Source organism: Orcinus orca, chromosome 17 (assembly GCF_937001465.1).
Source record: "Orcinus orca chromosome 17, mOrcOrc1.1, whole genome shotgun sequence".
In the NCBI taxonomy this organism is placed as follows: Eukaryota; Metazoa; Chordata; class Mammalia; order Artiodactyla; family Delphinidae; genus Orcinus; species Orcinus orca.
In genome coordinates this window covers 4,842,065-4,914,153 of record NC_064575.1, presented here as the reverse complement: position 1 = coordinate 4,914,153, position 72,089 = coordinate 4,842,065, and the positions used below count along the sequence as shown (strand labels likewise).

Genomic DNA, 72,089 nt, shown 5'->3' with positions numbered 1-72,089 from the left:
AATGAATGATTGGAGAAATGTCAAAATATTGTCCTCAAAATGGTCCCAAAGCATAACAATCTGTTGCTGAAATTTAATAATTTTTAGAGAAAGCTACTTGAACTTCTTTCAAGATAAATCATCTACTTCGAGAATGAACTGCCTCCTACAGAAAAAGTAGGAGGAGAGGAAAGCTGAAATCTTCTCGTTCTCCACATGAGAACCCTGTGATCCAGAATGCCTTCTCTGTTGCGTTTGTATTTGTTTTTGGTTTTTGGGGGGTTCTTTTTGCGGTACGCGGGCCTCTCACTGTTGTGGCCTCTCCCGTTGCACAGCACAGGCTCCGGACACGCAGGCTCAGTGGCCATGGCTCACGGGCCCAGCCGCTCCGCGGCACGCGGGATCCTCCCGGACCGGGGCTCGAACCCGTGTCCTCTGCGTCGGCAGGCGGACTGTCAACCAACTGTGCCACCAGGGAAGCCCTGTATTTGTTTTTAATAGATGATAAGATATGGTTTCCTTTCACGATGGCAACACACTACATGTTGCCAGGATTGTGCTTAAGCCAGAAAAGTCTATACAAGCTTGGAGAAGAGAGAACTTTCCGTAGCTTGATCTCTTTCCTGACTGAATACTTGACATCTGCATTAACTCCTGCTGAACATTAAGGTAACTGGGGTCTCTAAAGTTTTCCTAGGATAATACCATTAGGGATATAGTTAATATTCTTCATAAACGCAAATAGGTTAATAGGAGAGATCTGAAATGCCCTTTCTCTTGCTGTCTTAAAGGCACAGCCTTCTAGCGAGAACTCAGATGCAATCCTCCTGTCCATTTTCTTCACTCCTCTACTGAGAAATTCATTCCCTGTCCCCAAACCTGGGACCAAGCTTTGTCCAGGTTTTATCAGCAGCACTTTTCACTCTGCAACCCTGTGTTTACTTGTCATTTTCCAGAACTGGACTCCATGCTCCTCAAGGCCAGGGACTGTAACTTAGCATTTTTAAAACTCAATGCCTAGAAGACGGCGGAAGAGTAAGACGCGGAGATCACCTTCCTCCCCACAGATACACCAGAAATACATCTACACGTGGAACAACTCCTACAGAACACCTACTGAACGCTGGCAGAAGACCTCAGACCTCCCAAAAGGCAAGAAACCCTCCACGTACCTCAGTAGGGCAAAAGAAAAAAGAATAAACAGACAAAAGAATAGGGAAGGGACCTGCACCAGTGGGAGGGAGCCGTGAAGGAGGAAAAGTTTCCACACACTAGTAGCCCCTTTGCGAGCGGAGACTGCGGGTGGCAGAGGGGGAAGCTTTGGAGCTGCGGAGGAGTGCACAGCAACAAGGGTGCGGAGGGCAAAGCAGCGAGATTCCCGCACAGAGGATCAGGGCCGACCGGCACTCACCGCCCGAGAGGCTTGTCTGCTCACCCGCCGGGGCGGGCGGGGCTGCGAGCTGAGGCTTGGGCTTTGGTCGGAGCGCAGGGAGAGGACTGGGGTTGGCGGCGTGAACAGAGCCTGCAGGGGGTTAGTGCGCCACGGCTAGCCGGGAGAGAGTCCGGGGAAAAGTCTGCACCTGCCGAAGAGGCAAGAGAGTTTTTCTTACCTCTTTGTTTCCTGGTGCGCGAGGAGAGGGGATTGAGACCGCTGCTTAAAGGAGCTCCAGAGACGGGCGCGAGCCGCGGCTAAAAGCGCGAACCCCAGAGACGGGCACGAGGCTGCGCTTGCTGCTGCCGCCACCAAGAAGCCTGTGTGCGAGCACAGGTCACTGTCCACACCCCCCTTCCGGGGAGCCTGTGCAGCCCGCCACTGCCAGCGTCCCGGGATCCACGGTCAACCACTCCGGGAGAATGCACGGCGCACCTGGTGCAACGTCACGCACGGCGCGCCTCACGCTGGTGCAACGTCATGCCGCCTCTGACGCCGCAGGCCCGCCCCACACTCCGTGCCCCTCCCTCCCCCCCCCCCCCCCCGCAACGCACTCCGTGCCCCTCCCTCCCCCGCGGCCTGAGTGAGCCAGAGACCCCGAATCAGCAGCTCCTTTAACCCCGTCCTGTCTCGGTGGGGGAACAGACGCCCTCCGGCGACCTACATGCAGAGGCGGGGCCAAATCCAAAGCTGAGCCCCGGGAGCTGTGTGAACAAAGAAGAGAAAGGGAAATCTCTCCCACCAGCCTCAGAAGCAGCGGATTAAATCTCCACAATCAACTTGATGTACCTGCATCTGTGGAATACATGAATAGACAACGAATCACCCCAAATTGAGGAGGTGGATTTTGAGAGCAAGATTTATGATTTTTCCCCTTTTCCTCTTTTTGTGAGTGTGTATGTATATATGCTTCTGTGTGAGATTTTGTCTGTATAGCTTTGCTTCCAACATTTGTCCTAGAGTTCTATCCGTCCGTGCTTTTTGTTTTTTAATTTTTTTTTCTTTTTTTCTCTTAATAATTATTTTTTTATTTTAATAACTTTATTATATTTTATCTTACTTTATTTTATTTTACTTTATCTCCTTTCTTTTTTTCCTTCCGTCCCTCCTTCCCTCCTTCCTCCCTCCCTCCCTCCCTCCCTCCTTTCTTTCTTTCTCTCTTTCTACTTCTACTAATTCTTTCTTTCTACTTTTTCTCCCTTTTATTCTGAGCCGTGTGGATGAAAGGCTCTTGGTGCAGCAGCCAGCAGTCAGTGCTGTGCCTCTGAGGAGGGAGAGCCAACTTCAGAACACTGGTCCACAGGAGACCTCCCAGTTCCACATAAAATCAAACAGCGAAAATCTCCCAGAGACCTCCATCTCAACAGCAGCACCCAGCTTCACTCAACGACCAGAAAGCTACAGTGCTGGACACCCTATGCCAAACAACTAGCAAGACAGGAACACAACCCCACCCATTAGCAGAGAGGCTGCCCAAAATCATAATAAGTCTACAGACACCCCAAAACACACCACCAGACGTGGACCTGCCCACCAGAAAGACAAGATCCAGCCTCACCCACCAGAACACAGGCACTAGTCCCTTCCACCAGGAAGCCTACACAACCCACTGAACCAACCTTAGCCACTGGGGACAGACACCAAAAACAACAGGAACTACAAACCTGCAGCCTGCAAAAAGGAGACCCCAAACACAGTAAGATAACCAAAATGAGAAGACAGAAAAACACACAGCAGATGAAGGAGCAAAATAAAAACCCACCAGACCTAACAAATGAAGAGGAAATAGGCAGTCTAACTGAAAAAGAATTCAGAATGATAGTAAAGATGATCCAAAATCTTGGAAATAGAATAGACAAAATGCAAGAAACATTTAACAAGGACCTAGAAGAACTAAAGATGAAACAAACAATGATGAACAACCCAATAACTGAAATTAAAAATACTCTAGATGGGATCAATAGCGGAATAACTGAGGCAGAAGAACTGATAAGTGACTTGGAAGAAAAAATAGTGGAAATAACTACTGCAGAGCAGAATAAAGAAAAAAGAATGAAAACAACTGAGGACAGTCTCAGAGACCTCTGGGACAACATCACATGCACCAACATTCAAATTATAGGGGTGCCAGAAGAAGAAAAGAAAAAGAAAGGAACTGAGAAAATATTTGAAGAGATTATAGTTGAAAACTTCCCTAATATGGGAAAGGAAATAGTTAGTCAAGTCCAGGAAGCACAGAGAGTCCCATACAGGATAAATCCAAGGAGAAATACGCCAAGACACATATTAATCAAACTGTCAAAAATTAAATACAAAGAAAACATATTAAAAGCAGCAAGGGAAAAATAACACACAAGGGAATCCCCATAAGGTTAACAGCTGATCTTTCAGCAGAAACTCTGCAAGCCAGAAGGGACTGGCAGGACATATCTAAAGTGATGAAGGAGAAAAACCTGCAACCAATATTACTCTACCCAGCAAGGATCTCATTCAGATTCGATGGAGAAATCAAAAGCTTTACAGACAAGCAAAAGCTGAGAGAGTTCAGCACCACCAAACCAGCTTTACAACAACTGCTGTAGGAACTCCTCTAGGCAAGAAACACAAGAGAAGGAAAAGACCTACAATAACGAACCCAAAACAATTAAGAAAATGGGAATAGGAACATACATATCGATAATTACCTTAAATGTAAATGGACTAAATGCTCCCACCAAAAGACACAGATTGGCTGAATGGATACAAAAACAAGACCCATATATTTGCTGTCTACAAGAGACCCACTTCAGACCTAGAGACACATACAGACTGAAAGTGAGGGGATGGAAAAAGATATTTCATGCAAATGGAAACCAAAAGAAAGCTGGAGTAGCAATTCTCATATCAGACAAAATAGACTTTAAAATAAAGACTATTAGAAGAGACAAAGAAGGACACTACATAATGATCAAGGGATCAATCCAAGAAGAAGATATAACAATTGTAAATATTTATGCACCCAACATAGGAGCACCTCAGTACATAAGGCAAATACTAACAGCCATAAAAGGGGAAATCAACAGTAACACATTCATAGTAGGGGACTTTAACACCCCACTTTCACCAATGGACAGATCATCCAACATGAAAATAAATAAGGAGACACAAGCTTTAAATGATACATTAAACAAGATGGACTTAATTGATATTTATAGGACATTCCATCCAAAAACAACAGAATACACATTTTTCTCAAGTGCTCATGGAACATTCTCCAGGATAGATCATATCTTGGGTCACAAATCAAGCCTTGGTAAATTTAAGAAAATTGAAATTATATCAAGTATCTTTTCCGACCACAATGCTATGAGACTAGATATCAATTACAGGAAAAGATCTGTAAAAAATACAAACACATGGAGGCTAAACAATACACTACTTAATAACAAAGTGATCACTAAAGAAATCAAAGAGGAAATTAAAAAATACCTAGAAACAAATGACAATGGAGACACGACGACCCAAAATTTATGGGATGCAGCAAAAGCAATTCTAAGAGGGAAGTTTATAGCAATACAATCCTACCTTACGAAACAGGAAACATCTTGAATAAACAACCTAACCTTGCACCTAAAGCAATTAGAGAAAGAAGAACAAAAAAAACCCCAAAGTTAGCAGAAGGAAAGAAATCATAAAAATCAGATCAGAAATAAATGAAAAAGAAATGAAGGAAACGATAGCAAAGATCAATAAAACTAAAAGCTGGTTCTTTGAGAACATAAACAAAATTGATAAACCATTAGCCAGACTCATCAAGTAAAACAGGAAGAAGACTCAAATCAACAGAATTAGAAATGAAAAAGGAGAAGTAACAACTGACACTGCAGAAATACAAAAGATCATGAGAGATTACTACAAGCAACTCTATGCCAATAAAATGGACAACCTGGAAGAAATGGACAAATTCTTAGAAATGCACAACCTGCCGAGACTGAACCAGGAAGAAATAGAAAATATGAACAGACCAATCACAAGCACTGAAATTGAAACTGTAATTAAAAATCTTCCAACAAACAAAAGCCCGGGACCAGATGGCTTCACAGGTGAATTCTATCAAACATTTAGAGAAGAGCTAACACCTATCCTTCTCAAACTCTTCCAGAATATAGCAGAGGGAGGAACACTCCCAAACTCATTCTACGAGGCCACCATCACCCTGATACCAAAACCAGACAAGGATGTCACAAAGAAAGAAAACTACAGGCCAATATCACTGATGAACATAGATGCAAAAATCCTCAACAAAATACTAGCAAACAGAATCCAACAGCACATTAAACGGATCATACACCATGATCAAGTGGGGTTTATTCCAGGAATGCAAGGATTCTTCAATATACGCAAATCAATCAACGTGATACACCATATCAACAAATTGAATGATATAAACCATATGATCATCTCAATAGATGCAGAGAAAGCTTTCGACAAAATTCAACACCCATTTATGATCAAAACCCTGCAGAAAGTAGGCATACAGGGAACTTTCCTCAACATAATAAAGGTCATATATGACAAACCCACAGCCAACATCGTCCTCAATGGTGAAAAACTGAAAGCATTTCCACTAAGATCAGGAACAAGACAAGGTTGCCCACTCTCACCACTCTTATTCAACATAGTTTTGGAAGTTTTAGCCACAGCAATCAGAGAAGAAAAGGAAATAAAAGGAATCCAAATCAGAAAAGAAGTGAAGCTGTCACTGTTTGCAGATGACATGATACTCTACATAAAGAATCCTAAAGATGCTACCAGAAAACTACTAGAGCTAATCAATGAATTTGGTAAAGTTGCAGGATACAAAATTAATGCACAGAAATCTCTGGCATTCCTATACACTAATGATGAAAAATCTGAAAGTGAAATCAAGAAAACACTCCCATTTACCATTGCAACAAAAAGAATAAAATATCTAGGAATAAACCTACCTAAGGAGACAAAAGACCTGTATGCAGAAAATTATAAGGCACTGATGAAAGAAATTAAAGATGATACAAATAGATGGAGAGATATACCATGTTCTTGGATTGGAAGAATCAACATTGTGAAAATGACTCTACTACCCAAAGCAATCTACAGATTCAATGCAATCCCTATCAAACTACCAATGGCATTTTCCACAGAACTAGAACAAAAAATTTCACAATTTGATGGAAACACAAAAGACCCCGAATAGCCAAAGCAATCTTGAGAACGAAAAATGGAGCTGGAGGAATCAGACTCCCTGACTTCAGACTATACTACAAAGCTACAGTAATCAAGACAGTATGGTACTGGCACAAAAACAGAAAGATAGATCAATGGAACAGGATAGAAAGCCCAGAGATAAACCTACGCACATATGGTCACCTTATCTTTGATAAAGGAGGCAGGAATGTACAGTGGAGAAAGGACAGCCTCTTCAATAAGTGGTGCTGGGAAAACTGGACAGGCACATGTGAAAGTATGAGATTCGATCAGTCCCTAACACCATACACAAAAATAAGCTCAAAGTGGATTAAAGACCTAAATGTAAGGCCAGAAACTATCAAACTCTTAGAGGAAAACATAGGCAGAACACTCTATGACATAAATCACAGCAAGATCCTTTTTGACCCACCTCCTAGAGAAATGGAAATAAAAACAAAAATAAACAAATGGGACCTAATGAAACTTCAAAGCTTTTGCACAGCAAAGGAAACCATAAACAAGACCAAAAGACAACCCTCAGAATGGGAGAAAATATTTGCAAATGAAGCAACTGACAAAGGATTAATCTCCAAAATTTATAAGCAGCTCATGCAGCTCAATAACAAAAAACCAAACAACCCAATCCGAAAATGGGCAGAAGACCTAAATAGACATTTCTCCAAAGAAGATATACAGATTGCCAACAAACACATGGAAGAATGCTCAACATCACTAATCATTACAGAAATGCAAATCAAAACTACAATGAGATATCATCTCACACCAGTCAGAATGGCCATCACCAAAAAATCTAGAAACAATAAATGCTGGAGAGGGTGAGGAGAAAAGGGAACCCTCTTGCACTGCTGGTGGGAATGTAAATTGATACAGCCACTGTGGAGAACAGTATGGAGGTTCCTTAAAAAACTATAAATAGAACTACCATATGACCCAGCAATCCCACTACTGGGCATATACCCTGAGAAAACCATAATTCAAAAAGAGTCATGTACCACAATGTTCATTGCAGCTCTATTTACAATAGCCCACAGATGGAAACAACCTAAGTGTCCATCATTGGATGAATGGATAAAGAAGATGTGGCACATATATACAATGCAATATTACTCAGCCATAAAAAGAAACGAAATTGAGCTATTTGTAATGAGGTGGATAGACCTAGAGTCTGTCATACAGAGTGAAGTAAGTTAGAAAGAGAAAGACAAATACCGTATGCTAACACATATATATGGAATTTAGGGGGAAAAAATGTCATGAAGAACCTAGGGGTAAGACAGGAATAAAGACACAGACCTCCTAGAGAATGGACTTGAGGATATGGGGAGGGGGAAGGGTAAGCTGTGACAAAGCGAGAGAGAGGCATGGACATATATACACTACCAAACGTAAGGTAGATAGCTAGTGGGAAGCAGCCACATAGCACAGGGAGACCAGCTCCCTTCTTTGTGACCGGCTGGAGGGGTGGGATAGGGAGGGTGGGAGGGAGGGAGACGCAAGAGGGAAGAGATATGGGAACATATGTATATGTATAACTGATTCACTTTGTTATAAAGCAGAAACTAACACACCATTGTAAAGCAATTATACTCCAAAAAAGATGTAAAAAAATAAAAAAATAAAAAGCTACATAAACTAAAAAAAAAAAAAAAAAGCAATAATCTTTAGGGAATTCTTCCTTTCCTGTGCGTGTTAACTTCAATGCAAATTATTCAAATATATCAACAGGAAAATAAATGTTATTTCATAAAAAAAAAAAAACTCAATGCCTAATGTTTTGAAAGTGACTCAGGTTCAGTCCATACTCATTTAATCCAGTGAAGGCCCAGATGCTTTCCTGGGGACTTTTTGTGTCCCTTTGGAAATTCACATAAATATTTATAACAGTGTTCTTGCAGTAATGCTCTTTTATATCTTTTCTCGGTGGAAAGTTCTGGCTGGTCAGGACTGACAGCAAGATGAAAGTAGCCTGGGTCTTTTGGCAATCTCACTTGGGTCCCAGAGACATCTCAACGTTAATTCCTCACTGACTTAAAATGAAATAGATGTAACGCAAAAATAATTCTTTTTACCAGACTCAACTTTTGCATTTTTGTTTTTGTTGTTATATCTCTTGTCATCTGGAGCTTGGCTGTGAAGTCACTGTGTGGCTTCAAATTCCATCCTCATTATTTTTAACTGTGTGACCATGGGCTAGTTGGCTTAGCCTCTTAGTAACTCTGATCTCTCAACTGTAATACAGGGCAGCGCTTGGAAGAGTTAAATGAATCAACGCATGCAGAACACTTAGAACTTGCCAGGTGTGTAGGAAGAGTCCAAACGTATTGCTGTTGTTATTATTATTATGGTGCTAGTGTTTGTTATTTCCTCAAGAAGCTGTGGTCTGTTTTTTTGTTTTGTTTTTTTATTTAAGTATAGTTGATTTACAATGTTGCAGCAATCTCTCCTGTACAGCAAAGTGACTCAGTTATACATATATACACATTCTTTTTCATATTCTTCTCAATTATGGTTCATCACAGGATGTTGAATATGGTTCCCTGTGCTCTACAGTAGGACCTTGTTGTTTATCCATTCTAAATGTAATAGTTTGCATCTAACAACCCCAAACTCCCAATCCATCCCTCTCCCTCCCCTCCTCCCCCTTGGCAACCACAAGTCTGATCTCTGTGTGTGTGAATCTGTTTCTGTTTTGTAGATAGGTTCTTTTGTGCCATATTTTAGATTCCATATATAAGCGATATCATATGGCATTTGTCTTTCTGTTCTGACTTACTTCACTTAGTATGATAATCTCTGGTTACATCCATGTTGCTGCAGGTGGCATTATTTTGTGTTTTTTTATGGCTGAGTAGTATTCCATTGCACATATTACCACATCTTTATCCATTCATCTGTCGATGGACATTTAGGTTGTTTCCATGCTTTGGCAATTGTGAAGAGTGCCGCTGTGAACATAGGGTTGAATGTATCTTCATGAATTATAGTTTTTTCCAGGTATATGCCCAGGAATGGGATTGCTGGATCATATGGTAGTTCTATGTTTAGTTTTCGGAGGAACCTCCATACTGTTCTCCATAGTGGCTGCGCGAAATTACTTTCCCACCAACAGTGTAGGAGCTGTGATCCGCTTTAATGTGGGTTTTTATAGGTGTCCGCATCTAACTTATACAGAAATGATCATGTAAGAATGTTCAAGTGTAACAATATGATTATCAAAAATCAAGGAAATGTCACCAAAGACAAAAAAATGCTCCATTATTTTATTTTTTAAAAGGTGGGTCTTGGCAAAAGGCACATTAACTCCAGAAAAAGCCTGTTCTAATGGTAAAGGCTTGGGCACTCAGAAGACCTCTGTCCCCAATCCAGATATTCCCTATTTTATTAGCTGCCTATGTGACATTGAATAAATCTACTCAATCATTTTAGTCTCAGGTTTTCACTATAAACCAGTAATAACTGTACCTGGTTTGACTCTCTCAGAGGGATATTACAAATGTCATGTGAAAACATAAAAAGACTTTATTTGTATTACAATAAATATTATTTCTACGTTATTGAACAACTTCTTAATGAAAAGCAAATTTCTATTAGATATGAGATCATGAATCGAGTTCATGTAATAGAAAACTGACCAGACTAAGAATCCGAAGTCTTGGTGTACAAGTCACATAATGTTGGGCAAGTCGATACTCAAAGATCTTATGTCCCTCACTATGAAGCTGTCCTAGTAACATGCAATCTACCTGTAGGTCAAATTAGATTACCTGTAGGTCAAACTAGATTACCTGTAAGAAAGCGCCCTGTAAGTTGGAAAGATTCTTGTTAACATAAAATATTTTCATACTCATTATTTATATAATTTAAGCATTCAAAGATGGTAGTAGTTATTGCTGAAATTTGTATTTTGAAGAACTGATGTCTCAAAGGTAATTTCCCTTGGACTAAGTGCTTTACGTGTTTTGCAGTTGTTGTGATAATGTCATGAATTTATCAGTTACCTCTTTCCTAATTAAGACGTTCCTTTCTTCAGTGAATTAACATGAGTACAATTTTGGACACCTCCATATTTTGGGGGAAATTTCTATATTATATTTTAGAATCTTTAGTTTACAGGATAATTCCCAAGAAGAAGAAGAATGTTGCTGGAAAGATTGTCCTTATAACAGGAGCTGGAAGTGGACTTGGGAGGTTATTGGCCATAACATTTGCCAGCCTTGGAGCCATTTTAGTTCTATGGGACGTTAACGAAGAAGGCAACATGGAAACGTGTCGAATGATCAAAGAAAAGGATGATGTGAAAGTATTTGCCTACACACGTAACTGTGGCAACAGGCAAGACGTCTACAGAGTTGCTGATCAGGTAAGCTGATTGGTGTTCTTCTTCGTTTCTATGCCCAAGAAAAGCATTGCATCTAGTATGCTTTTACAACGAGAAGAGGAGAAAATCTGTCATCCACTTCCTCTGAGAGTTCTGTGTGCCTCTCGCTTGATTCTGCATGTCAGAAATCTGACTTTGTGGCCTCCAGAAAGGGAAGCGGAAGAAAACAATGCAAGTGGGCGTTTGCTGAGCCTTTTGAGTTGTTGCCCAGCTGCTTTCTTCTGGTGACTCATTTGCCATCAGAGGTCAGTAGAAACTAGAACTAGCACTGGCTCTGCTGTTCATTTACCTAGTTACCTGTCCTCTCTACGTCTCTGTTTCTTTATCAGTAAAATGAAAAGATTGGACCAGATGATCTTCAATATGACACTCAGCTTTAACTTAAGTCTCTGCATTGTATGATCCCAATGTACATCCACTGTCAGCCTGTACTGAGGGTAGAAAGTATGGAGGATAGGGGAGAAGCATTAAGCATGTTTCTAGACTAAATTTCCTCTTAGATTTAGCCTGTGGATATTCGTTTTAACTTCACACTAAATATCGATAAATACTTTAATAATAACAGCTACTTGCTGTGCAGTTTCCATGCACTCTAACAACGGTCTAGCTGCTGAGTGGTGTTTCGACCATATGCCTTGGGTGAGGTGCAGGGAAGATAAATACGCAGATGAAGCAGAGAAACCAGAAATAGTGTCACAGTCCTGCTCGACTAACAGTTCCCTGGGGAGAACACGGCATGCCACGCAGGGCCACCAGGGGAAACACCAGGCTGGTCAGGAGGCAGGTGAGACAGAGGACGTGGACCAGAGACTTTATTGTGCTTTCCACAAGTAGGAACAGGTGAGGCAGGACCAGTAGGCTTAGGATGGATTGATCTGAATCATGTCGGCAGGATCTGGGCCACACAGGGCATCCCTGGCCATCTGATACCTGACCCTGGGCGATTAGGACAGGTGTACGGTAGTCTACAGAGTGAGAGCCCAGTAAGGGAGGTGCTTGGGGTGCAGACTTAATCAGCTGATCAAGAGGGGGAATGGACTAGCCTCTAGCCAGGGCCTCAAAACTGGGTGAAGACAGGACAAGACAAAACACGATATTACCAGGAGCTATTATTCTAAGCACTATAGGCACCTAATAACTCATTTAATAAAACACACACAGCCCTCTTGGGAGTATATTGTCATCACCCTCCCCATTTACAAATGAGGAAACTTAGGAGTGAGGAGAATGTGTAAGTTGCCCAAGATCCTGAAACTGGTCATAGGCGGAGCCAAACCCACCAGGACTTGGAGTCAAAGTCGCTCTCATCCTCTGCACCATGATCTGAAAGGGTGCACACAGCTCGGTTTGATAGCAGAATCTCCAAGAGATTGTCCTTCCCTCTGGCAATCCATGCTCCAAACGTAGAAGACACTTACTTACTCACTCAGAAAACATTGATCAACTCCCGGCTCTGGGACACTTACCTTCTGAAACCTCCTCTTCACTTTTCTCCTTCAATTTCTATCGCCTCCTTTTTTCTTTGGGGCCCCATAGGATTTGTTCTTTATAATGCACCACCAGCTAATGAGAATATAACCTAGGGATTATATATAGATCCCTAGGTGTATTTTATTTATTTAATTTATTTTTTAAAAGAAATTTATTTATTTATTTAATTTTATTTTTGGCTGCGTTGGGTCCTCGTTGCTGCATGTGGGCTTTCTCTAGTTGCAGTGAGCGAGGGCTACTCTTTGTTGCGGCGTGCAGGCTTCTCATTGCGGTGGCTTCTCTTGTGGTGGAGCATGGGCTCTAGGCGCGTAGACTTCAGTAGTTGTGGCTCACAGGCCCTAGAGCACAGGCTCAGTAGTTGTGGCGCATGGGCTTAGTTGCTCCGTGGCATGTGGGATCTTCCCGGACTAAGGCTCGAACCCATGTCCCCTGTATTGGCAGGAGGATTCTTAACCACTGCGCCACCAAGGAAGCCCCCACTAGGTGTATTTTAGAACAGAACAAGTGGAATCAATATCAGTTCTTATTCTGCAAAAGCAAAAACAGTGTGACAGGAAAGGTTCACAGATGAAGGTCTTTGGGGTGAGCTCAAGGAAGGAGCTTGCGGAGGAGGGGCCCCAGTCCCAGTGCCACCACTAAGTCACAGATCAGGACTCTGAGGTCTGCAGCATTATTATATATAATCTTTATAATAAAGTAGGTACTATAACATTGTCCACTCTACTGATGACAAGAAACCAAGTCATGAAGCAAATCAGAGACAGAGCTGAGCTGTGATTCCATCTGCCTGGCGTCAGGGGCCCTGGTGCCTCCCCAGTAGTGACCCACAAACGTGTCAGCAATGAAACGACGGCCTCACAATCCTCTTCCTTTTATCAAAAGTATTGTAATCTCCAGCACCCCCCACGGATCTTTCCTTTTCGTTTAAAATTTTCTTGCTGTCTAGTAGAAAACCAGGCTAAAAACTGTAATCAAAAACTGTATTTTCACCATTGAATGTGATATTAGCTCTGGGCTTTATATATGACCTTTGTTATACTGAAGTAAGTTTCCTCTTTAAGAATTAGTTTCTCTACTTCTTTGTTCTAACATTATTATTTAAATAACAATGTTAGTAAGAATTGATAATAATATGTGATTAAGTGATATAAAAGTAAAAAGGTGTTATGAGAGAGAATAAAGGACATATACTTTAGAATGGGGAGGAGGAGTCAGTGATAGTTTCTCAGAGGAAGTGACACTGAAAACTGAGACCTGGGGACTTCCCTGGCAGTCCATGCTTCCACTGCAAGGGGCATGGGTTCGATCCTTGGTTGGGGAACTAAGATCCCACATGCCACACAGAGCAGCCAAAAAAAAAGAAAAGAAAACTGAGTCCCAAAAGTCAGAGAAGTAGGAATTAACTAGGTAAAGAGCAAGTGGGAAGAGCATCTAAGTGCCCTGCACAAAGCCCTTGAGATAAGAAGGAAATGGGGATTCTTAAGAACCTGAAAGAAGGCTGCTGTGTCTTAGCACAGTGAGCAAAGTAGAGAGTCAAGTCAGGTGAGGTTAGAAGCCATAAATACATTTTCCCCCCCAGAGGAACCATTGTTCACCATTTACCATCACATCACTGTTCATTATACTTTTCTACTTTTGTTTCTTTGAAATTCTCTATAATAAATATTTTAAATAAAATAATGGATTAAAAATTCATATTAGCTGACGGAATGGCCATAAAGGGAAAATGCAGTATTATTGGAAATAGACTTCTAGAAAATTTGAAGGAAGTGTGTCTACAAAAGAACTCTACACAGAAGAGTTTCAAAGCTCTGGAATTAGGCAGAGATAAAGTATATCTGGTTGGAAAGGACAGCCGTGAATGGCAAGAAGAGTTTCAAATGATAAAATCAGAAATGAGACCTTTGCATTTGCTAAGAAACTTTTGCTGATAACTTAACAGAACATTAGTTGCAAAAGCTAGAGGGTCAAGGCCACAGAATAAATGTAACCAGCCAAGAGGAGGTGGCATGGTAGCCAATGACAACAGTGATATTAAATGATGGCCCGTATCAACGTGGAGTTCCTAAGTTCATAAAAGATAAAAACAAAGTCTCTAGAAAAAGAAAGATGAATAATCCTAACTGCTAGAGTATGAAATGAACACTGATGTATAGATTATATTTTTTCCAGCTTCAGTGAGACATAATCACCATATAAAATTGTGTGAGTTTAAGACGTACAAATGTGTTGATTTGATACATTTATATGTCGCAAAATGATTACCACCATAGCATTCGCTCACACCTCCATCTCATCACATAATTACCATTTCTTTTTTGTGGTGAGAACATTTAAGGTTTACTCTCTTAGCTACATTCAAGTATGTAACAAAATACTGTTCGCTATAATCACAGCTGTATTTTAGATCCCCAGAAATTGTTAATGCTGTAACTGGAAGTGTGTACCCTTTGATCAATATCTCCCCATTTCCCCAACCTCCGGCGCTGGGTAGTCGCCACTCTGCTCTCCATTTCTATGAATTTAGCTCCTGTACGTTCTCCGTACAAGTTGTATCGTACAGGGTTTGTCCTAGATTATTTCCCTTTTCATAATGCCCTCAGGTTTCCTCCAAGTTGTCACAAATGGCAGGATTCCCTTCTTTCTCGTGGCTGAATGATATTCCACTGTGTATGTGGATTTTCTTTATCCATTCATCCACCCACGGACACTTAGGATATTTCCATATCTTGGCTACTGCGAATAATGCTGCAATGGACGTGAGAGTGCAGATATAGCTACAAGATCCTGATGCCAAATCCTTTGGATTTATACCCAGAAGTGGAATTGCTGGATCATATGGTAGCTCTATTTTCAATTTTTTGAGGAACCGCTGTATGGTTTTCCATAGCGGCTGCACCAATTTACGTTCCCACCAGCAGTGCACAAGGATTCCCTTTTCTCCACACCCTCACCAGCTTTTGTTATCGCTTGTCTTTTTGATGATAGCCAGCTGACAGGTATGAGGTGACATCTCATTGCAGTTTTGCTTTGCATCATGATTGAGCACCTTTTCATGGGCTCAATTTCATGTGCATGTCGGCCATTTGTATTTCTTCTTTGGAAAACTTTTTTTAATAAATGTTGGAGCCCTTTAGGCTATGGTTCTAAAGAAATTTTAGGAGAAAAAATATAAAGACTAATTACCAATATTTAATCACAAGAAATCAATCAGCTTTCAATAATCAGCTGAGATAAATAGAAGTTTTGAGGCAGTGTGGTTCAAATAATAGAGAAGCATAATATAAAAGTAAAAATGTCAAAGTAATGACTAATGGGAGCTTTATTACATGCTTATCCCATCTCAACTCCAACTGATTTCACAAACATCTAAGTCTGCTTAACGTGGTAACAATAGTCTGCCTAAAATAAAGACACATGACACACGCTCAGGGGATGTTTCCTTTTGGTAATAAAATTTTGCAATTTTGCTTCTTAATAGTGTACAATTGCTTGATGTTTGGACTGAAAGAGAGAAAAGAAAAATACAAAAAAAAAAAATCTCAAAGCCGTTCCTTCCACAGGTGAAGACCATCACAGAGCAGAAAATCAATAAAGGCCAGGCGTTCACTCTAAAAAATTAAATGTATCAGCACTGGTCCCAGTGTTGGTCATGAGAGAAAGCACAAGGCAGTTCCTGATATTTACATTGGGTTTGCAGATTTAGAGACATCTAATTAATGACATCTAATTAATTACTGTAATCTACTTAATTATCAAGTTAATAACTTGATATCTAAAATTTAATAATTAGTGCTCACGATGGCAGCAAAAAAAATACCACTCTGACAACATAACTTTTTGTTGTTTTCATTCCAGGGATCCACTTCTGCTGCCTATACTGGAGCAGGAATATGTTGCCCCAAAAGTTTTAAATGCTATTTTAGAGGAACAGGTTTACTGGATAATGCCCACACTTTTGCATGTTGTGTTGCTCCTTAAAGAGTAAGTTAATAATGACTTCTCTATCATTTTGGTTATGTGTGAACAAATTGTCTCATCATTGCTTCCTCTTTTGCCAGAAAGCAACCTCATACCTTTTAAATGATAAAGGAAAAGTAATATTTAAATAGTTCAAGGGTAATTTATTGGACTGTTTCTATCTGGGCTTGGTTACTCCAGACACTGAGAAAATTTAGAAACTATTGGGTCTTACAGAGTACAAATTATTAACTTCAAGAGAAACAAATAGAACACCAAGTTTTTTGGTGAATTCTTTTGGTTCAGCTAATGTAAAACTCTATTTTGAAAACAAAGGACAAATAAACCTGAGTGTGTTGACGGAAAAGTATTAAGGATATTTGGTAAGTTCCTCACTGCTTTTAGTAAAAGAGCACCGGCACCTTCATGCTAAGAGTTCTGGAGTCTTTGTGGGTGGATTCAGGCCAGGCCCGCTGTCTTCTCTGGAACAACATCTCACATTTATCAGAAGCTTATATGTGCCCGACTCTGCATAACAGCCTTGCATGCATTTTATCACACTTAGGGAATCTGAAGATTACAGAGTAAGTCATTTTTATAGGATTAAACAGCTAATAAACTCTGGAACAAAGTTTTCATCTGATTACGATTTTAAGCTCTTACCATCAGATATACTCCTCCCCTGCTGTAAGTTACTAGCAGAGTGGAAAACACAACCGGTGATTCACTATTATGAAATTATGTTATTAATAAATCTAGGACTTTCTTTACTATTTATACCCTCTCCAACATATTTTTGGGACCTGTGGGTTTATTCACGCATTCCCTGAACAGGGAGGCACACAGGAGATTCTAAGACACCACCTCCTGTTCATCCTGCCTTGACTGCTGAACTAGGTCAAAGTCCCTTACGTTGCAAACCCTCACATCTCTCCCTTACTTTTGTAGCACCCACCACACCTGTGGGCTGCGTGTATGATATCTGTCCTCCTTGCTGATAGCACACACGGCCTGAGGACAGGACACAGTTTCCTGTTCCACCTAACACAGAATATGCAAGCAATAAATAATTGCTAAGTTGTGTTGAGTTGAGCAGAGCTGAGCTGATCTAAGCAGAACTCAGCCGAAGGCACAGTTCCTCTCTCTTCAAGAAACTAAAGCAATGATTCTCCACCTCGGGTGTCCACTGGAATCACTTAAAACGACAGATGCCTGCCCCCTCCCGAGGAATTCTGCTTTAATCGGTCTGGTTTTCTTTCTACTTTTTGCTACCATGTGTTAGTTTAGTAAATCAGGATATACACAGTCTTACCACAGAAGGCAGTGAGTTAACATATGAAGGGACTTCCCTGGCGGTCCAGTGGTTAAGACTTCGTCTTCCAGTGCAGAGGGGGCAGGTTCCATCCCTGGTCGGGGAGCTAAGATCCCACATGCCTCGTGGCCAAAACACCAAAATGTAAAACAGAAGCAATATTGTAACAAATTCAATAAAGACTTTAAAGACAGTCCACATGAAAAAAAAAAAAAAATGGCTAAGCTGTGGCCTGAGCATTGGGATTGTTCAAGGCTCCCTGGTTGTCGGACTGCGCTCAGCGCACGTGACGCAGTGTTTACCCATCCTTCTCAACGGTGACACGTGCACAGTGTGAATCACGACAACTCGCACGTTGTGTAATTCAAAGTAATCTTCACAAAGATGTCCCTTTTTTGTTTGTTTGTTTTGGAGGGGGCGGGTTTGGCTGCGTTGTGTAGCTTGTAGGATCTTAGTTCACCCACCAGGGATGGAACCCACGCCCCCTGCAGTGGAAGCACAGAGTCCTAACCTCTGGACCGCCAGGGCAGTCCCTAAAGATGTCACTATGACTCCTTTTAAAGGATTCTGATTTTTTTCCTCTGCTTTTCTCTAGAATAATATCTCCAGACATGATGATCACCCTTGCCGAAACATTGGAATGGACACCTCCGTGGCTTTGTTGACAGGTCAAGAGAAAACAGGTGAAGTTCAGACTGAAAACGAGAGGAAACACCTATAGCTGAAGCCTCACATGCGGTAATAAAACCAAGTGTTGTGAGGATAGACCATTTGGAGCTCTTCCTCACGCTTAGAGCTGTCCAGTCTACCAAGGATTACTGAGGCTTTCACAAGGGCTAGCCTACTTCCCAGGACATGGTTTGCACACTGATAATTTCCCTAGGCATTCAAATTATATATTTGACAGTTTTTCCTGTCACTTTTTAGTTTGGTAAATAAGGATAGTGCAGCCATTCCAATGAACTCAGAGAATATAATGTATTAATAAAAACATATTAATGCAAATTGGCACTAATTTAATTTTTAAATAGTATATGATACTTTTAGAAAAGGCGTCATTATAAGTAATGACCTTGTAAATCAGGGTTTTAGGATGATAATTTTTCAACATCAGATGTAAAGAAACATTTCAGTTTTGCAATGAAGAAAAATAACACTTTTCTGTTTGCCTATTAATTCCTACTGGAGTTGGATGACCACATCAAGGTCCTTAGGGAGATTGAATCTGCTTATTTGACAAAATAAGTCCACAACTAATCACGTTTGTTTGCATCTGAACATGCCCAAAATTCCTAACTTCTTTATTCCATAAGAAAAAAAGTACACATTAGACTAGGTACTGCTGGTTTGAGGAGGAGACTTATTTTCATAATTCAGTCAATAAAGTAGCCTTAACTCTGATGAATTTGTATATATAATAGGAGGCACTCCCCTTAAAAAAGTATATACTCGTTCAAATGTGCACCTCACCTTGCCAGCTCTCAGCAAACTTTCCTAAATGACGCTCCGAGTTTGGAAATGTTCTTGAGCTGAGTTACAGAACAGCAACGTAGCTTTGCCTCTAACAGGTCAAGAGCTAGCGAGTAACGGTAAAACCAAAAAAAGAAGTATCAAGTAAAGTAAATATTTGTTAACCAAAAAGTGAACACTCAACACATAAGATCTATCCCATTATTGGGGACGTAATATTTCCATATTCTTGCAAAGAAACTTTAACTTGCGGTGAACAAACTAGAGAAAATTTTTGAACTAAAAGAGGGATAAAAATTCCAAAGTGCAATAACTTTCAGGAAATGAGTTCTCTTTTAACAGTTTTGTAGGTAAAACCTTTTTCTTTTTTTTAACATCTTTATTGGAGTATAATTGCTTTACAATGGTGTGTTCGTTTCCGCTTTATAACAAAGTGAATCAGCTATACAACCAAATCTGGTCATTTCTTAGGTAAAACCTTTGTAAAATTTTGACATCTCTATACCTTCTTAAACCAAGTATTCGAAGAACCACTTAAATTTTTCTTAAACTTCCATCAATTTCCATCAATTTTCCTTAATGCCTAAGGAGCATTGACATATTTTTGTCACCTGGGTTGACCCCCAGTAGTGGCTTTTGAACAGCCATTTATCTCTAAGTAAACTGGTCCACACCCCCTCACTGGGCATCACCTTCCACTTCGCGCAGCCAAGAGGGGTACTGCTCCTTCTAATTCGGGCCCATCTTATTTTCAATTGTCAGGCCTCAGGATGGTCTCTCAGGCATTCACTTGTTCATTCATTCCACACGTATTTCCTGAGTACCTCCTATGTGTGGCACTAGAAACACAGTGGCGAATAAGACAGTCACCAAGTGAGGTACAAGATCTTTGTGACAACTTTCGGCCACATAGCGGCTTTGGCTGGGTTTTGCCTATTTTAATGCTGTTGGAAGTCTGGCTTTCTCATCTCCTAGGTTTACTGTATCTAGAAACTGCATAGTCTGTTTCTCTGTTATCTTTCATTTGTATTGTAGGTAAAGGGTTAACCAACCTTTTGTTTTTCTTCAAGAGAATGCTCCCTTAGGTTGACATCCTAGCTCTGTTCCCCTGGTAACCTGGCAAGAGTCAAATGTCAAACACGTTTCTAAGCGACGTTGCTCATGATGAAAAGGACCAATGATTGGTACCTTGCTTCAGATTGAGAGGAGCTGTGAATGAATTCTAAGGACCTGATGGGGAGGGACGTCGCACTTACGAGCTGGCACCTGAGAAGTTTCCTGACATCTGTGCCCGGTGCTACCTGGACTGAGGGAAGGACCCCCTCCCCAGTTCCTCCTCTCCACCTAGGAGCAGATACCTGTCCCCTGAGTCTGAATGTGGAGTTGAACCTAAAAACGATTTCCTGGTGGGCACTGCATTTTCTCTTCCTATTTCAGTATCTTTGAAATTTGAGAATATATAACAGCTGTCCATGTAACTCTGTTCCCAGTTTTCATATATAACAATGAATTCTGTCCAACAGAAGCAGCAAAACTGAATTGATTATCGTGTCCAAAGTTTGGTCGCCTCTATTATTTCCTTCCACCAAGTTCTCAAACCACCCGTTACCCTAGTACTTTACATGTGAAGGCCCCCCTCACCCTTTCCCCGTACTTAAAATACTTCATGGGCGTGTTTTGAGAAGTGAAGATTCATTTTTGCAACAGAATAATATTATACTTGATAGTGACTCTCATCCTACAAAAGTTTTCATAATCCAATGCAATAAAAAATAGTAAAAATATTAAAAATTAAAATATGTGAAAACAGTATTTAATAATGAATTAGCCATTTTTTAGTTAAATACTTGAAAAAAATTTATAGGCTGAAGAGATAGGAGAAGTTTGTGATGGTTCTGAAATTGATGACTAGAATCTTCCAAGGGTTTGGAAATTGAGAGCACTTTCTTTTACGTAAGTTCATTTCTTAAAGTAGCCTTTTCTTCTTGATACTGGAAAGGAGGCAGATTTTGGGCTTAACCTAAGAAAGAACTTTCTAATAATAACAGCTGCTTGAGATAAAAATGACTTTAGACTCTTGAAACATGAAGTTTCCCATTTTTGAAAAGCAAAGGAGGTTAATGATTAAATTATCTGGATCCCTTCCCATCTGGAAAATCTTTATTTAGGGCTCATTCTTGTCATAAATCTTTATCGAGAACCTAAGTGCAAAGCATAAGTATTTGTGAGATTATTGAACGTACTTTTGACTCACTAGTCGGACTCAGTAAGAGAAAAGGAAAATAGGAGAATTTGAGGGTAACTTTGCAGAATTTGGAAGAAAAACGATGAAAGGTAAGTGAAGCAAAAAAAGAAAATGGAGAATATCTTTTCTTAGAAGAGAAGATCATCTTAGGATGAACCTTAGGCGTTAGCTGGCAAGAATTCCAGAAACGTCTTGGAATGATGAATAAGCCCTCCCTGAAGCAAGAGGCGAGACAGAACAGCAGGTTCTATTCTGGTGCTCAGGTGGGTGCCTCAGGGACAGACTCTGGGGACAAAGGACAAGCCAGCCTTCCACCCTGGCTCTTGGCACTGCCCCCGTGTGGAGCCCTCTATCCCCTGCGGCCACCACCAGGCCAGGTCCAGGTCCAGGCCCAGCCACCTTCTTGGGCCCTGTGCACCCCAAACTGCCCCACAGCAAAAGCACATGCCTTCGGAGTCATCTCTCTGTGCACCACCCACTGTGCATGTGGGCGGAGCTGGACCACAGCCCTGCGTGCACACAGCTACCTGCTCACTGTATGTGTCCACGCACACACTCTGCTGTCCTATCAAACTCAACTCACAACACACAAGCTCAAGGATAAATGATGAGCAAATTGAAGAGAGCAAAGGCAGAGCATTACGCTAAGTCCATACAAAGCCCTCCGAGCACAGGACCCTGTACATCCTCACACTCGAGGGTCCTTGAAGCTGGTCGTGACGCCCTGTGTCACACACTGTGCTGGATCTCCTGCAAGAGAGGCCATGTGATGGCTGGTTCAAGTTCAACTCCCAACTTACCAACTAGCTGACCTTCGCCAAGGTCACTCACTAAGCTGCAGTTTTCTTGCCTGTAAGATGAGAGTAATAACACACCACAACTCCAAACACTGCTGGAGGAGGTGCGTTGCAAGCATCCATGGAAAGCTCTTAGCACAGTGCCTGGTACACAGTCCAGGCTCAATACATTACAGCTCTCCATAGTTTATTACCCATGGCGAGAGGCAGGAGAACACTGTCATCAAGATGGTAGCCCTGTTTGGAATCCGGCCCTGGTACCACCAATTGCAACTGTAACTCTGGGCAAGTCATCCTCTCTGCACTACAGTGTCCTGTCCGTAACAGAACTCACTGAGTGATTCACGGAAAGAACTCAGAAAAACACCTGGCAAGTTGCAAGGATTCGGTAAGTGTTAGCTTTGACTATTTTTCATTATCATCATTTACTTCTTACAACCAGAATAAGTACATGTTGTGACGCTCACTTTACAGAGAAGAAAACTGAAGCTCCAGTAGGTCCAGCAGCAGGTCACTCAGTGTCACAGAGCCCAGGAGGGGTAGATTCGGGTCTCGTCCGGGCTGCTGCACCTCCATCCTGCCCCCGCTGAGTTCGGGGCCCAAACTCAGAACCACTTGTTGTTCCCGACTATAGAAGAGGCTCAAAACGTACCTGATCTAGTTGGCTGGGTGGTGAGGGTCCCACAGCACCTAAGTCACGTCTGCAAAACCACAGGTAGAAAACTTCTGGATTTAACTGATTTCCAGAATCCTTCCCAGCTCTAACATCCTGTAAACCCAAGTCAAAGCCGGACGACATCGCCTGTGGACCTTCCTGCATTCGAACTTCACTGCAGTTTCCACCGTATATGCTGACATTCCCCAACTGGCCCTGACGGATGGAACAGATCAACAGACATGTGGGGATCTGTGCCGTCGTCACCTGATGGGACTGCCTGCTGTCAGCCTCCATCCACAAGCCGGCCAGGCAGTTTCCTCCTCCCTTTCTGCTGAGCCGGGGTCCAGGGTCACTTGTGTCCCACTGCCCTCTCTCTCTCTCCCTCCCATGCACCCTGGAACCCCCCTCCCCAGGAACAGCCACATTTCAGCAGAGGCCAGGCTGGGCTCCCAACTCACCAGGAGCGGCCAGTGGCTGGGGTCGCAGAGAGGATGAAGGATGCCCTGCTGGTCCTCCCACTCTGGGACAGAGGCGCTCTGCACCTAATAAACCTAGAGGGGTGCTTCTCCAGGTTTTACTACTGTCATTTTTCAAACTGTAGAGGTTAGACTGTGGCAGCAGATATGCAAAACCCAGGATTATGAATTTGATAATATGGAAGCTGTCTGTGAATGAATCTCTTGAAGAACACGTGAGTCTACTGCTAAACTTTCAAGGGATCAGTTAAGCCTAAAGGCAAAGAGATTGGCTGCCGTGGCCCCCGAGGCTCTGGTTGCATGTGAGCTGGCCCCCTGGGAGGCGGTGGGAGTGGCTGGAAGGACGTGGGTAGGGGTGGTGGAAGCCTGGGCGTGCGGTAGGCATGTGTCCCAGCTGTGGGCACAGGAAGAGGCACCACGTGCTCAGCCCGGGCTCCCCAGCACCACCGCCTCGGGGTGCTGTTTGCTGCACCCACCTGCACCCCTGGAAGCCAGCGGGCGGTCCCACAGCGTCCCCACCAAGCACTGGCTTTTGCAATTCGACGAGAAAATCTTCTGGGCACTTGGCGTTTCAGACCCCACCTCAGTCCTGCTGTAAATGAGAGATGCTACAGGAAACCAAGCTCAAGTGAAAGCTTGTTAAATATGATCAGACTCAAAAGTATACCTGCTTCTCAGCGATTTCTTCAGCCAAAAAGGCTGCAGAAGGATGCAAATCCTTAACAAGGTGGGACCTGGCATAAAAATATCACTAAGCTGTGTTTTCTCCACAGGCTAAGGCTAAAAGATACGCTAAGTGAAAAAATATTCACCTGAAAATCATCACCGTCATCAGCAACAGTAAAAAGACAGGTAAAACAAAGAGTATTTAATGTGAAAGAGTGGCCATGGTTTCAATTGGGTAAAAGAAGCACGATGTCTTTTTTTAAAGTAAGCTTTTTATTGAAATAGAACATACATTCTGGGGAGTACACCCAGTGTGTATAGCTTGATAGATTTTCTTTATAGTGAACTCATCTCTGTGACTTCCACCCGGATCATGATGTGGCCGATAAAGGACACCCCAGGACCACCCCCTGTGACCCCTCTCTCAGTCATTACTCCATCTAGGTAACCGCTGTTCTGACTGTTAGCACCAGAGATAAATCTTGCTGGTTTGAATTCTATATAAGTGGTATCACACAGTATCTACTTGTGTGTATCATTCTTTTGCTCAACATTTTGTTTGTGAGCTGCGTCCACAGATTGTGTCCAGAGTAGTTCATTCCTTGTCATTACTGTCTAGTATTCCCTTGTGTGACTATGCCACAAGCTATCTGGATACCTGGTCCAGTTTGGAGCCACCAAGATAATGCTAAAATGAGCACTCTGTCTATATCATTAAAGGGAGGTTGACCTAACTCAGTAGAAGCCCTTTAACTCAAAACTAATTTCTAACCATGGCTTTACTGTATTTGATAATTGAATAGTTCCTCTGTTTATTTTTGTCCATTGTTTCTTGCTAGATGAAGCAGATTTTTAAAGTTTTACAAATTAATCAATATTAATTACAAAATCTATTACTAAAGTGACTAAAATGATAAAACCCTAAAATGGTAATTGCAAAAGCAATTGAAAAAAAAGACAATATAAAAACGTTAAAGAAAAATTGGTATATGTCAATAGGCTTCAAACTTGTTAAAACTTTTAAAATTGTATATCCTGAGGAGTGGCCAAGATTGCAGAGTCGTAAGACCCTGGGCTCACCCCCTCCCATGGGCACACCAATGTTACACCTATTTACAGAGCAACCATTAGGAGAGCAACCTGAGGACTAGCAGAAGAGATCTACAGCAAAGATACAAAGAAGGAACCTCAGGAGATGGTAGGAGGGGCAGAGACGCAGTATTGTCAAGACACACAAGCAGGAGGATAATTACAATCGTGGAGGTTCTCTCCAAGCAGCGAGGGGTCCGAGCCCTGCATCAAGCCCCCCAGTCCCGGGATCCTGCACCAAGAAGATGAGACCCCAAAACACTTGGCTTTTAAGGCCAGCAGGGTTACTTCTGGGAGAGCCAAAGGGCTTGGGAAATAGAGGCTCCAGTCTTAAAGGGTGCACACAAAACCTCACATGCTCTGGGACCCAGAACAGAAGCAGTAATTTGAAAGGAGCCTGGGTCAGACCCATCTGCTGACCTTGGAGAACCTCTTGGAGAGGCAGGAGGCAACTGGGACTCACCCTGGGGACACAGACACTGGCAGCAGCCATTCTGGGAGTTCGTTCTACCACGAGGACACTGGTGCTGGGAAGCACAACGTTGGAATCCTCCCTCTAGTTTATCAGTGCCAGGACCGGTCCCACGTGCCAGCAGGCTGACACCAGCTCAGAGACCCCAGGACCTGGCCTCACCCATCAGTGGGTGGGCATCAGGCCCGGGACCACAGTGGCCCTGCAGCCAGCCATGTCAAGACCCAGCCCACCCAGCAGGCCAACACTAGCTCCAGGACCCCCCGCCCCACAGCCTGTCACTCTGGGACCTGGCTTCGCCCACCAACGGGCCAGCACTAGCCCCAGGACCCTCCCAGGGCTCCAAAGCCAGCCACCTTGTGACCCAGCCCCACGCACCAGTGGGCCAGCAGCCTCTACACTAGTCAGGGCCCGGCAATTAACTAGTTGCCCACAGTAGTCAGCCTGCCACAACAGAAGGGCCCACGCAGCCTGCATAAAGGGCACCCCTAGAGCACGTAACCCTGGTGACCAGAGGGAGATGCACTGCTGGGCCCACAGGACGTTGCCTACATGAAGCCACTTCTCCAAGATCAGGAAATGCAAATCAAAACGACAATGAGCTATCACCTCACACCAGTCAGAATGGCCGTCATCAAAAGAATCTGTAAACAGTAAATGCTGGAGAGGGTGTGGAGAAAAGGGAACCCTCCTACACTGCTGGTGGGAATGTAAATTGGTACAGCCTCTATGGAAAACAGTATGGAGGTTCCTTAAAAAACTAAAAATAGAGCTACCATATGATCCAGCAATCCCACTCGTGGGCAGATATCTGGAGAAAAAAATGGTTCAAAAGGATACATGCACCCCAATGTTCATTGCAGCACTGTTTACAATAGTCAAGACGTGGAAGCAACCTAAATGTCCATCGACAGAGGAATGGATACAGAATATGTGGTACATATATACAATGGAATATTACTCGACCGTTAAAAAGAATGAAATAATGCCATTTGCAGCAACATGGATGGACCTGGAGATTATCATCCTAAGTGAAGTAAGTCAGACAGAGAAAGATAAATATCATATGATATTGCTAATATGCAGAATCCAAAAAAAAAGACACAGATGAACTTATTTAAAAAACAGAAATAGATTCACAGACTTAGAGAACTAACTTCTGGTTACCAGGGGGGAATGGGGGGGAAGGATAGATTGGGAGTTTGGGATTGACATATACCCACGGCTATATTTAAAATAGATAACCAACAAGGACCTACTGTAGAGCACAGGGAACTCTGCTCAATATTCTGTAATAACCTAAATGGGAAAAGAATTTGAAAAAGAATAGATACATGTGTACATATAACTGAGTCACTTTGCTGTACACCTGAAACTAACACAACATTGTTAATCAACTACACTCCAATATAAAATTAAAAACAAAAAACAAAAAACCTCACTTCTAAATTCTAGCACTAAGGTAGAGAAAGCAGGAAGCGTTGTCATGAGTTGGCCACCTGGATGAAAAGGCACTGCCCCCTTCAGCTCTGTGTTCGCTTTCCTTTGCCCTCGTGCATCTCTTCCTCAGGAGCTATCCATTTTAGAATTATCTAATTGTCATCCAAGAGGGGTTTGCATCCAGGGCAAAACATGAGTAAAGTTCAGAAAGAGTGAGAAGTACCCCCAGACTTTGTACAACAGGACCAGCTCGATTATGAGGGAAGGTGGAAAAGGAGAACCATCAGAGCACAGTCTAGTTCCGGGCAGATCACTTTAGGAAAGAGCACATGTGGGGTTTAAGACCTGGAAATTAATTCCCTTAAAATCAGCCCACTCTGCTTCGTACCTCCTTGAAGTTTTCACATACACCCATTTTGAAGACTCCTGGCATATTCTGAATATTATTTCAAAACTCAAAAAAGAAAGTTTTTAAGGATGAGTATAATGACTTCCATTTCTGTTTATATGAGGGACTAGATGTCCAGAGAAAGCCTTCTGATATGGATCTAAACATTCTGGATAAAATTTTTTTTAATATTTTAAACCAATTGGTAGAACTGTTTTGAAAAGGATAGATAAGGATAAGAAAGTGAAAATCCTGAGAGTTAAGCCTCTCTTATGCTGGCGTTTGTCAGGAGGTGGGGCAGCCATGTGTACCTGGGTCTCCTAGGTGGTCACAGAGTGGGGAGAAAAGACAAAAACATGGGGCCTGTAAAAGTCAAGAGGATGGATTGGGAAACATCCACATGAACCCAGAATCCCAGAAAGGATACACTGTCAGAGGGTTGAGCTGGGGAGGGAGTTCTCTCTAGAGAACTGCCCTAGAGAGATACAGTGCAGCTGGGACCAGAATTGATATCATCCGTGTTATCCCCTACAATAAATCTCAGCCAGATGGTTGGTTTAAAACGCTTCCAACAACTTATTGGGGTGATGGAAGGCAGCCCAATAATGCACAACTACGTAAATATGCTAAATTAATGAAAGTTGCATATGTAAATTTGCTATGTAAATTACTAAAACCCAAAGTGTACACTTAAAATGGGTGAATTCTATAGCATGTAAATTATATTTCAGTAACGCTTTGGGGGCAGAGGTAGGAGGCAGATTGCCTGTCTTGCTCCCGATCTGATCGTATATCAATAGTCAATACAGGCAGCTAATGCCCTTCACCAGCAGTGTTTCCTGACCAAAGACAGAATCAAAAGGGAAAAGAAATCCAAGAACAGAAAGGCAGAATGAAGAGGAGAAAACTTATCCGTGTCGTGAGACACCGGCTGTGTCTGAATTGTCTTCCAACATGACTCAAGCAACCTTGGCATAGCAAACCAGGTCAAATCTGCATTAATTCACCACCATGACACTCACGCTATGATTACTCAGAAAAAAAAAAGTGATCTTGGGATAAATAGAGGCGCAAGAACAAACTCATAACAACCCCTCTTTTTGTCTTTTTCTGTGAGAGGTGGAATGAAGAGTGTTTTGCTGTGTGACCAGCCCTCCTGAGAAATGCAGCACACAGGGAATGCCAGTCATGTGCCCTGTCCTATCACTGTCTTCCCCAAGTCTTAGGGGAAGTTGTGAGTTTCTGTGGTATATGGTTACTCTCCCCAGCCATGTGTCAGCACAACTGTCCCTCGCCTCCTTCAACTCCTGGGTTACTTGTTTATATGTATTGTTCTTCCTACCCACTCACAGGAGTCACTTTAGGAAAGATCACATGTGGGGTTTAAGACCTGGAAATTAATTCCCTTAAAATCAGCCCACATTGCTTCGTACCTCCTTGAAGTTTTCACATACACCCATTTCCTACTTCTGTCCCAGCTAACACTGCTTTCCTCTTGCCATGGAACAAACAAATCTATTTCTAAGCTAATTTTGTTTTTCTCTGAGAATTTTATAATTTCCTTCTAACCAAATCCAGACAGTATCCCAAAATAATACATTTTGGTAAAACTAATATAGTTTGAATGTGTCACCTGTTGACTAGACTTCTTCCACTATTTTACAAAGTAATTCCCAAAGGCAACCTGGTCTTCTTTTTTTTTTTTTTCTGGAGATTTGGAATTAAAACTTTTATTTTTTTAGTTAAAGTATAGTTGATTTACAATGTTGTGTTGACAATCTGTTCTTAAAATGAGTCTTTTCTAAACAGACAGTACGTCCATTTTAAACGGTATTTTGGTTTTTAAGATTACAAAATAATGCACAACATTTGTAAAATGTCTAATAATAAGAAACATACAGATGTAGAAAACAAACTTATGGTTCCCAAGGCGGAAAGGGGGGAGGGCTAAACTGGGAGATTGGTATTGACATACACATACTACTATATGTAAAATAGATAACTAATAAGGACCTACTGTAGAGCACAGGGAACTCTACTCAATACTCTGTAATGACCTATATGGGAATAGAATCTAAAAAAGAGTAGATATATGTATATGTATAACTGAGTCACTTTGCCGTACAGCGGAAACTGACACGACATTGTAAATCAACTATACTCTAGTAAAAATTAAGTTAAAAAAAAAAAAGAAACCTATATCCTAAAGCGAGAAGCCTCCCTTAATGGCCCTCACTGAATTTGGTCCCCTCCTAGGGGTAACCACTTGAACAGTTTGGTGTGTGTCCTCAAACCCATTGCTCTAAGTGTTTCCATCTGTATTCACACACGCGCGCACGCACACACACACAGTGCAATCTTAAATTTAACTTTCATGGGATAAGTCTGTACTTTTTTTTTTTTCACTTAACGTACCGTGGAGATCTTTCCCTGTCAGTATATAGAGTTCTAACGTCATCCTTTTTGTTGCTTCATAGAATTCTATTATATGACTACACCATGATTAACGGAGTTTCTATTTTTTTGCTATTGCAAACAAGCTTCAGTGAGAATTCTTTATGCACAAGTGTCAATATTCCTATGTGATCGATCCCTAGATGTGAAAGAGCAGAGTCAAAGGCATGAGAACTACTGCCGAATCACCTTCCATAAAGGATACATCAGAATCTGCTCTCACACTCAGTGCACGAGAATACCTGTGTTCCCACACCCTCATCATTCCTGGATGGATTAAAAATGGATTAATGGATTAATGGATTAAAAAGAGCATATTCTTTTTCAGTTTGCATTTTCCTGAATACTAGTGACATCTAGCATCTTTTCAGATGTTTTCAGTCATTTGTAATTTATTTGCCTATTAATTCCTGTGCATTTCTTTACCCATTTTTCCTACTGCCCTACTCAGAGTGGTTTAGAGAAATGCTCTAAATTATGCCTAATTATCAAATGTCAATTCTTTATGTGAGAACATTGCCTCCTTAGTCTGTTGCTTGTCATTTTGCTTATGATATTTTTTTACTGTGTGGTGGTTTGCACTTTTTATGGAGTCAGATCAATAATTGATGGTTTCAGGGTGGGCGCTTGCCTAGCCCCAAATTACAAAATAATTTTTCTATATTTTATTTCAGTACTTTCAGTGTTTTGTTTTTTATATCAAGACTCTTATTCCATCCGGATACCCTGTGTCCTATTTCCACTCTTTCGTGTTTATTTACTGAATTGTAGTTACTCAGGGTTTTGTTGGGAAGAATGACTCATTTCTGTAGTGCCTGCCACGGGTGTGTTTTAGGTTAAGTATCTTTTGCTCTGGTTTCTGGAAATGGGATCCATCTGCTTACCGACCTCTAGTCAGTCCTCACTGATAGATCCTTTCCTTTTTTTCTAGCACTACTTTGTTTGTATTCACATTTTTACATCTTCCCTTTCATTTCAATGGAATTTTGGCAGAAAATGCTTGTCTGCCATCTTGAATGGAAATGTCTGTGTATGTATGTTCTGAGAAACACTTTATTATGAAATAAAAACATGCACATAATCGAAAATTTGGAAAATACAAAAAGACACAAAGAAAAAATAAAAACCAACCAAAATTCCACTATTCGATAATAAAAAATATCAAGATGCTGGTGAATTCACTACCAGCATTTCTAATGCATATAAATACAGTTTTCATAGAAATGTTGGATCGTATCATATATTTAGTCTTATACTATGCTTTTTAAACTCATATTATGTGAAGAGTATTTTTCTATATCCTTGAGAACATGATTTTATTTTTAAAATGACTGTAGAGTACTCCATCTGCACATGTTTCTTAGAAATTAATGATCAGTTTCTTTTTAATAATATATGTATTATATGTATATATACATATATATGTAATAATATATATTATTATATATAATTATATATATTATATATATAATTATATATAATAATATATATATAATGTATATATATATTATATGTATTTCCAGAAAGGGTAATACACTTCCATGAATCAATACAATCAGAATTCTCCTTTCCAACCCCGACTCCCAGTAGCCAGTTTCCATTCCTGTAATCAACAAATGATATCTGATTATTTTGTAAAGATAAACCCATATGTGGAACTGGGTGAGAGGTTACGTACCTTTCTAGTTTCTGATACCTACTTGCTCTCCAGATTTGTATAACTTATACTACCTCCATATGAAGACATTCTCTCTCTCTCTCTCTCTCTCTCTCTCTCTCTTTTTTAATATTTGTCAATTTGGAAGGCAAGGAATGATTTAATATGCATTTCTCTAAGAATAAAGTTAGAGCATTTTCTTTCATACGTTCATTAGCCCATTCTACTGTACATCTGCCATCATAAACTATCTGTCCCTATAGCCTTTGCCACAAAGGACCCTTTAAAAGCACTTTCTTACGGCTTCCCTGGTGGCGCAGTGGATGAGAGTCCGCCTGCCGATGCACGGGACACGGGTTCATGTTACGGTCCGGGAAGATCCCACGTGCCGCGGAGCGGCTGGGCCCATGAGCCATGGCCGCTGAGCCTGCGCGTCCGGAGCCTGTGCTCCACAACGGGAGAGGCCACAGCAGTGAGAGGCCAGCGTACCGCAAAAAAAAAAGGAAAGAAAAAATGTGCTTTCTTAGTTTTCAGGATTATGGTCATCCACTGAGCGTTCCCACACCAAGTCAGACTGAGGCCTTCTCCAAAGGCGGGGCCTCTAGTTCCCTGAACTGCATCATCAGTGGAGCCCCACTGCGTTACATTCCTGTTTTGTTTCAATGAGCTTTCTAATACTGCTGGAGACTTCTTTCTTGAGGTCTGCTGTGAACTTCTCACCAGAAAGAAGAAAGACCGCCTAGGATTTTTCTCGGAGAAACCATGAAGATGACATAAGGCTGCCGTTTTCCGACGTCCCCCGATCTGAGCTCTTGCAGGTGGGCTGTGTGACCTGGTGTCCATCACCCAACTTCTCACTCCCTGCTGAGTGCCCCCCCGCACCTTGACCCATTCTGTCCCCGAGTGGGGAAGGCTCTTCCCAGCTACCTCTCCTCATCTAGGCTGCAGGTGCCCCTCTTCCATGCACCCGGGGCAGCACCCTGCATGTCTATATCATCTGCAGGTGTGCACTTCCTGACTGTGTCTCACCCCCCCCCCAAAAAAGACTTTGCGGTTCCCCCAGCCATGCAGAGGTCCCCCACGGCACGTGTCCTCGGGTGATGTTCGCTGACTTGAAACCAATGAACACACCTGCCCCGTTCTCCAGGCTTATACAGCCTACCTGGCTCTTCTCACAGTCGAATAAAGAACAAAGGTGCAGTTCCTCACATACCCAGGTCTGTCCCAGATATACGTTGGCTAACCAGCTCTCCTCTGCGTGTTCAGCACACCTGGACCTGCTACTCAACCCTGGCTGAACTCCAAAGGCAATCTTGTCCCGACTCCCAGTTTTTCTTTCAGCACCCTATAATTGGATGTTTCTTCTCCTCACGCCACCCATCAAACTCCAACCTCAGTCATTTCAGTGGTGACTCATATTAAATGATTAGCTAAGGTTCTTAACCGATGTTTTTCTTTTTTTTTTTTCTTTTTTTCCCCTGACAGATGTAGCACTGCTATGTCTTCTGCATATTTGCACACAGAGAAGACGTTCAATAAACAGCGGTTGGATCAGAAGCACTGCTGGCTTTCTTTTTCCCAACCTGATCTAGTCAGAACAAACTTCTTCCGCTTCTCCTCGGCCCCCAGCTAGCTCCGCCCCCACCCGCCTCCCCCAGGCCCACAAGCCAAAGTCCGGGCCAGCGAAGCTGTAGACCTTGATCCCAAGCGGAGGAGTCACACTTTGACCCGAACTGGTATCTGTGCCCCGCACTGCAGGCTTCAGAGGCTGGACTTGGCCCCCTCCTGCAGGGACTCCGCCTCTGCCGCCCCCTGGTTCTCTTCTACGGGGGTCCCAACCTCCAGCTGTGCTTTAAAAACACCTAGGGAGCTTTTTTTTTTCTTTAAACTTTTTATTTTATGTGGGAGTAGAGCCGATTACCTGTTGTGAGAGTTTCAGGTGCACAGCAAAGCGACCCGGCCATATGTATACATGTATCCACTCTCCCCCAAACTCCCCTCGCATCCAGGCTGCCACATAACACTGAGCAGAGTTCCCTGGGCTCTACAGTAGGTCCTTGTTGGGTATGCATTTTAAATATAGCCGTGTGTACATGCCAATCCCCAACTTGGGGAGCTTTTTAATCGCTCGTACCAGGGCCTCCTGCCAAGCCGGCAATTCTGACTTAATAATCCCGGGTGCAGCTTGGGCATCGCAATGTTTAAACATCCCCTGGTGATTCTCCTGCTCGGAATCCAGGTGCGCGATGGGTCCCCGCGACAGAATCTCCAGCTCCTGCACGCGGCTGCCTGGGAAAAAAAAGGAGCGCGTGCCCACACGGCGGGCGGGGTCCCCGGGCGCCCCACCCCCGCGCGGGCGTGGCCGTCCCGCCCTTGGACTTTGTCTCCGCCGGCGCGGGGATAAACCCGGAACCTCGCGAGGCTGAGAACCAGTGACGCGAGGCCCGTGGCGGAGCAGGCCGGCCACTCGGTCGCAGCGAGGGCAGCGCATCCCGGGTGAGTAGCCGAGGCCCGCTGGCGGCGTTAAGGTCAAGGCGGGGCGGGGGCTCGAGACGGCGCAGCCCGGGAGCCTGGGCGGCGGGGACGAGCGCGGGGGAGCGCCGCGAGCCCCCGAGGAGTGAGCTGGTGGCCTCCCGCCCCATCCCGGAGCAGCGCGGGGTTGATCCCTGGTCGCCTCGTCACCTTCGGGGCATTCTGACCAGGTGCCCTGCTCCCCGCTGCTCTGTGCATCTGCCTGCCCCTCCCCAGCCATCCTCCCGCATTCACCCCATTCCGCCCCCCGGCACCAGGGCCGACTTGCGGCCGCGCCCTGGCCGGGGAAGCGGAAGTCACCTGTTTAGGCTGCACCAAGTTAGCTCAGCTTTTGGACTAAGGGGGTAAAAGCCATGGGATGGAGACACCAAAGACGCCTTCAGCCTGATTAAATGTAATGCACATGCTCCCTGACTTGCTAAACTTTATACTAAAACAGAACCAGACGTTTGCCTGGGTACATCGTCTGCATGCTGTAACCCTCTTTCTTTGGTATAGCTGAGGATCCGAAGTTCACATTGCTAGCAGGAACACCAATCACAGCCCTAGCTATTATTTACTTTGCTCTCATGTGCCTGGCTTCCGCGTTATGGGGGGCGGGGGGTGGAGGGGTGCGTAACCTGGCGGGGGCTGAGATCCACAGCACGCCCTCCTCTACCTCCTGGAGAGGGCTGCCCCCTTCTTTGTTTTTCCCCAGTCTGCTCAGAAGTTTCCTACGGGGTAGTAGTGACCATACTATCCTCCTTTCCTTAATACCTGTATTAACCTCATTTAACTTGCACACCTTCCCTATTTCATAAATGTTGGCATGTACCCGTAGAATCCCGCTATTTAGATGAGGAAACTGAGGCAGAAGAGATGCAACAGTTTTTAGCAAGGATGCTGAGAGGTCAGTGGCAGATCCCGAATTCCAACCCAAACCTTAATCTCTAGACCTCGCTACCTGTGCAGGTACCCAGCAGACACCCTAAACCCCAAATGACGGAGACCTCAGGATGCTAGGCTCTGGAGAACCTAGGAAGAATCTGCCAGGACAGGGATTAACAAGGGGCTTGTTTTAGGGCTTGCATCACGCCAGCACTGAGACAGCGGAACACCGAAGTCTAGAATCCGGTAACTTTCATGTCAGCCAGCACAGTGGTGAGGCTTCCGGCCACCCTTGTGGTGCTGGAGACACTGAGGAGAGAGGCATCTCACCAGGGCAGAGATTATGGGAGGCTGCCCACCCCTTCAGCCCCAGGGACCAGCATCTTACCTGCCCGGGCCGGTGCTCAGTAAACATGATAATGAACTCACCTGGCCTGCACGAACTAGCACAGGGACCCTGGCTAAACCACACACATACTCTTCTGGTCCTCAGTCCCATCTGTAGAATGAGCCAAGAAACAAGAATTTAAGTCACAATTTCCTCAGGGTCTGACCATGCTTCAAGCCGTCCCGTAGATGAATCTGTGAGCATTGGTCTGTCCCCAGCCAAGCTGCAAAGCAAGTGAAGAACCGCTTCACCTCACTAGTGATGTCCATCTTCTGTCCTCATCCCTGCCTCTCAGGTGACCACTCCATTCAGGGAAGCCTTCCACCCACAGCAGTTTGCCCCTTCTCTCCTCATCCCGGAGGAAATAAGACCTTCCCTTCTTTCTCAGCTGGTTGGTAGTGAAGCATCTTATACACTCAATCTCACTAAAGTGTGAGTAACTGATAGGATGGAAGCACTGAGCCTTGTATGCGTTTGTCAAAGGGAGGCCTTTTATTCATTCAGCAGACCTACTGAGTGCCTTCCTGTGGGTCTGAGAAACAAGGTAACATCGTAAAGCACTTACTGCTGGCCAGCACTGTGGTCACATGCACCGCAGACATTTTCATCCCATCTGCAAAACCACCCGAGGCCACAGGACCAGTAGAGATGCGGAGACCGAGGCCCAGAGGGCCTTCGTGGGCCGCCCCAGGTTCCACAGCTAGGCAGGGGCAGGGCCCACCCATCTCCCACCGATATCCTACAATCACAGGGCCGAGTGGTAAGTGATCTGGCGTGCGGGCCTCAGAGCGTGGGGAAGGGGTACGGTGTGCTGACAGCAAGTCCGGGGGAAAGCTTTCGAACGTCTGGTTATTCCCCTCCTTACATTTTCCTCTTGAATCTCAGATTTTAAAGAACAGTGCAAATAAGAAAACAGTGCAAATAAGAAACCTAAACGGAGGTAAAAATAAAACCAGAAGGGAGCAGTTACGTCATAAACACCACATGGTCAAGGCTTTGCCCGTGAATAATCAGGACCTGTGATTATTATGAAGACAGGTTAACTATGAGAAACAGTGAACTTCTCCTTTGGGTTAAATCTGGGCACGTGTACAGTTCCTGATTACTGAACATTTCTGTCCCGTATAATGCTTAGCAGGTGTGCGGATAGCGATGACCTTGCTGCTATGAAGGCAGGTTGGCCGAGATGGTCCCTGTGGGTTCCCTCCCCTTTCTAAGTTGAGAGTCTGCTGCCAGGAGAGATGTTTACGTCACGCTTCTCGGTTTCTTTCACTGTTGCAGAAAGTGTGAGCTCCGTGGAGTAAGCGAGCTCGGAGGGAATGGATACCGAGGTCCTCACGTGAGTCTCTCTTGCTTTACAGGTGTCAGCAGAACATGGCGCCCAACCTGAACTCAGTCAAGACGTTTTTCGTTTTCTTGGGAAAATCAGTGTTTGCCCTTCTGGAGGTTCTGGTTTTTGCCATAATCCCAAGGCCACAGAAGAATGTTGCTGGTGAAATCGTACTTATAACAGGCTCTGGGAGTGGACTTGGAAGGCTCTTAGCCCTCAAATTTGCCCGCCTGGGATCGGTGCTTGTTCTCTGGGATGTCAGCCAGGAGGGGAATGAGGAGACCTGCAAGATGGCTCAGGAAGCTGGAGCCACAGGGGTTTATGCGTATACCTGTGATTGCAGCCGGAAGGAGGAAGTGTATAGAGTGGCCGATCAGGTACATCTTGGGTGCTTGCTGTTTCCTACGGGTAGTGAGACCGCTACGTAAATTCTTTGACATCCGTCAGTTTCTTTGTCTGTTCGCCTTCCTCAGTGCTGATGTACCTCTCCCGCATCCCTTTACTTTAAAAAATATTGGAGAGTGGGAATTAGGATTTTGGAGTTCTCACTGTGTGCAATACACCGTGCTTAGCACCCTGTGTGAGTTATATCACAATCCTGTAAAGTCAGGCCTCTTATTATCTCCACATCACACATAAGAAAATGGAAACTTAGGGCAGGTGAGTCGCTTACCTGAGAAACACAGGTAATAAGTAGCAGAGCTACAGCTGGGACTTGAGTTTTAACTCTGAAGAATGCACTCTAACCAGCGCGTGTGCTGGCTGTGCTGGCCCCCATTACCGTGCGAGAGATGGGCCGTAGCACCCTTCTTTGAGGCTAAAGAAACTGAGAAACAGGGCTATTAAATAACCTGTTTGGGGTCACAGAGCTAGCATGGGACCAAGCCAGGATGTGAACCCATATCTAGCCTCATCGTAAGTCCAGCTGTCCCCCCTGCCCCCATCAGTGCTTTCCATTTACGTGTATTTCTCTTAAGTGGTCATATGAAAATCAGAATATTCATCCTAAAGACTCAACTGCAGCTGCTGCTTTGGCAGTGACACAGATGCACTTAGAAAGAACGCTTTCAGGAAACCCGAGCTCCGGTAGGCCAGCGGTACGGGCGTTCTTAGCTCATGGAGGCATGCACCTGTTTGGTGGCCGCCTCTTTTCCCTGAGAAGGATTTCAGGGAAATCCCGCTCACCGGCACGAGCGCTCCACACATCACTCTCTGCGGCTCTCAGAATTCCCCAGTTCAGCGAGAAGGAAGGAAGCAGACCGGCCTGTGGGAAGGTTCCTGCACAGCTTGTCGGCTCGAACCCGGATCCCCTTGCGGCTTCTCACCTCACTCCCTAGCGCAGATCCCTGGCCAGTGAGTTTCTTTTGTTTTAAGTTTGTCTTTACATTTTATACGTCCGTGACCACCACCGTCACCAGTCGCAGGCTGCCCAGCAGAGTCTGGGGATCCAGACCTAACAAACTGGCATGGGCTTGTGCAGGGACCACCCTTCAAAGCGCAGGGGTGTTTGCTCTGGTCACCCTCACAGAGTAAGCTCTTTGCACTTGGAGCGCCAATCGCCCGGCACATTGACTTCCGCTGGCTATGACTGACGTCTCCAGCCACTCTTAAGCAGTGACTGGTTCATATTTAAACACAAAAGACCTTAAGATATTGATACTATAAAGCAACCATTTCCACTTCTTGTTCTTGATAGACGATAGGGACCAGAGATTTTTTTCCCATAAAAAGGAGTAAACAAGGGGCAAACTTTCAGATCCGGAAACTTCTCGATTGCATCCCCCCAGGCTGTGGATCTCATTGGCTGGTGGATACCCAGCACGTCAGCCTCCTTGCTGGGACCCGGGCCTTCTGCAACAGCAGATGGGGAAGGTGGCAGCATCCGCCTGGCTTCAGTAGTACCGCCTCCCTGTGCCCAGCTGCACCATTCTCATAGGCAGGTTCACCCCCATACGTGCACACCCACACGTGTGCACACAACACACAGAGCTAGAGATGTAAGTGGTGCTGCAACCAGTGGCGCCCTCTGATTCGCGGGGGACAGGGCCCCTGCTGTGCGACACATTACAGGAATGAAATTCAAAACACAAAGGCAGAGGGACAGCCGCATCCCCTGTCGTCAAGCCTAGAAAATCCTGTTGCTCATTTCTGACAAAGGGCCTGGGTCACATGCTGAAGGTCTGCTCTAAGGGGAAGGCTCCAGCGGCGCTCCCAGAATTTTTATTCCTGAAGGTTATTGACACCTACTCTGGCCAGTGTGACAGCAGCAGACGGGGCCCCCTCTGATCCTCCTTTCACAGATCTTACACCTGAAAGTCTGTGTTGGGGAGAAGGGAACCAGCCAGCTGGTGAGAACAGGACGGACGGGTTCTGAGCTCAACGGTGTGTTTCAACTATGCATGTGAATATCGTAAACCCTCCGTTTCCCCCCCCCCGCCCCCATCGCTGTGCGGGCCAGGTCGTGATTTATGTGGCATGGCTGTCATGCCTGGTGTGCCACTGCACTAATTAAAATGGGGTGCTGCTTATACGTCATTTAGCATAGGACCACTGAGTATAAGAGCAGCTCTACCTGTAGAAGGAAAGTAGCATTGCAGTGTTGGAACCATCATAGGACGGGAGGAGCATGAGTAGAGAGGCATCAGACCTAGATTTCTGGTGCGCCATAAACTCTGCAAAGGAGATAAACATACTTTGTTTTTAGAGCGCATGAACTCAGTCTGAGTTAACAAGGACAGGAAGCATATAAAACTATGGGGAAGTGAACCTGGATGATGTAAGGAATTACAGGCATACCTCATTTCATTGCACTTCAAAGGTACTGTGTTTTTTTTTTTCCATCTGAAGGTTTTTAACAGATTGAAGGTTTGTGGCAGCCCTGCCTTGAGCAACAGTGTTGGCACCATCTTTCCCACATTTGCTCACTTCATGTCTCGGGGTCACATTTTGGTAATTCTCACAGTATTTCACACTTTTTCATCATTATTATGTCTGTTCTGGTAATCTGCAATCAGTGATCTTTGTTACTACGATAATTCACTGAAGGCTCAGATGATGGTTAGTATTTTTAGCAAAAAAAAAAAATTTAATTAAGGCAACTTGTCTCTAAGACATAATGCTATTGCACACTTAATAGACTACAGTATAGTGTAAACATAACTTGTATATGCACTGGGAAACCGAAAAATTCGTGTGACCCTGCTTTATTGCGGTATTTGCTTTTCTGCGGAGGTCCGGAACCGAACCCGAAGTATCTCCGAGGTCTGCCTGCACTGCACTGGTGATGCTGTTCTCCTTATTCAATTCAGGTTAAGAAAGAAGTTGGCGACGTTTCAATCCTCATCAACAATGCCGGAATCGTAACAGGCAAAAAGTTCCTCGACTGCCCGGATGAGCTTATGGAAAAGTCTTTCGATGTGAATTTCAAAGCACATTTATGGGTAATTATTTTTTCTTCTCATTATAAATATAAAGTTACTCTGTCATTTTACCTTTTTTTTTTTTTGCGGTACGTGGGCCTCTCACTGTTGTGTCCTCTCTCGTTGCGGAGCACAGGCTCCAGACGCGCAGGCTCAGCGGCCATGGCTCACGGGCCCAGCCGCTCCGCGGCATGTAGGATCTTCCCGGACCGGGGCACGAACCCGTGTCCCATACCTCGGCAGGCGGACTCTCAACCACTGTGCCACCAGGGAAGCCCCTACTCTGTCATCTTAAAGTGCCTTCCTCATGTTCTCTTACAGTAGTATTGGTCTCTAAATAAAGCACAGACTTCTTAATTCTAGCTTGAGCTGTCCTCTCCAGATCCAACTTAACCTACACCTCCCAGCGCCTCTGCTCAGAGAATCCTACAAAGACACAACTGTCCTCTCCTCCTGTCATAATCATGAACTGAAGGCCAACCTGTGTCAGGTACTATCCCAGGCACCTCATGAAGAAGCCTTAAAACAGCAGTGAGACAAGGGACCATAGAAGTTAAAAGTGACCGTGCTTAGACATGACCAGGTGACCTTATCGTTTGCCTAAGAGAGTTCCTGGCTAGAACTCTCTTGAAGTGAAAGGAGGCGTAATTAACAAGCAAGCATCAATCAGGTCTGTTCGGGGCAAACCAAGACGCATGGTCACCTTACTCGGTACCTAACCAGGGAAAGGAGAGTTCCCACCAGTCCCACCTGGTGACTAGGGGCCTTGAACATTGAGGCACAGCCCTGACTTCCAAGGCGACGTGCCCACATTCAGGCTGCGTCTTCCTGGCTTTTGCAAAGACCAGTCACGTCAGCTTCCCCAGCCACACACGTGCCCTCGTTCTGCCCCCGCACCCGGCTCTTGCCCACAGCCCGTCCCCCAGACCAGCTCTCTCCATCGGGGAGTGAGAGTTTGCCAGACATTTCAGAGACCCCCTCCTTTCTCCCCACGCCAACCTCAGGGGCTCCTGCCCAGCTCTCCTGTGACAGCCTTCACATGCCATTTGGAGTTTGTAGGTTTTGTGTCCCCTGGTTTCACCAAAAATGTAACGCTGCTGGTGGTAGTTTCAGCGTTCCGTATAGTTTTGGGGAGAAAGATGGAAAGATTCCGAGCTAAGGGGCCACCGAGTTCCTTCAGGAACGACTGCACGGGATTGATGTTGTCTTGTTGCAAATGCCCCGCTCCTTCTCGAGACAGAGGTTAGAAGGTACGGTCAGCATGAATGTGAGGGCGTCGTCTCCTAAATGTCCACTCCCGGGGCGTTGTGTTCCTTCCCCACCGCTGTCCGTGTCCCCATCCTGGTCTCCTCTTTCTCTCTCCCCTGCTAGTTGCTCCTGAGCTGCTGGTGTTTCCCTGGCTCCTGTCATGCCCTCGAGTCCTCACACTCTGTACACTCTTCCCAGGCGGGTTCGCAAACGCCCTTTGAGCACCTGCCCGGAGTAGGCACGTGACTGCTGAGGGTCAGAGAGCTCGTGGTGACCGTGCTCCCAAGGGGCGTGTCCCACGGAGCAGTGATGCCCATCATCATGGACCATCGGAACTCAGGATGCCGTGGGTCACGCTGAGCTGTTGGTGCCTCTTTGACTTTCCACTTCTCTCTCTCTCTGTTAGTTTCTCTCTGAAACTCAGCGAGATGCAGACGAACAAAGGTTGTTTGACTTTTATTAGAGATCCCTTTTCTCATATTTATTCATATTATTCCTATTTGAAAATACGAATATAAATTTATTTCATATAAATATGCAACTATCCATATTTGATTCATTGTTCCTTTGTTGCAGAATACATGTCCCAAAATTTATTTCTCTTTTAGCTTTTTTTCCCAGGTCCCACAGGAAAGGTGAAGGTATTCTATATAATACATACTGAGACACAGTGTGTGTCTCCTGTCTAACAGATATTCTCCTTTATGACATGGAATAAAAATAAGAAACCATTATTCAGAGAAGTATAGATGAGTTTAAAAATAAAGTGATATTTTTAAACTGAAGCCAGCAGTCGCATGTCCTGTGAACAATGTTCAGAAAAATTTGAAATTCAGCTATAAGCCCAGGGAGGAAAAAAGGCACCATGAGTTGAAATAATCATATCCTTGAGTGTTCTTATTGGTTTGTGGGTCGTGGCTGCCACAACTAAGAGTTTCCTATACTGCTTCAATTATTGTCTTAATACTGTGTTTTTAAAAGTCAAACATGAGCAAAATATACGTCTGAATAAGTTATTTTTAATAATATTGGAATTGCCATCAGGAAAGCATCGATACAGGTTAAACCAGTTAAGATGGTTATTTCCCAGACGGTTAAGTTTGAATATCCCAGTGCCTTCAGGTATTTTTTTGAGCTTAATTTTTTTTTCAATCACAGTGATCTTATAAACATCTGAAAAAAATATAAAATGTGGCATCAAATGTTAAACATTTCACCTTGATCTTCTTAGACTTATAAAGCCTTTCTACCTGCGATGATCGCTAATGACCATGGACATTTGGTTTGCATTTCAAGTTCAGCTGGATTAATTGGAGTAAATGGACTGGCCGGTAAGAGAAATGTGATATTTCACAATTGCAAAGTTTCTTGTAACTTTAACTTGAGTAATAGCTCTGAATAATCAGCACTGACCTTATGCACTCATAATGAAGGATAATAGATGAAGAGGGATATTCAAGTAAGGTAAGTGGTTGAGAACTTCACGGTCCGGCCAAATCACCCAGCAGTTTATACGTACACGAAGTTGAACTGTGCACTTCGGAAGCGTTAGGTCTTAGGCAATCCCTTGGGTTTAAAAAGAGAGAAAGAGAGAGACCCTACTGATAAATTTCTTACACAAGTGATCAGCATAGTCACCGTCCCCCAAAGCTCACCCGGCACTGTTATCAGGATGATACCAGGAGGACTCTCACCCCTCCTAAGTTTCCATTAAGTGATCTCCCCTAGCCGTGAGTTTAGAGAAAATGTCTTCACCCCAGGAAACCTAAAATTAACCTCTTTGCTTTTCCATTGGTTGGAGACTTGCAGGAACTTGTTGTGACTTCCATTTCCCTGGCAACTGACTTGACATTAGCGGTGGGGAGGGGACAAAGACGTACGCCAAGATCTTCGGTGAAGGCGGCCCACTGGGGAGCTGGTTCTAGGAGGAGCGGAAGTCCTGTCCCTCTTGGAGGCTCACCCACTGGAACCCTAACTGCAGCACTCAGTAGTGGACGGCCCAGCTGGCCGACTGGGCCCTGCCTAGTGCTTTGGAGCTGAGTAGTGTGGTGGAAGGTTCACAACACTAGCCTCAGCAAGTACGTCTCAGCTACGTGGATAGGTTTCCGGAACCACCCATCACCCAAAATATTAGCAGTCTGTACACATCTCCCTGTACCCTGGATTTCCCTTCCTCTGTCCTCCTTAGAATTCATCAGGTGTTATTATTACCTCTCTCGTACATCTGAGAAATCACGGGTCTTGAAATCATACAAGTGTATTTACAGCTCGTCTTAATCCTTTTCTTGGACACAACATCTCTGTCTTCAGACGGACGTCTCTCCCACCCGTGCTCCCCTTAGGAACAAGTGTAAGCCTTTTGAGTTCCCACAGTGTGAGTGGTGGCTCCCCTGTGTCAGAACCTCAGATATGCTATTTAGAATGCAGATTCCCTGGCCCTGGGCCGTACCCACACCTCTTCATCTCGCGGGTCGAGGAGCTCAGAGAGCTGCATTTCTACCAAACGACTCAGATGATCCCAGAAGCGGCTCAGGACACCCCCCCCGGCCCCTTCTTCTGTTGGCTTTCCCACTGTCTTGGGCAGCAGCGGGCCCCAACCAGCCCACACCTGGCACGTGTAGCCTGGATCTTGCCAGCTGGAGGAGCTGCTTCCCACCGAAGCCAGGAGGTGTGCATCGTGTGAGGCAGAGGAAAGGATAAGTCCACCTAAACTCCTCTTCTCCCCACGTTTCCATTTAGTAAATTGAATATTCAGGTGTTTACTTGAAGTGAGCGTACCTGAGGACAGAGAGCTCAAAACTGACACAAATACCAGTTTCCCCTCCCCCTGCACTTGAAGATAACTTGAGCAGTTGAGGCGGAAGGGACAGAGTCCTTTGTTTTTTTTCTGGAAGTGGAAGAATTAGAGTTGGAAGAAAATTTGATCTGAGTATCATGGCCCACACTGATCTCCACTGCCCAGACTCCCACTTGACCTATTATTTTATTTCTCCTTTTGTGTGTCTTCCTGCCCCGACTGGGCTGCAGTTCTTTGGGACAGGGACAGGGACAGGACGCACATCTTGTGCCGCGTGTCATGGCTGGCAGAGTGTCTGACCATCACTAACACGGGAGTAAAGGCCGGCTGTGTGACCCGCCCCTCAGGAGGCTCCCCGCAGCCCTGCTTCTCCGCGAATCCACGTGGTCATTGTAATCTGACCTTGAGGTGACCGTGGTCCTTCCCACTCACTCCTGGCCCCTTCCAGGTGGAGCAGACCAAGATCATACAGAATAAGGACTCTGAAATTGCCGTCCCATTCTCTGCTGATATTCATGTTACGAGGAAACCTTAATGTAATGACATTTAAAAACTTTACGCTATACGTTAGCATCGTTTGTCTTTTTTCAGATTATTGTGCAAGTAAATTTGCAGCCTTTGGATTTGCTGAATCAGTATTTATGGAAACATTTGCCAAGAAACAAAACGGGATCAAAACCACTATTGTGTGCCCATTTTTTATAAACACTGGAATGTTTGACGGCTGTACTACTGGGTAAGCATGTCCTCTGATTTCAAAGAAACTATGTTTTGAAAAATGATTAGCCATCCATTTTATTTTGTTCTATCTGTTTTCTAAAGTTGTTTAAAAAGATTTTTCCAGCATGCAGCCTGATTTATAAATGGTTTCAGAATTTCCTTCCTCAAATGCAGTTGTGTTTAAGATACTGGGTTTAATAAGCAATGGGTTATCAAGGCTGTATCCAAGTTGCAGCCACCCTGTGGCCCAGACCTCCTCCCCCATCTCCTCGGCACTCCCATCGCACCCCCTTTCTGCCACCTGACTCCATCCTGCCTTCTCCCTGATTCCACAGAAGGACCAGAAATTGTTGAAGGGGCATAAATACCCAGTCTGCACTCATGAGATGACAGGCAGGTAGTTTTCTTTTCTTTCTTTTTTTGTTATTTTTGTTAAATATTCATTTATTTATGTATTTGGCTGCGCCGGGTCTTAGTTGCGGCACGCATGTGGGATCTAGTTCCCTGATCAGGGATCAAACCTGGGCCCCCTGCATTGGGAGCGTGGAGTCTTAACCACCGGACTCCCAGGGAAGTCCCAGCAGTGATTTCTCAAAGACTCGCTTTACAACATTTAGACCATTCATTTAATACGGTTTCACATATGTGCATATTGTAACGTCAGTGTATTAATTAGAATCATTTTCCATTTCGAATCCTAGTTATGCTATTATTTGCCAGGTAGGTAATAAGGAAGTAAGTATAGAAAAAGATCAAATCTGGCAGGGAAAGAAGCAAATAAATGATAATGTCTTACAACTGTTTTATCCTATTTTTAAGAATTGCTTTTATTAATTTCTTAATATACGGCTTTTTTTTTTTTTTTTGGACCCCCTAGCTGTCCTTCTCTGTTACCGATTCTGGAACCAGAATATGCAGTCAGGAAGATAGTAGATGCTATCCTGCAAGAAAAATCGTACTTATATATGCCAAGGTTTATATACTTCATAGTGTTTTTAAAAAGGTAACAGTATCTGCTTCTATTACTTCTGTAATGTGTCAATCGTATCAACAAATGACTCCAGGTCCTACAGAGGGGAGCCACTTAAAAACTACCTGTTAAATGAATGGATTTGGATCCCTCGATTGTTCCCATTTGCTGACACAAGCTCAAATTTGCATACTTGCGGTGCTTCCCATGAGTCAGAAAATGGAGGTTACGTTTACTTTCATAGGCTGTTAGTTCTGGGCCCAGTTGGGGAGCTATCTGCATAGGTCCTGAGAAGGCTTTGGAAACCTGAAGAAGTTCAGTGACAGGGAACCACATCACACACTCCTTCAAATATCTATTCAATCATCAGTAGAGTGGCTAGTGTGTGTGCCGTGCTCTGTTGGCCATCCCAGGATCTGGGTTACAGCAAAGAACAAGAGAGACAAGAGTCCCTGCTCTCACTGGAGATTCTCTTCTCGGGGGGCTGGTGGAGGGAACAAACAAACAAGAAAGTAAAGTAAAAGAAAGATATTCTGGGTGGTCCTCAGTGCTATGAAGGAAATACAAAGCAGGAGAAGGTGATCCCAGAGCAAGAGGTGGAAGAGAGCACGGCAGGACTGAATTGTCAGTAAGGTCCGCACGGGCGTCTCATGGAGAAGGGTAACATTTGACCAGAGGCCAGAAGCCGGGGAGGGCAGGAGCCACCTGGATATCTTGGGCTGCCCTCGGAGGGGCCCTTTTCTTCACCTCACTCCCAGGACAAGTCTCCGGTTTGTTTGCTGTGCCTCTCCTCGCCCTGCTGTGTGAACATCTGGATGGACGGGGTCAGAGTGTCAGGAGGGGTGAGCAGGGTGGAGAAGATGAACAGTCTTAGTTGGGTCACGCCAAAGCTCGGAGGAGCTATTGCATCTAATCCTCCCAGTGGTCCCAGAAAGAAAGAGCGATGACCTCTTTTGACAGTGGAAGGAACTGAGTCTCCAGAGGCCAGTGACACTGCGGGTGACAGAACTGGGATGCAAGCCAGGCTCACAACTCCACAGGACTTCACGGCTTCCTGTCCATCGTTACAGAGTGTAGTGAGGCCCTGGAGGCTGAATAGTGTAAATAAAGCAAGGAGAGATCCAGAGACCCTGGGCCAGTGTCCTCCCACGTGGCGGACAAGCCCCGAGTGACCATGAGGCAGGGACATTCAGGTGGGCGTGTGTGAATGACTTCTGCAACAAGTCAGTGGCCCTGCTTTTCAGCGGAGCCAGTAAAGATGCTTTCGTGAATTATAACCGGGAAAGTTCACTCTTGTGTTCTCTTTAGTTTCTTGCCCCTCAAGCTTGGAATGCTTTTGGCTGAGTATATGGGTGTCTTTAATGCAATGGATGGCTTCTGTGGCCATAAGAAGAAAGACTAAAGACCAACTCTGGCTGATGTCACCTGATACCCAAAGCTACGCAATGTCTGTTTCAATGAAGAAGTGTTTGTCCGACCGAATGTATCTGGAAACCACAAGTTCTTCGTCTGCTGTCCGGACTAGTATTTTCAACCAATGCCTTTGAAAATAATGTTGCGTACTGCTTTTCTGTTGAGTTTTTTAAATTAAAAAAAAACAAACGAAAAAAAAACAGCCCATTTTTGTCATTTGCTTGCAACAGATGTGAAAGTGAGATAATCCTCTCTCTCGTGAACTGCCTTTCGCTTTGGTCTTTGGGGAGGTGGCTCAAATGGGGCTGGCTGTGGCTGAGCCCGCGCTGGGCAGCGGAGATGAGGGCTGATGGGTGAGTGCTGAACTGGGTGCCCTCTCTCCAGAGGACACAGAGCTCTGGATTCCCCCTTGCCCTGCTCTCAGCCCTGGCCTTGTTGAAACTGTGCCGCCTGGTGTAGAAAGGCCAGCCTCCCATGTCCCCCTCTGCACAGTAGCCACACAAATGCTTGCTTCTAGCCCTGGGTATCCTGGTGAGGGTGCACCAGGGCCACTGTGTCAGGGAGCCTTCCTGCACATTCCCTGGGTGACCCGAGGGGCAGTGATTCTAGACCACACTCTAAATAGGGTCACATTTCTTTCCTAGAAGAGATTCAAGAATGGTTGCTTCTTACCCTGAAGAAATGATATTCTACTGAGTTAGATGACCTGTTCCCTATTAAGCCAGAAATCATATTCATGTGGGTAATTTCAAGTGCTTCATTTAGTATTTCAAGTTGGGGTCGTTGTGAGGTATTTTTATCACAGAATGAAAAATTTTATCCATTTGCATTCCTCAGGGCTGCCTTCATTTCAGATCTATTGTATGCTTACAGTTTAATCAACTGGCCAACTGTTTTCACGCTTTGGAGATTAACTATAAAAGCACGATTAAGAGAAACACGTTAATTACCATATCCCTGGAGCTCCTTCCCAGGCTGGTGGGAGCACCTACCTTGCAAGAGAAAGAGCAGCCTTTGTCTCTTCCCATCCTTTGGTGGAGCGTGGGAAGGGATGAGAAGTATCCCGGAAGACCCTGTGAGAGTCAAAAGAAATGAGAGTTTGAGTATCTTGGGGGTAAGATTCTCTTAGAGGAGCAACCGTCTCAGGGAATGCGGCGTCTGGGATTCATTGTGGACTGATTTCTCTTGAGCTTCCTGCATGGCTCCGACAGCTCCGCCCCTGTATTTCCTGTCCCTTCAGAAAGCCTTTTAAAAACTCCTTTTGTGATCCTAAAAACGATAGCTCATATTAACGCGCCTGGCACGAAGCTGAGCGCTTTACACACGTTATTTCATTAAACCAGAATCATAAAGGTATTTGGCGTATGCCGAAAAAGAAAAAGCGTTTTATTTCCTCCTCAACCAGAGACGTGCATTCAGAGGATCAAAGGCCCGCTTACGCCAACCAACTCATGTTCCAAATCCTTGGTTAACAAGGTTAATTAAGAGAGAGGCACAATATTGCTCCTGTATTACAATTCCAAAAGCGTATATTCTAGGCGCCTATCTATTTAGTTGAAGAATAAAGAAGAGACTCTCAGGGGATTTTGTAGAACAAAGGTCTGGGGCAGAGTGGGCCGTACCACATCATAACAGCGTTAACAGCAATTATTTCTAATTGGAGTGCATCTTGGCTGGACGACTACAAAGGCCTGAAATCTAATTGTGGTTTTACAGTACCCGTACGATTGTCTAAGTGAATTCAGATTTATTTGAAGCGTTCACAGGAGAAGAGACCATATGTAAATTAGAGGATTCTAGAGGGTAACAAATAACAAGCTGATTTAACACCACTGAGGAGCAAGTGTCCTCAGCGTGTGTTTCCGAGCAGCTTCCATCTGAAATTTAATCCTAATGAAGCCACGATCAAGAGCCCAACACCTCAGGAGGCCTTAAGACTGGAAAGGCTGGAAAACAAGGGCTGTCCCCAGAAGTGGGCACGCTGCCCTCCGGATGGCATCATCCTGTAGTGGGCACGCTGCTCAAGAATGAGGAAGAACGCTTGCTATTAGAAGGAGTTTGGCTGGGGAACACGTGTGACCGTGGTTTGGGGAGGTTTTGGGGGCTTGGTTTTCACATTGTGATGTTGCATTAGTTAGCTCAGGCTGCCATGACAAAATACCACAGACTGGGGGGCTTAAACAACAAACGTTTATTTTCTCACAGTTCTGAAGGCTGGGAAGGGCAAGATCAAGGTGCCAGCTGGTTCAGTTTCTTGTGAGGGCTCTTCCTGGCTTGCGGTCAGCCCTCTTCCCACTGTGTTCTCACATGGCCTTTCTTCCATGTGTGGCCATGGAGAGGGAGATCATGCTCTCCCTCTTCCTATAAGGGCACTAACCCTATCACGAGGGCTCAACCCTCATGACCGAATGACCCTAGTTACCTCCCCAAGGCTCCATCTCCAAATATCATCACACTAGGAGTCAGGGCTTCAAACACCACATCCTATCAGCCAGAATTAGTCACGTGACTAAACCAGCCTGCCATGGATGCTAAGTGTGGTCCCCGTTTTGTCCTGAATGAACCAGCTAAAGATCAGGGGTTATATCACTGTAGAAAAGGATAAAAACAGGTGTTGGTGTCAACTTACAGTTCTGTCACAGTCGGCTTCCCTAAATATCTATGTATCCTCTTATCAGATGGAACCCACAGACCCACTCCACCTCAAAGCCCTTCCCACTCACTGCATGTCTTGCGAAGTCCAGAACTTTGCTCTGTCCTGGCTCTGCTCTGCTACTGGCATCTATGCCCTGCCTCTCTCTCTCCCTGTGTCCCTCCCCATCTAGTAAAGACTCTCTTGGGACCAAGAGAGCATAGCTTTAGGGGAAAAACCTATCACTTGATGATTGCTACGGTGCTGGATACCATGTCTGGCAAACAACCTTTAGTGGAAGGTGCTGGAAAAAGGCTTAGGACCACAGTCTTACTCTGCTAAGGCCATTGTCTGGAATCCACCCTTCCAAGGGCTTCTCATCAGACACAGAGGATGTTGGCTGTTTCAACCATCTGAGGCTCTAGATTGTAGGTAGAGAGGGCCTCCTGGGACAGACTTTTATTCCCTCACACCTCCGTTTGCACACGGGTGCTCTCCAGCCTGGGTTCAACTCTGGGAGACTCCACTTAAAGCAGCAGAAACATCCAAGTCATAGCAAGATTCTGAATTTGTCTTACCTTTTCCCTTCATGCTACAATCTCCCTCAGCAGGTGACAGAGCTTTCAAGGTAGAGTAAGGTCAATTTGAACTAAATGTTTCCACTGCCAAACACAGATCACCAGATTTCTAGTCTGTACGATTCTGAGCCCTTGCCACCTCCCACCTGAGAACTTGAACTTACACCTCATATTTTCATTTCTGCCATATGCAGCACTGCTCGACAAGGTACTGAGTTCTATATTAATTTTAAAATGATGTTCAGCTATAATAATGATCATAAATAACAGTGAGGTAGGAACTATGAGTGTGTTCTCTCTGTTGTGTGAAAGTCCAGAGGTGAGTGGATGATACCTTCTCTGCTGGTTCTGCTCTATGAATTTCCAGGGACCTGGGCTACGGACAGCTCCTCACTCGGCCATCCCTGCAGTGTGGCCACCACCGTCACCGCCAAGATGGCAGCCATCATAGAACCTTCCAGGCAGCAAATGTAGGAAGGGTAAGGATGAAAATGACATAGGCACCAATTTGCCTTTAAAGGATATTTCTAGAAACAGCCACATAACACTCTCTTCAAACATTATTAGATGCAAGTGAGACTGGGGATTGTAGCTTTGATTACAGCAGCCATGACTCCATCTAATAACAGCAGAGATTTCTAAATGTGGGAAAATGGGCATTAGTAATCTTGGCCACAGGCGCTTCCAAGTCATAGAAGAGGTTTCGAATCAGTTTAGCTATGCAACTTAGGTCAAGTGACTTGAACTTTCTGAAACCCTTTTCCAATTCTGCAAATGGCTGTAATTCCTCTTTTGACTGCTACAAGGATTAAATGAGTTGACAGTGATAAAATGCCTAATGTAGGGTCTGGTACATACCAACACTCAATAAACATCAGTTTCTACTATGTCCCCTATGTAAACTCTGACCTTAAACTTCTAGTTTGTAGCAATGAGTCTGGTACCAGACTCATTGAAATCTCTTTATAACACATTTCCGTTGACATTTTTTAACCTGTTTGTTAAGGGTATTTCAGTATTTATTTAGAGCTATGGATTTTTTATATATATAAATTTATTTATTTTATTTATTTATTTTTGGCTGCGTTGGGTCTTCACTGCTGCACATAGGCTTTCTCTAGTTGTGGCGAGCGGGGGCTACTTTTCATTGTGGTGCGCGGGCTTCTCATTGCAGTGGCTTCTCGTTGCAGAGCTCAGGCTCTAGGCACGTGGGCTTCAGTAGTCGTGGCACACGGGCTCAGTAGTTGTGGCTCACGGGCTCTAGAGCTCAGGCTCAGTAGTTGTGGCGCACTGGCTTAGTTGCTCCGCGGCATGTGGGATCTTCCCGGACCAGGGCTCAAACTCGTGTCCCCTGCATTGGTAGGCGGATTCTTAAACACTGCGCCACCAGGGAAGTCCTGGAGCTATGGATTTTTATAGAATAAATATTTTAATTCTTTGTTATCTAAAAGAATTTGCCTGCCTTTGGGAGTATACCAAAAAAAAAGAAAATATAATGTTCTACTTTGATTTTTATTCATGTTACTATTCAGTATACGTAGGCCACTTATGTTGATATAATTTTGGATAAACTTTGGATCTTAATTCTCTTTCTCCTTATGGTTCCTATTTGTTCTCTCTTTCCTTCTGACTTCCTCCTTTCTAACTTCTCTGTCTCTCTATCTCTTCCTTTCTTCCTTTCAAAAAATTACATTTCAGTCACTTTGCAAAGTACTATGTACTAGGTATGCAAATATTTAATATATGTTACAGGCTATTAAATGGAACATTTTCTTGACATCTTAAAATTTTGGCTGAAGCCACAAAGCTGTAAACACGGAGGTTAAGGACGTTTATCTTCTAAAAGACAGTGCTAAATATAAGCACGCAGGACTAGCTGATAGATGCCAACTTCTGGTTTCAGGTTTCATCTTCCGAACGTTGGGTTTCGTCTTCTAAATGTCAGGTTTCATTTCTGACATGAAGTCATCATTCCCATCTTAAACAACAAAATCTGGATAAACTGAAAATAAATTACTTTTCTTTGACCCATCAGAAAACTGAGGGCAAAACCTACTGTACAGCACAGGGAACTATACTCAGTATTTTGTAATAACCTATAAGGGAAAATAATCTGAAAAAAAATATATATATATATTTAATTTATATATATATTACATATATATAAAACTGAATCACTTTGCTGTACACCTGAAACTAACACAACATTGTAAATCAACTATACTTCAATGAAAATTTTTAAGAAAAAATAATAAAATATATAATGGAATCTTTTATACCAAATTCTGTGTAGTTTTGGGGTTAAATGTGATTATAGCTGCATGCGGTTTATTATCTTGCTGCAAAATATGGATGAGGTCACTAGTTTAATGATTTAAACCTCCCAATAAAAAGAAATTAACATTAAAAAAAAGAAGAAGAAGAAAACTGAGGGCAAACCACCACTGCAGGCTCTGGAGAAGTTGGTTCAGAGAGACGGAGCCAAGAGCTACTTACCTGGAGCAGAAACCACTGGAGCTATAAAGTGGTCGGAACACTTAAATGGCAATTCTGACAAATTGCTAGAGGCTGAGGATGAACTAATATGACAGTGAGAAACTCTTGGGAATCAAAGTGTTAAGGGCCCTCACACTCACGTGGGCTTTACCTCTGGGCATCCTAGCAGGTTCTCACAGTGAAGGTCTGAGAAAGATCCCTTCCTGGCTCTGGGGAAGAGGGATCATTGTGAAGGAAGCCCAGGGCCTTCCCCACACAAAGCACTCTCCAGGGGAAAGAACTTTGCCAAAGCCTTATCTCAGCAGGACGAAGGTCATTCTACCCGCTTCCAGCTCTGCTGTCTCACCTAAGAGGAGAAAGTAGTCAAGTCGGGCCAGAGCTTCCAGGAAGTGGATTGGGAACACTGCAGCCAGGGAACGAAGACGGACAGGGAAAAAGCTACACTCCTGGAAAACATTTAGGAAGATTACAGCTCTGAGAAACAGGTCCCCTAGAAGGTGAGGTTCAGTCAGAAGTCTGTAGACTGCTACCCTTCTCCCCACACCTTACTGCACACCAACAGAGCTCCAGTGTAATAACAGTGGATTATAGCTGAAAACACTGCAACATACAAGCTCTCTCTCTAAAGAGAAATACTTAGGGCAACCCAAAGACCAGAGGGGAGACAGAAACAAGGGCCGTGGAGGGATTTGAAACCTCTGGCACTTAGAGCTACAGTAAACATTAAATATAGCCCAGCCCCTAAATAGATTAACATCAACCCTCACACCAAAAGCCTATTTACCCCAGTTCCCATAACCCAATAAAACATGCTTGGCTTTCAACCAAAAATTACAAAGCATGCCAAAAAGCAAGAAAAAACAGTCTAAAGAGACAAAGTTATTATCGAAACCAGACTCAGATATGACACAGATGTTCAAATTATTGGGCAAGGAATTTAAAATAACTATGATTAATATATTAAGGACTCTAATGGAAAAAGTAGATAACATGCACAAACATGCACATAAGTGTGACACTGTGACTTATATTGGGATATATATATTCCTCTTCCCCGTTTCTGGCACAGAGCTCCTAAAACCCTCACGATTCCTAAGTGATAAGAGTGATAAAGATGAAATGGGTGCCCTATTATTCATCTGACAAGTTCCTTTCACCCACACCTGAGTTTATATTAATGAGGGGACTTTTGGAAAGCCCGTAAGGGTGCAAGCTGGTTGCCTGGGAAGCCTTTGGGGAGGGAAGAGGGACCAGAGGTTGAATCAGTCACCAATGGCCAATGATGTAATCAATCATGCCTATGTAATGAAGCCTCCATAAAACCCAAAGGACAGCCTTCAGAAGGCTTCCTTGTTGGTGAATGCATCCCCATGGCTGGAGGATGGGCACCCCCAGTTCCATGGGCACAGAAGCTCCTGCACTCGAGACCCTTCCCAGCTCTACCCTATGGACCTCTTCTCCTGGCTATTCATCTGTATCCTTTATAATAAACTTATAAATGTAAGTAAATGTTTCTCTGATTTCTGTGAGCCATTCTAGCAAATTAATCAAACTGGAAAAAGGAGTCATGGGAAGCTGCAGTGTCAAGCCAGTTGGTCAGAAACACAGGTGACAACCTGTGCTTACAATTGGCATCTGCAGTGGGGGCAGTCTTATGGGACGGAGTCCATAACCTGTAGGATCAGATGCTATCTCCAGGTAGATAGTGTCAGAACTGTGTTAATTTATAAGACACCTGGTCAGTGTCCACTGAGAACTGGAAAATTGCTTTGTGTGGGGAAAAAAACCCCACACATCTGGTGTCAGAAGTGTTGTGAGTGTGGTAGTCTTCCCAACTCAGTTGGTGGTGTTGGAAAACACCCATCAGAGTAATGTAAACAGAGAGATGGAAACTCTAAGAAAGAATCAAAAAAAAGTTAGAACTCAAAAGCACCATAACAGAAATGAATGCCTTTAATGGGCTCATTAGTAGACTAGACACAGCCAAGGAAAGAATCAATGAAATTAAAGATGAGTCAATGGAAAGTTCCCAAATTGAAATGGAAAGAGGAAACGATGGGGGAAAAGACATCCAAGAACTGTGGGGCAGTTTCAAATGTGTATCATAGGCATAACTGGAATACCAGAACCTAAAGAAAGAGAGTAGAAAGCAGAAGAAATATTCCAAGTAATAATGGCTGAGAACTTTCCAAAATTAATGACAAACACCAAACCACAGATTCAGAAAGCTCAGAGAACAACAGCAGGATAAATACCAAACACACACGTACACACACACATATATCATATGCTAACTACAGAAAAATCAAAGACAAAAAAAAGAGACAATCTTTAAAGAAAAATCTTTAAAGAAGCCAAAGAACAAAAACACCTTACAGCTAAAGGAACAAGGATAAGAATTTCAGGGTGCTTTCATTACAAACTATGTGAGAAAGAAGAATGTGGAATTTAAATATGTAAAGTGTTCAAGGAAAAAAACTACCAATCTAGAACTCTATATCCAGCAAAATTATCCCTCAAAAGTAAAGGAGAAAGAAAGACTTTCTCACACAAACAAAAACTGAAGGAATTCATCACCAGTAAACCTATCTTATAAGCAAGAAATGTTAAAAGGAGTTCTTCAGAGAGAAGAAGAATGCTATATAGGTCTGAATTTGGATCTATATAAAGAAAGGAATAATGTTAGGAATAAATGAAGGTACAACAAAACTTTTTATTTTTATTATTTAATTGACCTAAAAGATAATTATGTGCTTAAAGGAATAATAGCATCAATGTATTATATGGTTATAGCGTGTAGATTAGTGGAATGAATAACAGCAATGCCACAGAGAATAGGAGGAAAGAATTGGTGATACTCTGTTATAAGGTACCTGCAGGCCACACAACACTATATGGTTTACTTCAGAGTGGACTTAGATTAGTTAAAACTACATATTGTAAACTTGAGAGCAACTGTTAAAAAAATTTTTGATGTATAATCAATATGATAAGTGGGGAGACAAAACAGAATCATATAAAATGTTCAATTAAAACCAGAGAAGGCAGAAAAAGAGGGGAAAAAAAGAAACAAAGAACAAATGCAACAGTAGAAATCCTTAATTCATCTACATAAATAATCACTTTAAATGTGAATGATTAAATACACCAATTAAAAGACAGAGATTGTCATAGTAGATTAAAAAACCAGGACTCAACTATATATTACATATATAATTTATATATTAAATATAAAGACTCAGGTTAAAAGTAAAGGGATGAAGAAAGATACACCATAATAATACTAATCAAAAGAAAGCTGGAGTAGTTATATTAACTTCAGACAAAGCAGACTTCAGAACAAGGGAGTTTATCAGGGATAGAGAGAAGCATTACTTAATGATAAAGGAGTCAATTCTCTCTGAAGATGTAACAATTTTAAATGTGTATACATCTAACAACAGAGAGTCAAAATATATAAGGCAAAAACTGATAGAACTGAAAGGAGAAATTTTAAATCTACTATTATAGTTAGAGGCTTCAATATCCCTCAATCAGTAGTGCATAGATAAAGCAAGTAGAAAATCAATAAGGATACAGGTAATCTGGACAGCACTATCAGTGGACCTAACTGACATGTATAAAATATGCCATCCAACAACAGCAGAATATACATTCTTCTCAAGGTCATCTGGAACGTCCACCAAGAGAGACCACATACCAAGCCATAAAAGATACCACATCAAATTTACAAAAATGGAAACCATACAAAATATGTACTCTGACCGAAGTGGAATTAAACTCGAAACCAGTAACAAAAAACTATCTGGAAAGCCCACAAATATGTGGAAATTAAACAACATATTTCTAAATAACCTGTCTCAAGAGAAACTTAAACATGAAACATCTTTTGAACTAAGTGAAAATGAAAATACAACTTACCAAAATGTAGGCAGGGAAATTTACATCATTAAAAGTATCAATTAGAAAAGAAGAAAGCTCTCAAGACAACAACCTAAGCTTCCACCCTAAGAAACCAGAAACAAGAAGAGCAATTTAAGCCTAAAGTAAAAGCACAAGTAAAGAAAGAGTAAAAAATAGAATAGAAATCAATAAAACTGAAAAGAGGAAAACAGTAGGAAAAAATCAATGTAATGCTAACAGAGGAGATAAAATGGAATCATAAAAAATGCTCAAAACCAGAGGAAGCAGCAAAGGAGATCAACAAAATTGATAAGCCTCTAGTTTTCTCAATGTCTGGTGGAAAAGTCATCAATGCATTCTTTCTAAGGTTGACTTAAATTATCATGGACCTTAGATCTTAACTCCTGCATAAAATTTTTAGAGCAAGTGTATAAAAGTCCATTTATAAATCTAACTGGCTTTTATTTCAGTATTAATAAACCAACCTATTTGTAGAGTGGGTGGAAGGCTGGGAGTTTTCAGTGGCCCAGAGTAAGAAAGGGCTCTGCAGCAAAGTGGTAGAAAGATGGGATTTTTAATTAATGGAATTGGGACAATAGGAAAACAAACTAGATACCTTACACAACAGTAAAACAAACTTCAAATAAATAGAAGATGTAAATGGACCAGAAGAAAAACATGAGAATATTCAATTTATAAATTCAATTCATAAAGAAAAACATGAGAAACTTTAATTCAAAATACATGAAAGTATTGGAAGAAAAACATAAGAAAATTCAACTAGAGCCTTGGAGTAGGGGAAGCCTTTCTAGTTAAACCTCAAAGGGAGGGCTAACAAGTCCAAATACATAAACATAAAAGCCTTCCTTACAGCAAAGAAAAAAAGCTTTATATTGCTTTTAAGAGGAATGTGTGTAAAGCTTCTTCATTAAGTATAAAGTTTATACACTTAAACACTTGTAGTTCCACAAGTATAAAATCTTTTAGTATATAAACTTTATCAAGTTCTCTTTTATCCCTAATTCTCCTTCCTGTATCTCTCAAATTGTAATGAGGAGCTCTGCCAGGGGGCCCCTACCCAGATCCCTTTTTACCCGTGATACACCCACCCCAGCTGCTGCAAGGGATTCCTAGCAGCTGAGGCTTGGGACCTTCTCCCCAGACTCCTTCCTGCCTGACTGAGCCAATGCCCCACCTTCAGGGCCTGTATTTGTTTGACTCAGGGTACAAGGAGTGGACTCGGGATACAGTTTAAGCTCCAGAGTGCCCCCTGCACTCCAACGGAGCCGGGCTCAAGGTAAGGCTTTACCTGCCCACGCCTGGCTTTGCTCTTTCCCCTTCCTTATAAAGCTTCCCTCACTGCCGTGCAGGGTTTTAGCAACCAACCCATACTAAGTGCTGGGGCAGGCTAGGGGTTTTCAGTGGCCTAGAATAAGAAAGGGCTCTGCAGCAGAGCTGTATAAGCTGTGGGATAAGCAGCCCCGCTACCTGGGCCATACGACCCAGAAGATCCCATGATACTGGAAATCCAATAGGAGACATGCAGGCACGCTTCCTGGTTTCTGGAGCAAGACCACACCATCCGTAGTAGGAAATTAGCTCCTGGGTCCAGCTGGGCCCTGGTAGAGATGAAGCATCTGGCTGTAGAGCATCAAGTAACTATGCAGCAAGAACTCCCCACGTTAAATGAGGAACGTCCCACTCACCAGGACATAGGATCAGGCAAAGCCAGCTTCAGTCTAGCACAAGATGGAAGTGGTATATCCAGGATCGAGCTTGACAGGCCCAGAAGGGACAAGGAAGGGGCACAGATAGGCCACTCAGGCTCCCTGTCACCTTCCACTGCTGCACGAGTTCCATTCTGTCAGCTCACACATACGGGAAGTCCCCCGTGGCCAGATGACAGAGGAAAACCCCAAGCTTTGTTCACACGGGGATGTTCAGTGTTGGTACAAGTCAACAAAGGAGCGATGCATCACCTCAACCCCCTGTGGGAGGAAGGGGAGGGTGTTAGGAGATCGAGTGGGATGGAAACCATCCCAGTTGAGCAGGGGTCCAGGCGGTGTACCCAGCCATCTCCTTTGTAAGAGAGGGGGGTTCATAGCCAGGATACACAGAGACTCATGCAGTGGAAATGCCTTGGTGGGTGATCAGGACCTAGAAGGAGCAAATCTGGGATATCAGAGACAAGAAGGTCTGGGGAAGGGGCATGGAGATAAACCTATGGGAGTGGCCGTAGCATGTGAGGTCTTTTACCTCATGTTAATGTCCACCACAGAGCATCCCTTTAGCAGAGACGTTAAACTGAACAGACAGGATGGCTCGGCTAGGAGACATCAGCCAGCCTCTGTCCTCAGCTACCCCAGTCTTTGTACAATGGCCATAGACTGGAACAGCCATGGTAGCAGAGAAGGAAGCCAGGCATGTCCCAGCACGGCTGCCTTTCACCACAGGCTCCCTTCCGCTGAGGCTGATCTAGCAGCTGCTACGGAGACGGATGCCGAGCCCTCCATTACAACACTGTCCCTCAGGGACACTAACCAGGCCCTTCATGGCAAGTGATTACATTGGATCCCTTCCATCCTGGCAGGGTCAGCGGTGCCTCCTGACCAGTCTAGAAGGTTAGATAACAATACCATACATCATAAACTATGCAAATTGAAAAAATGATTTTTTGTATTGTTACAGATTCACAATACCTGTATCACTGCAGTTATGTGTGAGTAGAATTTTGATGAATTAGATTGTTTGTAATTGTTTTTTCCCCTGCTAAGTTTACTCATTTTATTAAGAATATGTGAAAAGCAAGGAATACTGTATTTTTTTTTTTAAGGTAATGATTTGAGATTTCTCAGGGGATTTCATTAGAGTTGGAACAAGGTTTTTAACGTCTTTTAAAAGTCGTTAAAAGACGACTTTTCTGGGGCTTCCCTGGTGGCACAGTGGTTGAGAACCCACCTGCCAATGCAGGGCACACTGGTTCGAGCCCCAGTCCGGGAACATCCCACATGCCGTGGAGCAACTAAGCCCGTGTGCCACAACTACTAAGCCCGTGCTCTAGAGCCCGTAAGCCACAACTACTGAGCCTGCATGCTGCAACTACTGAAGACCACGCGCCTAGAGCCCGTGCTCCGCAATGAGAGAAGCCACTGCAATGAGAAGCCCACGCACTGCAACGAAGAGTAGCCCCCGCTCACCGCAACTAGAGAAAAGCCCACGCACAGCAACAAAGACCCAACACGGCCAAAAAAAAAACAAGATGACTTTTCTGAATTTCATTTGTTAAAAACATTCTCCGATCTGAGCACCACGAAGGATTAGATTCCTGTTCAGTCAGAATTTAATTCAGAAGGATGAATTTACTATTCACTCCCTTCCCCTTTCCCCTTGGGGCAGAGCACACTTCCACACTCCACTGACCTGGGCTTTGCCATGTGTCTTGGTTTGGACAGAAGAGGTGATGTGATCAGTGGAAGTGATCTAATCAGATGTCTTAAGAGGCATGGCCTTGGGCTGACTCATAGCCTGAAGCAAAGCCTCCCAATGACTTGAGACCTATAATCAAACAGTGTGAATACATAAATAAATGCCTACTTTTATGAACCCTGAGCTTTGGGATGACTTGTTCTGCAGCACTGTTGAGCAATACCTGACAATTACAAACATCACCAACATTGTCTAACCATGATTACAGATAAAAGGCACGCACCTGAGTGTCTGCGCTGTCAAACCAGAGGATGTAGAATCGCACTTTGAAGGGATTTGGACAAGATTGTTCACCTAGAGAACAATCTGTGTTGTAAGCCTAGAATTTTATAGTTACGTGGAGTTTATCATTTGCTTAGCTTGATGTTTTTCCATTTACCATGTACAGCACACCTGTGCCTTGGAGGGAACCTACAGCCACATTCTAGACCAGCACTGACAAATCTCATCTTCCAAGTTTCCACCGTCACGCACGGACTCACGTGCATTGGGAAATGGCTCATTGGTGATCAGGGGCCAGCACAACCCAAATAATGAGCACAGTGTCAATCTTCATGTGACACTAGTTGTGAGACAATCAGGAAAGCACATTTTGTCCCAAATTAGGCAAATTCAAAATAAAATCAACCCTAGGCAGATGCAGGAAGTTGCCAATCACTCCCCAAAGGAGAAAGGTGAGCTAAGGCTGTTGCTGCCAACAGCAGGGGTGAGACTTGAAAGAGAAGAAATTGGGCAATATTCTGTGTATACCTCATGGCTCAGAATCACACTTCCCAACCATCCAGGACACATTAAGACGGGTTCCATCTCTGGTTGGGAAACTAAGATCCCACAAGCTGCATGGCATGGCCAAAACAACAACAACAACAAACATTATTCATGATACATTAAGAGAGGACTCTAGTCAAGGGGTACAGAAATCTGAGGGATGTGGAAATGCAGAGTGATCCTTCCCCCAAACACACACACACACACACACACACACACACACACACACACCAGATTCATGGGTTATGTAGAAACGTAATCAGGAAGCTGATTACGTTGATTACACTTTTTTGAGAGTGTAGTTTGTGTTCTGATTGTTCCCATGTTCCTTCTTTACCCTAAGATTCTCCTCTGCTGGGTGTAGATGTTTCTTCTGCATCCTGCACAAGTACTGAATTCTTGACTGCTGATGCATTTCTTCTTGATATCCCTCTAGCACGTCACACTTTCCTGACTCAAGTCTCATCTTTCTGATAGCCCCTCCTCCATCTTCCATGCCAGTTCACTTGTGCACCCTGTTTCTTAGTTCAGGCTACAATAATAAAAAATACCACTGACTGGGTGGCTTAAAAAATAAACTTATTTATCCCGGTTCTGGGAGCTGAGAAGTCCAAGATGAAGTTGCCAGTAGATTGGCAGACCAGCTTCCTGGCTTGCAGACAGCCACCTTCTTGCTGTACCCTCTCAAGGGAGAGGGAGAGAAAAAGAGAGCATGGGGTAGAGGGGCCCTCTTGTGTCTGTTCTTATAAGGGCACTAATCCCATTCATGAGGGCTCCACCCACATGACCTAAGCACCTCCCAAAGGCCCCACCTCCAAACACCATCACATTGGGGATTAGAATTTCAACATACAAATTGGGGGCAGGGAGAGACACAAATATTCAGTCCATAAAATGCTGTCTGTTGCATGTTGCTGTTCTCAGTGTCCCATCTTTAACTCCTTTCTCATCCCACTATAACATATTCTCCCCAGGTGGTCTCCTGAGGCAAAATAAACAAATGGGACCTAATTAACCTAAAAACATTGCACAGCAAAGGAAACCATTGACAAAATGAAAAGACAACCTACTGAATGGGAGAAAATATTTGCAAATGATATGATCAATAAGGGGTTAATATCCATAATATATAAACAGCTCACACAGCTCAATATCAAAAAAAACACAAATAACCTGATGAAAAAATGGCAGAAGACCTGAATAGACACCTTGCCAAAGAAGATACACAGATGGCCAACAGGCACATGAAAAGCTGTTCAACATCATGAATCAGAGAAATGCAAATCAGAACCACAGTGAGATATCACCTTATACCTGTCAGAATGGCTATCATCAAAAAGTCTCTCTGGATTTGGGCAAACTGCAATTCTTCTTTGGTGACAGAATGTCCCTTTAAGGCTAAAAGTGTTAGCAAGTAGATGCTGTCTTCCTGTGAGAAGGCTTGAGAAAGAGAGCAGAGAGGGATATCATCCATATATTGCAACAAAGTAGAACCTCTAAGGAGCTTTATATTACCCAGATCGACCTTCAGGATTTGTGAGAAATAAGAAGATTCTCAGTAAAACTCTGAGGCATTACTGTCCAGGTGAACTGTTGTTCTTCCCAAGTGAAGGCAAAAAGGTACTGGGTAACCTTATCAACTGGAATACTAAAGAAGGCACTGCATAAGTCAATTACAGTAAAGAATTTTCTTCTGGTGGGAATGGATGGTAGTAAAGTCTGAGGGTTAGAACCACAGGGTGTTGAGGGATAAGAAGGTGTTTACTGCTCAGAGGTCCTGGACAAACCTCCACCCTCAGCCCTTCAGTCTCCTCACGGGCAATATGGGAGTGTTACAGGGGCTAGAGCGCTGGGATAATGGGGCCTTGAGAGACTTTCAATCTTCTGTTATGGGTTGTATACCTTGAAAGTCTTCTTTACTTATCAAGTATTGATTAATTCTGGGACGAGATTTGGATGCCTCTGTTTGAATCTTGACGGAAGGTGCACTGTGAATTTTGCCGATATCAGTTGCAGCTTTTGCCCATAAGGAGGGTGGTAGCTGATTCAACAGGGCCAAATGGTCAGTGTTTCCAGAATCAGTTCTAGTACCATAAGAGATGGAACAAATTAAATCAAAGGGTGATTTAATTCACCTGGTTGGCTGCTTGGATGACTACTGTCAAATTCTAGGATTATTTCTCCTTTTGGGAGAAAGAAATCCCAGCATGATTCTTCTCTAAGAAGTCTTGGCCTAACAGATGGCTAGGGGCAGAGTAACTAAGGAGAAAGTGGCGTGTATCTCTCAAAGGACCTAAACAAAAGGGAACAGGTTCAGAGACAGGAACCTCTCGAGGTTCGTTAGAGATACCCACAATGTGAACTGTTTTAGTCCTCCGAGGCAGGGGCTACTGTATATAGTGGGGTTGAGCACAGAGAGTGTGGCTCCGGTGCCAGTTAGGACTGGACGAGATTCATCCCTGATCTGGGGAAATGTTTCTCCAAGCCAATTAAAAGGGAGAATTGGAAAAAGCCCCTGTAGTTCCTCAGAGCCTTACCGTTGTGAATGGGAGGACATTGGAAAGGCTGGTTAGAAGGCTGAAGTCGTCTAAAGCTCTAACATTTCTACCAATCTCTTTTCCAGTATCCTGGATCTTTGCAACAATAGCAGAAACTAGGAGGGTTTGGTTTTGTCTAGAAGACTTCATTTGCTGGAGTTGAAGATTAAGAATTTTGGCGGTCTTCCTTTTGGTGATTCATCTAGAGAGCAAGAGAGCTGGTTTGCCAAATTAACTAAGTCTGGAGTGGACATAATTTCCCATTCTTTTTACTAGAATTTTTACTAATTTCCCATTAACATAGAGTTCAAGCTACCCAGGGGGAATCAACATCTGAAGGAAGACCAGGATTTTCTTTAAAAGCAATCTGAAGTCGATCGTAATATTCATAAACAGATTCATCAGATTTTTGTGCGCAAGCCTGAATTTTGTTCCAATCAACAGACTTTGGAAAAGCCCTAGGAATTGCCCAATGTAGTCACCTAGCAATTGCCTGAGCCTGATCATATAATAAGCTAGCCGGCTGGTCACCCAGGTGTAATTCTGGAGAGTCCAGGATTTTCCCAATTGACAATTTTTATCCAATATTGGGCCTGACCTTCACTGACAAGCATATGCTGTAAGTCAGAGAAAACCAGGTTGATCCATTTGAATGACTAATTAAATTCCTCAGCAAATCTATGAGGCTCTTCGGTTACTTTGGGAGAATCTCTATGGTTTGCAGTTCAGCTCTAGCCCAGGAATATAAGAAATCAAGGGTTTAGCCTTTGGCTGATGAGAAGTCTTAATTTTAAAGGGACAGTTTCTGATTCGTTAAGAGGAAAAGGATGTAGGGAGAGTTTCAGAGAGAAAGGGAAGTTTGGAGAGAGATTAGTACGGAGGAACTGAGGGTCTAGAGGAGGTGTAAGTGGCAAGAAAGGAAAGAGAAAGATAGTACGAGAGGCAGAGTGTGACCACAAGGAGACAAGGGAGAGAGCTGAGATGGAGGAGGAGGTGGGGTCTGAGGAAAAGAAGCCAAGGAAGAAGAGCCTGACACTTCAGGAGCCATTTTATCTTTCTTTAATCATTAGTTTGCCTCAGTTAATCTTAAAATCTCATTTTACAGAGAGGCAAACCCCTGATAACGTCTAGAAGCCTCAAAATACCATTCGAAATAGGCATTCCATTCACTTCCAGAAATTCTAGACCTCTAGATGTCCAATTTGGGTTTAAGAAGATTAGGTTTGGGGATTTCCAAGGTTCCCCATCATAGCCATTGATGTGCTAATCTGCCTTTGGTCAGGTGGGTCCATTTAGTTAGAAATGGGCATGAGGTAGGACCAGGGTTTTTAAACATAAAATCAGCTAGAATCCCTGTAGGGGGGCACATGCTCAAAATCTTTAGATAACCAGGATCCCCTTTCTCTCTCTCTCTCTCTTTTTTTTTTCTCTAGAGTAAAAGAATAATTTTCAAACAACCTAAATAGCTCATTACAGCTCAAATGACTCAATTCAAGCAGCTTAAAGAGTTCAGACACCTCAAACCACCTGCAGGCCTAATGCCAGCCAGTTCTAAGGCAACAGCTTGGTCCCAGAGGAGCAGGGTCAAGGGCTTTTCACCAGGGCCTATAGATCAACTCCTCTTCCAAAAGCATGGTGGGACAGTTTCAGTAAAACAAATACTACAAAAATCACACCAAAGAACCAAACAAGTACGCTCATACAGAACAAGGCCTTCACCAGAAGAAAACAAAACCGTAAAATAGATCCCCATTAAAGCCCAGAGAGCTTCAAATGCAAAGAGGGTGGAGGTTCAGACTGAGGAGAAAGACTCCAGGGTCTTGGAGAAAAACCATGACCTAAGTGGGGTCCACTGTGGGTCCTGCACCTGTTTGCTCACTGGCCCCAGAGCTGGCAGTGGTCTTCTCTGGTGCCCCCACCAGGCCCCCAAAACGTTGACCCAAAATAGGCAGACCACCAGATGCTTCTCTAGCAAAGAGGGGCTTCCCCGGGATAGCAGAGCATTGCAACTTGGGGTGGGCAACCACGGCAGCCACAGCAAGTCCCTGCAAGGCAAGGGAAGCTTTTATGGAGGGGAAAAGTGGAGAGGGATGCATTAAACGGAGCCCACGGCTTGTCATTGGCTGAGTCCTTCCAGAAAAAAAGAGGAGTCGGGCTTCTTCCTGTTCTGCTCCGCTAGAGTCACAGGGTGTGAGAGCTCCCCCTGCTGGTATCCTGGCGCTATTTAACTGAGATTTCTGTTTATTAATTTTTTACAACTTCATCTGTAATATGCAGATAATGACAATATTTACCCTATAAAGTTGCTGTGACCATTAAACAAGTTGATATAGGTTTTTAAAAAAGCTTAAAATAGTGCCTAGCATATAGGAAGCACTCAACAAATATTAGTTTACAAGATTCTAGGATATTACTCCTCCAGCTTTGAGCGGAAACAATGTTTTCCCATAAGTTACATCTACAATTTAAACCACCTTCTGTCACTCTGATATCTAACAATGCCCCCAAGTTTTCCCTCATTCATAGAATTTGAACCTGGTTCCCTGGCTTACGGATCCATCCCCCACCCCCCATGTTACCACCCTTTGGGGTAGCTCAGACGATGCTGTCCTCATGACTAATCCAGTACTCGAGCATCAATGGTACTTGAGGAACCCCCTTGTTTGTGGGCTTCCCTAGAGCTCACTGTTATGTGCTGAATGTGTCCCTTCAAAATTCACATGTTGAAATCCTAGGCCCCCAGTGTAATGGTATTCAGAGGTAGGGCTTTGGGTGGTAATTAGGCCTTGAGGACAGAGCCCACAAGGTAGGATTAGTGTCCCTATAAGAAGAAGAGAGCTAGCTTATTTTTTGTTTGTGTGTTTTGTTGGGTTTTTTTTTTTTCTCTTTTTTTTTTCTTTTTTTTTTTTGCGGTACGCAGGCCTCTCACTGTTGTGGCCTCTCCCGTTGAGGAGCACAGGCTCCGGACGCGCAGGCTCAGCGGCCATGCCTCACGGGCCCAGCCGCTCCGCGGCATGTAGGATCTTCCCGGACCGGTGCACGAACCCCTGCATCGGCAGGTGGACTCTCAACCACCGCGCCACCAGGAAAGCCCAAGAGCTAGCTTATTTTTTATAGCAGCCCAAAAGCTAAGACATTTGCCTGCCAGATTGCCTTGTCCCTGATGCCCTAGGTTTCAGTTTCCCATTCTGATCACAGGGTCTGTCCCTCTACTTCCCTCAAAAGATTTATGCCTTTCTCCCCAGATCAACAGGTTCCTTGCATTCTACCAGCATCATCCTATATTCCTTTATAATACTATCACCAATGAACATTTTTTAGTCTGTTACTTATAACTGTCCTCTTTATCACCTGAACTGAAACCTGGCCCCTATCACAACCTTCCTTCCACTTCACTGACCTTTCTCTTTGTTCTTCACATCTCTCTTGACCGCCTCTGAAGTGCACGTGATCCCCAGGGTTTCTGCCTGTGTCAGAGCAGTCGTCACTCTAGGCGCCTCCCATGGTTAGACAGACAGTTGAGTCTATTTCACAAAACAAAACAAAAAATCATCCCTCTTATTCTTTTAGCAACCACAAATAGGTCCATGGCTCCCATACCAGCATCTGAGGCCCAGCCCTTGCCCCTAAACCTGGATTTCTAAAAGCCTGATGGACGTCTGCACAAATCCCTTCCTGCAAAAGAAAACCAAAACAACAACAACAGAAAAACACAGGACCCCCTCCCCTTGTATTCTCTGTGTCAGCGGATAGAACCACCACCCACCCGGGCACCCTGGAATTGATCCTTTATTCTCCCTCTTGGTAGTCAGTTTCCCAATAGTCAGATCTAGTATGTGTTCAAGGTACCAGTAATGGAAAGACACCAGAAAAAAATATTTGGAAAGCATTCAGTATTTGAAATTGTACACACACACACACACACACACACACACACACACACACACAAACTTACTACAGGGAAACAAAACTAAAACAGAACTTTGCTGAATTTTCTCATACTTGTTATATAGGCCATTATAGCTTGTTTTAAAAATATGTACAATGAGGCAACAGATTCATTTTTAACACTTAGGGTCCCTAAAGATCTTAATCTAGCCCTGTCCTTCTCTTTTAGCTGCTACTAGTCACCAGGTCCTGGCAATTTGGCATCCCAAATACTTCCGGCATCCCCACCATCGCACACCCTGACCTTCATCCTTAATGGCCACCACCCTTGGTCAGGCTCTTATCCTCCCACTGGAGTTTTACAAGCGCTTTCTCAACTACCTCCGGTCTCCCTCCCATCACAGCATCCTTCCCTCAGGACCACTGTGGTGGCTCCTCTCAAAAGCAATTCCAAAACCATCTCAGTTCCTTGCAAAAAAGAACAAAACAAAAAAGAAAAAAACAACAAAAAAACCCAAACAGAACAAAATAAAACCTCTTTAACAGTACCACACAACAACAGGGAAGTCCATGCACCTCAGCCAGACTCGGGGATCCAGGATCTATGTATTTAACAAGCTTCCCGCATGTAAAGTGTGAAGACTCCTGTCTACCTTCCCGGGTCATTTGCCATCACTCTCTCCCCAGCAAAAACAGTGTTTCCCAACCCTGGATGCTTGTTAAAATCACCTAGCAAATTTATTTTTTTTAAACACCAGCACCTAGGCATCTCCAGATGAATGAAAGACTACCTGGGAATGAAGTCCAGAAGTTGGTATTTTTTAGAAAGTCCCCAAGTGAATCTAATACGCAGCCAAGATTGAGAACCACTGCTAGCGTTTAAGATGGAGCTGCTTGGAGAAGTACCCACACACCTATGACATATTTCACCTCCATTCCTTCGCCCATAGCACTCCCCACCTGGAATGTATCTCTGCCCTGACATCTGCTGAACTAATTCCACTTTATCCCTTAAGACTAGGCATAGGTACTGTTAATTCCAGGGAGCTCTCCCACACTCCCTCCCACGGACTGAGTTTGATCCATTTTCTCTGGGCTCCCACAACGACAGGTGCATCTCTCTACTATTGTCATAAGTATAATTGTGTACATAGTGTGATTATGTTTCTCTCTGTCTCCTCCAAATAAGTTTTGAGCTAAAGGCAAGGAGCAAAACTCATGCATCTTTGCATTCTTTGAGCTTAGCAGTATCTAGCATATAGAAGGTACTGGATGAATGATTGTAGATTGAATAAATAAAAGAGTGAAAAAAATGAATGGCTTGATCTTTTTGATAGATAGTAGTTGAGTCACCTGTCTAGACTAAGAGGCCTAGGGTGATGTTAGAATATTGGAAAGAGGGGGATATTTGGGATTACGGTAGTGAATCACCAAGAGAGGAACGGAAGAATTGAATTTTGCAAATATATTCATATAAAATACAGAAGTAGATTTCTTTACTGTAGTTAAAATACTGGCTTAGTCATGCAATCCATTCTATGTGCAAGTATTGTAAGTGTCATAGGGCCATAGGTATGTATTTAGCTAAGACCCAAAGAGGATTTTGTAACTGTTTTAATGGACTGTCAGCCCTTTACACCTTAGTGTAAGTAAAAGCTTTGAAGGTGGGAGAAGGCTGCCATCTACTGAGAAAATGGAGCATAACAGAGACGTGAACGCTTCAGAGGTTTCTTATTTTTAAATTGCTCCTAGGAATTGTCTTACCAAATTTCTTACTCTGTCCACTGCATATCTTATCAAGTATTTTTCTAGATTATTTTAAACACGTTACTTAGGAAAACTTTATATTGCCTCAATAAATATCCTGTGCCCATTTTTAAATACATCAAACTTTGGTCATATTTTCCTTAAAGTTTGCAGTGTTTTTTCCTTAGATGTCCTTAATTAAAATTTAAAAAATAGAAATTAATGGATAGCACAGCTGCAAAGTCCAGACTGTTATTTATTAACAAACAAAAACTACTACTTGTTTTGTTCATAAATTCAGGGGGTAAAAGGATTTTTGACACAAGGCAATGGCCAGATGTGTTCACCTTATTTAACACAAATGCAAACGATGTGCAATTAAATACATCATTGGAGCCTTTGCAAGAAGGCATCCCTGGCCTGGCATCGCAGTCCACACGGTAGAGCAGATGAAATCACCCGGACAGTGAAGAGAAGGCCACCCGAAACCCACTCCTTAGGTCCTGTGGCCGTAGGATGGTTAATACTTTGTACATTGTATTTTCTCAAGGGCCTTCCTCGTGCACAAGAGACTTAGCTAACATTCAGAGAGGAGGCTGAACCAAATAAAGAGTCTGTTCCATGACCTTCCTGCTGAGGTCCCCTGAAAGTCCAAACAAGTAGGAACAGCATTTATTGAGCAGTGTCCATATGCCCGGCACTAAACTTTTCACCTTGTACATGGTGTATCGTTTAATCAAAACATTCCTAGGAGGTAGGTTTTCATACAGAGTTTAATGATGAAGAAAGGAGACTTGAAGAAACGCAAGAAGCTTACCAGAGCTCATACATTTAGTAAGTTGTTGAAATTCCAAGGCCAATCTCTTCGTTGCTCAGATCTATTTTGTCCCCTCTTGCCCAGGCTGTGTCATAAGGGAAAAGTAGACAATCTAGCCAAGAAAAATGGTTGTGGGCAGCATCAAAAGAGAAACGAATTCTTAAGATGGGGGAGGCAGAGTTGAGTGAATCCCCATTAGTTTGAAAGCAATATCTATGGGAAGTGTTTCTCAAAATGTTTACATTGTAATACTAATCACTGTGGTGCTTCCCTGGAGAAAGGGCACCGCACATGCAGTTGGATTTGGGAAAGGCTATATCTCACATCCCCTCTCAAAGGGTCAAAATGTTCAGTTAGTACGTTAAGAGCTCTGAGAGGTAAAGAATTCTGTTTAACTGGTTTATACAAGGCTTTGTGCCAAATTTTTCTTGCAGCACTTCTAACACCCCAGAGAAAGCCAATCTGAAAGTGCCAGTGAGGAGTGGATGGGCTGTCAGCAGGGCGAGATATGGTGACGTTTCCATTCTCCCACAGGCTTCTGGCAGGTGGCGCTGGGGGTTGGGAGAGACATTAGAAGAGGCAGCCAGGGACTTCCCTAGCGGCGCAGTGGTTGAGAGTCCGCCTGCCGATGCAGGGGACGTGGGTTCGTGACCCGGTCCGGGAAGATCCCACATGCCGCGGAGCGGCTGGGCCCGTGAGCCATGGCCGCTGAGCCTGCGCGTCCGGAGCCTGTGCTCCGCAACGGGAGAGGCCACAACAGTGAGAGGCCCACGTACCGGAAAAAAAAAAAAAAAAAAAGAGACAGCCAGAAACCGTAATAGGATATTTGGGGAAACAGGGATTGAGAGAGCGAGACAAAAATGGAGAAATATGTAGGAAGTAAAATTAATAGGACTTGAAGATGGATTAGGTGCAGAAGGGAAATAAGTAATAATATTATTTTATTATATATTATTTACAACATATAAATAATATGTAATAAACAACCCAGGATTTCTCGCTTGGATGACTGGGTAGATGTTTACCGGATGAGACAGAGTTGTTTAACTTTTTAAATTCAGTGCTCTCCAAATTTATTTATCCCTAACACTTTTTTTTTTTTTTTTTGAGATCTCCAATGGAACTGATGACCTGCAGAACACATTTTCAGAAACACTTTCTTCTGCATTAGAAAGGAACTGGCCCAGAGGATGTGCTCAACATCATTGAGCTTCTGTGGGGAAAATCCTAAGGAATACTTCACGGAGACAAGTGAGTTTCACTGTACAAATGAATAGTGCGCCACTATAAGATCTAGAGCAAAGCAATCTGGAAAGGGGAGGGCTGAGCCTTCTAGCCCACCGCAGAGGAAGGGAGAGGACACTGGGAATGGATTTGGGAGCTGTGAAGCCACAGTGTCTGACTCAGAGCCTTTGCTCCCACCACTGTCTGGAAGAAGGCAATGCCGCCATGTTGTCGGTGCCCCATGTGGACGGTCCCACTGGCCTTGCTCAGTGTGTGTGCCACAGCCTCCTTTCCTCATAAGTCTGGGCCTGGCAGGTAACACGCTGTGGAACAATCAGCAACACGGCCCGACCTGACTGACTTCACCATGGCCCCCTCCGTTCTTATTCTGAAGTTTGAAAGAAACAGGTTTCTTCAAGAAACTCTTGCCCATGTCCTCTCTAGCATCTCATGTTAGTTCATCTCTGGGGGGTCCTTCCAGATACCTCCAGACAGGGCAGAGCCTACAGGTTCTTACAGCTCAGTATCCCACTCTGGGATCCTTGCAAATCAAAAAGGTAGAGCCGGACAAGGTGGATAGAAATAGGGTTTCAGTGCGAAGGTGGAGCCTACAGAATGGAGTGTTTGCGGAACACCTACCACTTGCCACGAACTTAAAGTCTATATTTTAATTATAAAGTATTAAACACAGTCAATAGGATATAAAATATAAATTCTATATTTTAATTATAAAATAT

At 43.7% G+C, this 72,089-nt stretch overlaps 2 protein-coding genes across 5 annotated transcripts; both read left to right on the top strand.

The window, feature by feature from the left end:
• The first annotated feature begins 10,679 nt into the window (after positions 1-10,679).
• Positions 10,680-18,625, top strand: LOC101289971 (short chain dehydrogenase/reductase family 16C member 5). The gene is made up of 4 exons (XM_004275034.3): positions 10,680-11,000; positions 15,037-15,041; positions 16,368-16,493; positions 18,377-18,625. Exons 1-4 carry the CDS (start codon positions 10,680-10,682, stop codon positions 18,444-18,446), a joined length of 522 nt encoding a protein of 173 aa, XP_004275082.2. The 3' UTR covers positions 18,447-18,625.
• Positions 18,626-36,727: 18,102 nt separating this feature from the next.
• Positions 36,728-71,352, top strand: SDR16C5 (short chain dehydrogenase/reductase family 16C member 5). 4 transcript variants are annotated; one of them, XM_049700619.1, is made up of 7 exons: positions 36,728-37,087; positions 40,019-40,150; positions 42,609-42,708; positions 44,766-44,910; positions 45,772-45,897; positions 50,855-50,966; positions 71,239-71,352. In XM_049700619.1, the coding sequence occupies exons 1-7, from the start codon at positions 36,755-36,757 to the stop codon at positions 71,335-71,337; spliced, it is 1,047 nt and encodes a 348-aa protein (XP_049556576.1). In that variant the 5' UTR covers positions 36,728-36,754; the 3' UTR covers positions 71,338-71,352. The 4 variants fall into 4 exon arrangements, with proteins under 4 accessions (XP_049556576.1, XP_049556577.1, XP_004275046.1 ...); XM_049700620.1 differs by lacking the exon at positions 71,239-71,352 and adding an exon at positions 52,391-52,465; XM_004274998.4 differs by lacking the exons at positions 50,855-50,966; positions 71,239-71,352 and adding an exon at positions 47,173-47,477.
• The last annotated feature ends 737 nt before the right edge of the window (positions 71,353-72,089 follow it).

What these genes read in the sequence shown, in the direction of transcription:
- LOC101289971 (XM_004275034.3), top strand. Translation starts at nt 10,680, where the DNA reads ATGAGTACAATTTTGGACACCTCCATATTTTGGGGGAAATTTCTATAT. An exon ending in GTTGTGTTGCTCCTTAAAGA is followed by an intron (nt 16,494 to 18,376) that starts GTAAGTTAATAA and finishes GCTTTTCTCTAG; the next exon opens with AATAATATCTCCAGACATGA.
- SDR16C5 (XM_049700619.1), top strand. Translation starts at nt 36,755, where the DNA reads ATGGCGCCCAACCTGAACTCAGTCAAGACGTTTTTCGTTTTCTTGGGA. An exon ending in ATTTCAAAGCACATTTATGG is followed by an intron (nt 40,151 to 42,608) that starts GTAATTATTTTT and finishes TGATCTTCTTAG; the next exon opens with ACTTATAAAGCCTTTCTACC. An exon ending in TTCATAGTGTTTTTAAAAAG is followed by an intron (nt 45,898 to 50,854) that starts GTAACAGTATCT and finishes ATGAATTTCCAG; the next exon opens with GGACCTGGGCTACGGACAGC.